The sequence below is a fragment of the Sminthopsis crassicaudata genome, chromosome 2 (assembly GCF_048593235.1).
Source record: "Sminthopsis crassicaudata isolate SCR6 chromosome 2, ASM4859323v1, whole genome shotgun sequence".
In the NCBI taxonomy this organism is placed as follows: Eukaryota; Metazoa; Chordata; class Mammalia; order Dasyuromorphia; family Dasyuridae; genus Sminthopsis; species Sminthopsis crassicaudata.
The window spans coordinates 279,009,869-279,081,957 of NC_133618.1; positions in this window are offsets into that span (position 1 = coordinate 279,009,869).

Below are 72,089 nucleotides of genomic sequence, written 5' to 3' on the forward strand. Positions count from 1 at the left end.
GCATAACTTCTCCAAAACATCCTAGGAAAAAAAAAAAACAAAAACAAAACCAAACATATTTCAAATGAAAAAAGCAAGATAAAAATCAGACAATTTTTTACACTCTAGAGCAGCTTAGGAAAATAGAGAGATCTGTAGATATTGACTTGTTCAGCAATGACTAGGTAAAGATGACAATGGGAGGGAACATTCTACCTCCCAGAGATGGTCAAGGGACTGAGACTCTAAACAATTGGCTAATAAGCAATAGTCCAGGTGATCCAGGAGATAGCACTGGGAGTGAGAAGAAATGTTATCAGACAACTCTATCAGATATTACCCACTTCCAGGTCACAGATCCAGGGTGGAAGGAGTGATCTTGAATAGGTATATGGTTTAGCTAAGTAGGGAGCATAGAACAAATTCCAGAATCTTAGTTGGGTGGCTCTGAGTCCGGGAGTTAGATATGATAGACTTCTGAAGAACTCCCTAAAACTTACATAATTTACAAGTTATAGAATATTGAAGTCTAAATTGGGAAAGACCACATTAAGAAATTTTTATTTGTTGACAGGTAATATATAAAATATAACATTTTATAGTATAGACTTAGTGTGCTATGGTCATGTGGAGTTAGAATAGTGAAGTGTTTTTCCTAGTTTTGGAAATAAACAGCTATGTGAGTCTGGTAGATCATTTCTAATGCTTAGCCAGCATAGAAGCCTATAGTGCAATTACCAGGGCAGGAGACCAAGACCAAAGGGAAATCAACAATTCAGTCACTTGAAAACTGCAGAATCTCCCAGCAGGTCCAACAGCAAGCCAAAAGACCCAACTTGCAGAGCTCAGACCAATTGGGCAGGGAAAAAATCCCCTCAAAGAGGCAGATCACTTTGGAGGCACTGAAAACTTCTAGGTCTCTAGACTGAACTGTGAAAGTAGCAGAGGAAAATAAAAGTGCTGAAGAAACTCATTTCAGGCATCACCCCACCCCTATTCCAAGCCAGAAGTGAGCAAAGTCCAACACTAACATAAAGTCCAAAGTCAAAAAGTAAGCTGGGAAAATGAACAAATAAACAAAAAGAACAATAAGGAACTACTATGGTGCTCAAGACTCAAATCCAAAAAAAAAAATAATGACTTGAAAAGATCTTCAAGGAAAGTCTCAAAGAAAAATGCAGATTGGACGGAAATCTAATAAGAATTTTTATAAAAGTTAAAGAAGGAGCTAAAAAATCACATTGGAAAGCAATTTGAGAATAGTAAAAAACAGTAAAAGAGGAAAGATCAATGAAAGAAATATAAAAAAGAATGAAAAATTGGGGAGCGAAGTACAAAAACTCGTTAAGAAATTAACTTCTTAAAAAATTAGAATTGGCCAACCAGAATCTGAGATATCAAGAAATAATAAAACAATGTAAACAGAAAATAGGAGAAAAGATGAAATATCTGACAGGAAAAACAACTGACCTAGAAAATAAATAATGGAGAGATAATTTTAAAATCATTAATTTAGCCAATGTCCAAAAAAAAAAAAAAAAAAAAAAAAAAAAGATCCTAGATATTATATTTTAAGAAATTATAAAGGAAAATTTCCCAGATATCGTAGACCCAGAAACCAAAGTAAAAATTGAAAGAACACATTGGTTTTCTCCTGAAAGAAGCACCAAAGTGAAAATTTCTAGGAATACTAAAAGAGAAAATACTATATGCAATCAAAAAGAAAGAATTCAAGTTTCATGGAGTTACAATCAGGATCAAATGAGATTTAGCAGCCACCATTATAAAGGAAAAAAAAAGAATTTAATATCCCAGAATATTGTGACCCTGGATATCTTAGAATCAGCCGGAGTCAGGTATTCTTGTTCTTTTAGGGTCACTCTCAGGGGATTAGATATAGGAATCTCTCCCCCTCCTTCCTCTCTCTAGGGCCCAAGAAGGACCCTCCTCCTCTTACTACACCCACTGATCTCACTTCCCCTTCTTTGTCCACACCCACAGATCCAGCCAGCACAGAATAGTTAAGTAGGGTCATCCTCCAAACATGTTAATAGAGAATTGTCCAATTGGTAATTAGCCTCAAGTGCAAGGTTACCTTGCATCTCCTTAGTTGTAGCCCTTTACACCAGAAGTCAAGGGATCTAGAATTACAAAGAAGAATAATCTACCTTGTAAAATCTAGTATAATCTTCCAAGGGGGACTTTTAAGCATTCCTTGTGAAAAGACCAGAATTGAATAGAAAATTTAACACTCAAACACAGCTCTCAAAAGAAGTGAATAAAGATAAATATGAAAGAATAAAAAGATAAAATTGTTTACACTGATGATACACATAGCCCCACCTGAACTTAATCATTCTTAAGATTCTTAGAAAAAATATTTAGACAGATAGCTTAGGTATGAATCTATTAGATTTAGATGACCTCAAAAGAAGAATGAAAAGATGTGGAAGAAGAATGAATTGAGAAGTGGGGAAATAAAGAATAGTGAAAATTATCTCATAAATGGTACTTGAAAGGAAGTTTATATAATGAGGACTGCTATGGGGGAGGATTTGGCAACATTTGAAGCTTATTCTTATTTGAACTAGCAATTAGAGGGGGAAAAGACTAAAAAGGGGATGGGGAGGGAGAAAAGAGAAAAAAGATAGATTAAAGGAAGAAATGGTTAAAATAAAGTAGAACAGACTTAAAGAAGGAATACTTTAAAAGAGTATAAGGATAAGTATAAAAGAAAAGGATGAAATGTGAATGGGATGAACTCAATCATAAAGATAGGAAAACGTATTAGAAACCACACAATCCAACAATATGTTGTTTACAAGAAACAAAATTGAAATAAAAACTTATGTAAAATAAAAGACTATTTCAAAATCGATTATACTTCAGCTAAAGTAAAAAAAGGAAAAAGTGGCAATCATGATCTCAAACAAAGCAAAAGCAAAAATAGGTCTAATTAAAAGAAATAAATAGGAAAACTACCTTTGACTAAAAGGTAATGTAGACAGTGAATTATTTTCCAATACAGAACCTATATGTACAAAACGGTATGGCATTTAAATTCTTAAAGGAAAAGTTACATAAGTTATAGGAGGAAATTTTACTCATTTTCAAACCTAAATAAATATAATCATAAAATGAACAAGAAAGAAGTTAAGGAGATGAATGGGAATAGAAAGGACTCTATCTATTTCTCATTGTGTATGACACCTTTACAAAAATTGGCCATACATTTATTAGGACATAAAAATTTCACAATCAAATACAGAAAATCATAAATATTAAAACACATATTTTTATAACTAGAATGCAATAAAATTATATTCAATATAGGACTTTGAAGCATAGATTAAAATTTATTGGAAAATAAATAACAATCTTAAAGAATGAGTGGTTCAAAGAACAAATCATAGAAATAATCAATAATAACATTAAAGGTAATAACAATAATGAGACAATGTACTCAAATTGGTGGAATATAGCCAAAGTGGTACTTAGGCAAAAATTTCATATACCTAATTGCCTACATCAATAAAAGAGATAAAAGGTAAATTAACAAGCAGGGCATTCAACTAAAAAAATCAGAAAGGCAACAAATTAAAATTTTGAAATCAAATACCAAAATAGAATTTCAAAAATCAAAGAGGAAATCAACAAAATTGAAAGTTAAAAAAATTAGTTAATAAAAATAGGAGCTTAAAAAAAAGACTCAAACCATTAATTAATTAGATTTTTCAAAAATAAAGAAAATCAAATTACTCAGTATGAAAAAATGAAAAGGGCAAATCCATTGACAATGAAGAGGAAACAAAAAGAATTATTCAGATATATTTCCCCAATTATATATTAATAAAATTGACATTAATAATACAATAGATGAATAATTACAAAAATATAAACTGTCCAGATGAACAGAATAGGTAATAGACTACTTAACCCTGTCTTAGAGAAAGAAATTGAATAAGTCATAAATGAACTAAGAAAAAAAACAAAAGTAACTCAGGACTAAATGGATTTACAAACAGATTCTACTTAACATTTACAAAAAAATCAATTTCAATATTACATGAATTGTAAGAAAAAAACTAAAGAAAGAACCCTACAAATTTATTTTCATGACAAATATTTCTGATGCCTAAGCCAGTCAAAATATGGAAAGAAAAATGTAGATCAATTTCCTCAATAAATACTGATGCAAAAATTTTAAATAAAAAATTAGCATGGAAATTACAGAAGATTATGAAGGTCATAAACTATGACCAGGCTGAATTTATACCAGAAATACTAGGCTGATTCAATATTAGGAGAACTATAAGCTTGATTGTCCATGTTAACAACAAAAAACAAAAATCAAATGATTATTTCAATACATATAAAAAAACTTTAGATAAAAAAACAATATCTGCTCCTGTTAAAAAATGCTAGAAAGCAAAAGAATAAATGGAGCTTTTCTTAATATGATAGAAATGTGTGTATATATGTATATGTATAGCTATTAATATATACATACACACAGACACACACATGTATTTATGTATGTACAAACTCCAAAGCCAAAATCAACCATTTCTATAATAGGAATAAGATAGAATGGGACACCTAAATGGTGCAGTGGATAGAGCAGCAGATTTGGTGTTAAAAATAACTGAGTTCAAATCTGGGCTTTACCTTCCTAGGTACCTAGTATAGTACTGAGAATCCTAAGGTAATAAGTAGTTGCTGATAAGATCAAGAAGCATATATTTTATGGGTAGGGTAGAAATGTTATATTAAGCTTAGGTTAGTATCATGAGTCATTAAGTTTGCCAAACACTTTTCATTTTACTCTTTAAAAACGACATTTAAAAAATTTAATACTTTCTCTTTCCCCAATTACATATAAAAACAATTTTTAGCATTTGTTTTTAAAATTTTTGAGTTCCAAATGCTTTCCTTCCTTCCCTCCTGACTCTTCTTGTTGAAAAGGCAAGCAATTTGATAAAGGTTATACATGTTTAGTCTTGCAAAGATATTTCTATATTAGTCATGTCATGCAAGAAAAAAGACCAAAAGAAAGAAAGAATGAATGAATAAATGATGTTTTAAAACTTATGCTTCAAACTGCATTGAGATTTCATCATCTCTTTCCCTGGAGTTAGATAATATTTCCCAAAAGTCCTTTGTAATTTTTATAGATCCTTACATTGTTGAGAATTGTTCAGTCATTCAGAGTTGGTTATCATATAATATTGTTGTTATAGTGTACAATGTTTTCCTGGTTCTGCTCATTTCACTTTGTATCAGTTCATGTAAGTTTTTCCAGTTTTTTTTTTTTCAGAGACCATTCTGTTCATCATCTCTTATAGAGCAACAGTATTCCATCACAATCATATACCATAACTTGTTCAGCCATTCCCCAACTGATGGGCACCCCCTCAATTTCCAATTCTTTGCCACCACTAAAAAAGCTGCTCTCTCCTCTCTCTCTCTCTCTCCTCTCTCTCTCTCTCTCTCTCTCTCTCTCTCTCTCTCTCTCTCTCTCTCTCTCTCTCTCTCTCTCTCTCTCTCTCTCTTTGTTTTTTATCATTTCAGGATACAGACCTAGATAGTAGTAAATAGTATTCCTGGGTCAAAGAGTATGCATGGTTTTGTAGACACTTGGGCATAGTATCAAATTGCTTTCCAGAATGATTCCACCAGTTCACAACTCCACCAGCAGAGTCTCAATTTTCCCACATTTCCTCCAAACTTTATCATTTTTATTTAATCAATCTAATGTGTGAAGGTTTCCCTCAGAGTTGTTTCAATTTGTATCTCTCTAATCAATAGTGCTTTAGAACATTTTTCCCTATGGCTATATATAGTTTTTATTTCTTTGTCTGAAAAATGCCTGTTCATATCTTTTGACCATTTATAAATTGACCATTATTTAAAGAATGACTCTAACTTTTATAAATTTGACTCAGTTCTCTATATGCTTGAGAAATGAGGCTTTTATCAAAGAAACTCAATGTAAAAATTTTTAGTTAGAATTACTGGCTATTTCCCTCCATCTATATTTCCGTTACTTTTTATCTCTTTTCATTCTGTCCATTTTTAAAAGTGTTTTGCTTCCCCAGCTCTGCCCACCCATCTTCTTCCCCTTTTACTTTCCTGTAGGATAAGGTAGATTCCTATACCCAACTGAGTGAGAATGCAATTCCCTCTTTGAGCTGATTCTGATGAGAATAAAGTTTGAATAATTCCCCCACCCAACTCATATGATTCTCCATTGTAAAAGCTCTTTTGAACCTTTTTTGTGAGATAATTTATCCCATTATGCCTATTCTTTTCTCTTTTCCCGAATGCATTCCTTTTTTTTTAACGTCTTAATTTATTTTTAGATATTATCCCATCATATCCCTCTCTCTTTCTTTTTCTCTCTTTCTTCCTTCCTTCCTTCCTTCGTTCCTTCCTTCCTTTGTTCCTTCCTTCCTTCGTTCCTTCCTTCCTTCGTTCCTTCCTTCCTTCCTTCCTTCCTTCCTTCCTTCCTTCCTTCCTTCCTTCCTTTCTTTCTTTCTTTCTTTCTTTCTTTCTTTCTTTCTTTCTTTCTTTCTTTCTTTCTTTCTTTCTTTCTTTCTTTCTTTCTTTCTTTCTTTCTTTCTACTGCCTTATAAATAAATAAAGGAATGTAAACTGTTTAACCATTTTGAATCCCTTATCATTTCTCTTTCTTGTTTTTTATGGTTCTCTTGAGTTTCATATTTGAAAGTCAAATTTTCTATTCAGCTCTGGTCTATTAATGAAGAAGGCTTGAAAGTCCTCTATATCATTGATATACAGTTTTCCCCTGAAGGATTATATTCAGTTTTACTAGGTAGGTAATTCTTGGTTATAATCCGAGTTTTTTTGTCCTCTGTAATACCATATCCCAAGTCCTCTGATCCTTTAATGTAGAAGCTGCTTAATCTTGTGCTATCCTGACTATGGATCCATAATATCCGAATATTTTTTCCTGGCCACTTGCAATATTTTCTTCCTGATTTGGAAGCTATGGAATTTGAATATAATATTCCTAAAACTTTTCATTTTGGGTTCTTTTTCAGGAGGTGATTTTGGTGTATTTTTCAATTTCTATTTTAACCCTCTGGTTCTGGTGTATCAGAGTAGTTTTCCTTAATAATTTCTTGAAACACGATGTCTAGCTTCTTGTTTTTTAATCATGAATTTCAGGTAGTCCAGTAATTCTTAAATTATCTTTTCTCATTCAATTTTCCAGGTCACTTGTTTTTTGAAAGAGAAAGAGAGATTTGATATTTTCTTCTATTGTTTCATTCTTTGGATTTCAATATCTTATGGAGTCACTAGCTTTCACTTGATCAGTTCTTATTTTAAAGAATTACTTCTTTCACTGAGCTTTTGTATCTTCTTTTCTTTTTTGCCAATTCTTCTTTTTAAGGAGTTTTTTTGAGTGGATTTTTGGCCTTTTTTGCCATGTGGTCTATTCTGTTTTTTTAGTTGTTATTTTCTTTAGCCTTTTCTTTTTGTTCTTCTTTTACCAAGTTGTTGACTCTTTTTTTATGATTTTCTTGGATCATTGTCATTTCTTTTCCCAATTTTCCCTCTACCTCTCTTATTTAACTCCTTTTCGAGCTCTTCAAAGAATTCTTTTTGGGCCTGAGATTAATTCCAATTTTTTTCTTTAAGGCTTTAGAGGTAGCAGCTTTGATTTTGTTGTCTTCGTTTGCAATTGTGTTTTGATCTTCCTTGTCACCATAATAACTTCCTATTGTCAGGATTTTTTCTTGTTGTTTACTCATTTTAAGTCTATTTTTTGACTTTTAGTTTGATATGTTAATATTAGGCTTTGTTCCCAGGATGGAAGGAGGCTTGTCTCAAACTTCAGGTTTTTTGTACCACTATTTTCAAAACGACTTCTGGGGATCTATAAAGTAGTATGAGCTAAGAAAAAAGTGTGTTTACTACTTTCCTGACTTATGTTCTGATTTGTGAGCCACCACAAGCACTTTTTTCCACTCTGAAATTCTGACCAGAGTCCTTCACTCCCCTGCAGCCACCATCTCTGGAGTGCTATTGCTTCTCCTCAAACTGGGACTGTGACCCAGAAATGTAATCTGGATCCTCATATGACTATTTACAAAAGAGTCCTTCACTCAATGCCAGAAGAAGAACTCTATATTTCCTTCTGACCAGTTGTCCTCCATCCTTACTGTCTATGGGCTGAGAGCTGTGGAGTTACTGATGATGATTCAGTCACTCCCTACCCGAAGGCCTATTACTGGTTTCTTAAGATGTAGTCTATGATGTAGGATTCCTCTGTCATGCTGGTACAATAAATCTTTTTTTTGTGACCTTCTAAGTTGTCTTGTATTGGAAAATAGTTTTATCCCATCTTTTGGGGGGTTCTGCCATACCAGAATTTATTTTGAGTTTTTATATACTGTTGTTGAGAGGGGAATTGGGGATAGTTTAGGCAAATGCTTGCCTTTTTACTGCCATCTTGGCTCTGCCCTCCAAAAGATACATTTTCAAACTGTCTAATATAGCTTTTCCCTCTTTGGCAGAAGTCCATAAATCATTCTGCAACTTTTTCCTTTTCAATTAAGAACTAGAGACCAATTTGTTGGTGTCCTTTGCGCATGCAATCTTTACAAAATCATAAATGTGGAATTGCAAGAATAAAAATAGACCATTCTTTGCAAAATTATTTTTAAGACAAAAATTTTTGTATTTATCATAAATGTTTCTGTAAGTCAAATGTTCCAGTGGACTTTGCAAAAATCATCATGATTGTCTCTGGTATATGAAGAAAAAGAAAAACCAACAAATATACTCACCTTAGCCTATAGCTGTAACCCTAGAGAAATGATGCAATGTACCAAGGTCATTTATTAGTTCTACAGCTGGAACCAGAGGCAGTCTCCCAGATTCATCATCTCCTCCTCAACCAATCTTCATTCAGAGTCTAAGAGTGTTTGCTGATCAATGATTATGACACTTATAAAAGGTTCTTCTAATTTGTAAGCCATGTGCAAAAGCAGCCGCCACAGCAACACATCCAGATCTTGTCAACATCCTAGCACACACACATATACCAGCTGAGTTACTGCTTTGCAGTAAAGAATCTCAAGGAAATAAAATAGCCAAGCTTAATCCAGTCTACTAAAGCTGCTGCAGAGACAGAGGTAACAGATTTCTTTAAGTACTTCTTATACTATGGTATAGGCTTAGAGTTTTTTCCAGTGATAAGCTAGAAATCCATATACCAAGTGGGAGGGTGAATTGAAGAAGTGGATTAGAGTGTGAGTTGATTGAGATAATCATGCAAGCAAGATGCCAGGCTTTCTGATAATTAGTTTTGAGGGAACTGGGAACTCTTTCTTTTGGAGCCTTGGGAGTTTCACCCTTTCATCCTTTGAAAAGATTGTAGAATTCCAGCAGGAAAAGGTCTCCTTCATATTACTGCTTGTCTATGTTCACATCCTAGACTGAACAGTATTATAAATATGTACTTATGCATATATGTATATATGTGTATATACATAAACATTGAATTTCTGTTACAATGCACAATCTAGTCAAATATTTCCAATGTTAGAATGTATCCATGTTACTTGGAGGCAGGAAAAACCATAGATTACAACTAAACTTTGAGGATGTCATTAAAGTTATCCCTGGGCACACAATCATTAACATTCAAAAGGGAGAAAGACTTTGGGTTTCAGCTAATGAAATTAGCAAATGAATAGGAATTGATGTATGATTTTCCTGAGAGTCATCACAGCTACTGGAGTCATATAATAAATAATGGCCCCAATTATTAAAACTGAGAAATTTAACAAGGCATAGGATCAAAGTGTATTCACACTAAGTTAACCTTGCACCCATTCAGTCACAATTACTAAAAAATGCTTTCAGTTGGCCATACCCTTTGCATTCTAGAGGATTTACAGCCTACCCATGTTGAAGCGAATTTGCTCACTCTTGGTCTTTATACTGACATTTTGATAAACTGGTACTCTAGCTTCAACAAGAAAGAGTATGATAATAATCATTGACAAACATTCACACACAAAAAAAATTATAAAAGAGTAGAGACAACAAGGTAATATATAGCTGGCCTGCACGAGTGAGGGGAGGGGAGAATCTTCTTCTGTACTCATTTAAATTTTTTATTATTTTTCCCCTGGGAAGTGTCCTGAGTCTTTGCATTTAAAAAAACAAAAACAAAACAAAACAAAACAAAACCGTGAAATGTTTACTTATAGTTTAGATCTAGATGGGTAAGAACCTAGTTCACAATATATATGAAAAACCAAACCAAATAGAGGCAAAGTTGGGTATAAGTAAGTGTAAATTGACTTGTTCAGCGATCCAATTTTATTTTCCATAACCTTTCCACTCCCTGTCTCTGCTTGGTTGCCCTTTTCTGCATATCCATCTAACCTTGGAGTTTTCACTACAGACTGTACTTGTCTGGTCAATCTTTGCAGAACACAGAATGCTAATTTTCAACCTCTGGGGTATGTGAATCCGGAAGTTATTTTTCAAATGAAACTCAGCTGTCTGAGCAACTCATCCCCCTGATACTTTTATTCAGCACAGCTGCCCAGGTGGCTCATGGATCTTGGCATTTCATTAATTACTACAAGTGATTATCATTACTGACACACACATTAGTCAAAGCATCCTCCCTGCAAGTAAAGAGTGGAACTGACTGATTTCTTTATCTCTTTATCTCTAGAAAATCCAAAACCTTAGAAAGAAATAATAATGACATCTCATTTATATTGCATTTTAAGAAAATAACAATATTTCATATTTATATTGCATTTTAAAGATTATGAAATACTTTATAGTCTATAATCTTATCACTGGATGTTCACAGTAACTCTGTGAGGTAATTGCTATTATTATTATCATCTGCATTTTACAGATGAAGAAACTTGAGAGTGAGAGAGGTTACATGACTTGCTCAGGCAAGGTTTTGAACCCCATATCTTCCTTATTTCAATATAAACTCTATATTCATCATTCTAAAATTTGGAGTTTTTTGGTCTATACCTGATAGCACTGGCTTCCTAACTGGTCTCCTTGTTTCTAGGCTATCCCCATTCAAATTCATCTATAACATGGATTCCCACTATCTTCTGAACAAACTGTCCTGTAGCCATCACTCCACTCATTACTTATAATCCTTTAGGAGTTTTCATTGTTTATAGAATAAAATGTCTCCCTCTCTTGAAATTTATAACTTCCATAATCTAGCTTTTATCTACCTATCCAGCTTTATTAAACTATTGTCCGTCACATATTCTACAAACCAGACTGAACTATTTTCAACCTCTATTCTTATCCTGCCCTCTCCCATCTCTATGCTTTTGTTCATGTAGTCAATCAATTATTCAGCAAGTATTAATTGTGTAAGTAGACACCAAAAACATCCTAAGTATGTATGTATGAAGAGAAAAAGGAGTAGGATGGTTTTACAGCCACAGCATAAGCTGTTTATGGCTAAAATACTGATAGAATGAAAAGAAGCTGCTGCTCCTTCCTAAGACATTTCATGGGTCATCTATGGAGGATTTATATAACTATATGAATAAGAATGCATAAGATGAGGAATCAAACAATTAATCAATGGGTATTTATTAAGAACCTACTATATTCCAGGCATTGTGCTAGTACAATGAATGTACCATTCCTATTCACAAGGAGTTGCATTCCTTGGAGACAAGCATATGGATGTGTGTGTGTGTATATTTATGTATTGGTACATACCTTTATAATTATATATGTACATACATATGCCTAATAATTGTGAAGAAAATAAATATAAATAAACAAAAAGTAATTAAATACAAGGTGGTTTGAGAGGAAGGGCAATAGCACAGAAGGGTAAAAATTTCCAATCTACATAGATTATAAGAATGTCCATGTTGATGATGAAATCATGAATCCATCAACAAATCAAATGCCAAAAATTGCTGAAAGGGTATTCAATGGAGTCTAATTTTTTTTTTTTTAAAGACTACTGCCTTGAAACTAGGCATTGATCCACACTTAACATTGTAGACCAAGATAAGGTCAAAATGGGTTCATGAGCTAGGCATAAAGAATGAGATTATAAATAAATTAGAACATAGGATAGTTTACCTCTCAGACCTATGGAGGAGGAAGGAAATTATGACCAAAGAAGAACTAGAGATCATTATTGATCACAAAATAGAAAATTTTGATTATATCAAATTGAAAAGTTTTTATACAAACAAAACTAATGCAGACAAGATTAGAAGGGGAGCAATAAACTGGGAAAACATTTTTATAGTCAAAGGTTCTGATAAAGGCCTCATTTCCAAAATATATAGAGAATTGACTCTAATTTATAAGAAATTAAGCTATTCTCCAATTAAAAAATGGTCAAAGGATATGAACAGACAATTCTCAGATGAAGAAATTGAAACTATTTCTAGCCATATGAAAAGATGCTCTAAGTCATGATTAATCAGAGAAATGCAAATTAAGACAAGCTCTGAGATACCACTACACAACTGTCAGATTGGCTAGAATTACAGGGAAAGATAATGCTGAATGTTGGAGGGGATGTGGGAAAACTGGGACACTGGTACATTGTTGGTGGAATTGTGAATACATCCAGCCATTCTGGAGAGCGATTTGGAACTATGCTTGAAAAGTTATCAAACTATGCATACCCTTTGACCCAGCAGTGTTACTACTGGGTTTGTATCCCAAAGGGATACTAAAGAAGGGAAAGGGGCCTGTATGTGCAAGAATGTTTGTGGCAGCCTCTTTGTAATGGCCAGAAACTAGAAACTGAGTGGATGCCCATCAATTGGAGAATGGCTGAGTAAATTGTGGTATATGAATGTTATGGAATATTATTGTTCGTAAAAAATGACCAACAGGATGATTTCAGAAAGGCCTGGAGAGACTTACATGAACTGATGCTGAGTGAAATGAGCAGGACCAGGAGATCATTATATACTTCAACAATAATACTGTATGATGATCAATTCTGATGGATGTGGCCCTCTTCAACAATGAGATGAACCAAATCAATTCCAATAGTGCGTAATGAATAGAACCAGCTACACCCAGCAAAAGAACTCTGAGAAATGACTATGAACCACTACATAGAATTCCCAGTCCCTCTATTTTTGTTCACCTGCATTTTTTATTTCCTTCACAGGTTAATTATAGATTATTTCAAAGTTTGATTCTTCTTGTGCAGCAAAACAACTGTGTGGACATGTATATATTGTATTTAACATATATTTTGACATATTTAACATGTATTGGAGGGGGGGGTTGAGGGAAGGAGGGGAAAAGTTGGAACAAATGGTTTTGCAATTGTCAATGCTGAAAAATTACCCATGCATATATTTTGTAAATAAAAAGCTATAATGAAAAAAAGATAATTTTAAAAAAGGCTACTGCCTTACTGGAAACACAGAATGTTAAAGCTGGAAAAGACTTCAGATTCAGGAGAGGTGAAGATTATGGGATAAATGGGCAAGTTCAAACAAATGAGGAGGAAGATGGCTTAATCTTTATGATCACTTTCATTTACCTAGGGGTAGAGATGACTCTTTCTCATTTCGGAGCTGATTATGCATTTGTGAATTATTCAAGTCCCTTATTAATCTTTCCCTCTCCCTCTGACCATCTTGACTATTTCACAGCCTGGTGATAACTTCACCAGAGGGTGCATAGGAAGACTGAACAATGGAGAGAAAAAGGGTAAAAATCCTATCAATTCATTTGATTAATTGATATAGTAAAGCTTCTGGTAAAGATTTGGTAAGAAAAGGAATTTCAACTATGAACCAATATGATATTTTTAGATCGTCCATGAATTTACATTATTTATATGCTTCCCACCCTCTGTTGCCTTAGATAATCATAAATTGGCTGAAACGCTAAAGGATAGTATACTAGGATATATACCACAAGTAAAAGAAGATGCTTATTTAATGATTAATTCATTTGTTGCTGTATCCAGGAGAGAATCTATCTGCCAGCAAGTACCATATTGGAGTTTCCTAAATACTTTGAAAAATAGAAATTATTTACAATTGGCATCCAACATTGGCAAACAAGTCACACTATTAAAGATGGATTTGCATATGTTATATTAAGAGGCATGCAAAGTGTATGTATGTGCATAACTAGGCATAACTAATCACTTTCACCTAGAGGAAACAATTCTATTGCTTTATTTTTTCTATCTAACTTCATTTTTTAGACCTTGATGCTGCCAGTCTATAAAACTTAAAGCACTGTATGTCACCAGAAACTCTGAAAGTCTTCCCTTCCCAGATTCATTTATTAATTTATTTAGATAATTTTGGCCTAGATGAAAAAGGAGATCCTTTGCTTCAATTGCTAACCAGCCTTAATTACCAAATGGATGCAGCCTCAGTCAAACTGAGACCTATTGAAGACCTTAGCTTAAAAATTCCAAGGTCTCCCATTTCATCCAGGACCAGCTCTAGTTGTCCACATCTGGCTACTGAATCCCGATGGTTCTTAAAGGGAAAGTGAGGCAGGTGACCTTATCCAGCCCTCCCTCACTTAAATCCACTTTACTTGCCTATCATGGCATCACCTCCCTGATGTTATGATCTTTGAGAACAAAGGACAAACAACAAAAAACTCTTTTAAAAAAATAATAATACATTTTTATTTTTCAAGATACATGCAAAAATAATTTTCAACATTCATCTTATTTTTTCAAATTTTCCTTCCTCTCTCCCCATATCCCCCCTCCCCAAGACAATAAGGAATCCAATTTTAACATGTACAATTTTTCTATACATATTTCCATATTTATCATACTGCACAAGAAAAAGGAAAAAAAAAACCAAGCAAACAACAATAATACAGGTGAAAATACAATGTTGTGATCCACATTCAGTTATTGTGATTTACATTCAGTCCCAATAGATCTCTCTTTGAATGTAGTTGGCTCTCTCACTCCATCACAAGTTATTAAAATTGGTCTGAATCACCTCATTGTTGAAAAGAGCCATGTCTATCACAATTGATCATCACATAATATTGTTGTTGCCATGTATAATGTTCTCTTGGTTCTGCTCACTTCACTCAGCATCAGTTAATGTAAATCTCTCCAGATCCTTTCTGAAATCAGCCTGCTGATCATTTCTTATAGAATAATAATATTCTATTACATTCTTAAACCATAATTTATTCAATTACTACCTAACTGATGAGCATCCACTCAGTTTCCAGTTCCTTGCCACTATAAAAAGGGCTGCCACATTTTTGCATCCGTGGGTCCCTTTCTCACCTTTCTAATCTCTTTGGGTCACAAGTCCAATAGAGACACTGTTGGATCAAAGGGTATGCATAGTTTTATAGCCCTTTGGTCATAGTTCCAAATTGCTCTCCAAAATAGATCAGTTCACAACTCCACCAACAATGTTTTAATATCCCAGTTTTCCCACATCCCTTCCAAATTCATCATCATTTTTCCTGTCATTTTAGCCAATCTGAGAAGTATGAAGTGGTACCTCAGAGTTGTCTTAATTTGCATTTATCTAATAAATAGTGATTTAGAGCATTTTTTTTCATATGATTAGAAATGGCTTTAATTTCTTCATCTGAAAATTTTCTGTTTATATCTTTTGACCATTTATCAATTAGAGAATAGCTTGTATTCTTATAAATGTGAGTCAATTCACTATATATTTTAGAAATCAGGCCTTTATTAGAAACCTTAGATGTAAAAAATTTTTCTCCGTTTTCATGTTTCCCTTCTAATTTTGGCAGCATTGATTTCATTTGCAATAACCCTTTTAAATTTAATATAATCAAAATTATCCGCTTTGCATTTTGTAATATTCTCTAGTTCTTCTTTGGTCATAAATTCTCTCCTTTACAAATCTGAGAGGTAGACTATCTCCTCTTCTCCTGATTTGCTTATAGTATCACCCTTTATGTCTAAATCATTAATCCACTTCAACCTTATCTTGAGATAGGATATTAGGTGTTGGCCAATGACTAGTTTCTGCCATAATATTTTCCAATTTCCCCAGCAATTTTTGTCAAATAGTGAGTTCTTATTCCAAAAGCTTATTTTTTATAGTTATTTTTTTTTTTTAAAAAGGCTATCATCAGTATGGCTGAGCCTTGCCCAGACAATGGTTAATTGCCCTCTATTCATCAATCTTGCTAAGAAAACACAATGAAAGGGCAACAAAAGGGTAAACACTTCTTCTTACTTTGTTTAAAACCTCAATACCTCCTTGTCTCTGTTACCTGTCTCTTATATGGTATAATTTGTCATTTAGGCTGCAGAGGAAGAATCAATTGGTCAAATGATTATTAGCTCTTCTCACCCCACTGTATTAGTATATCCTTTCTCCCAAGAGGGATTATATTCTTCCTAAGGAAAAGAATTGTTAAATTCTATATGAATGTTAAATATTACTACTACTATCCTCACCATCACTATCACTATACCAGCACTACTACTGTTGCTGCTGCTATTGCTGTTACTATTACCACTACTACTACTACCACCAGCAGCACCAGCACCATAAGCACTGTGTTAAGCATTGGGAATAGGAATAAGAATACAAAATGTCAGTCTCTGCCCTTACAGAGCTTACATTCTAATAGAAGGAGACAATTCCTATAGAAAATAGATTAGGTACCCTTTAAAAATTCTCTTCAATTCTAAGCTTCTCTAATTCAGCAAATATTTTTGAATTGAAAGAAATAAAGGATAATATCTTGCCTTCCTAGAGCTTAAATAACAGAGAACAACAAAGAAAACCTAGGATTTCAGGGAAGAAACAGGGCTGACCTGAGGATACCTTTTGAATCTATTCCCATTCCTATGCCCCACTAGGCATTATTTTGCACACATTTAAGTGAAAATATATTATTCACTCTTCTGAGTTCTATGTCAGTTCCTCATTTTAACTCTCACTGGGAATTGTTCCTGAGACTCTTCTCTGTCCTTTCCCTTATCTCTCCTCTCTTAGCTTGGCAGTTTCATCTCCTGTGAACTTCTGTTTAGACAAATGTCCCTGGATCCATTTCTGCCTATCACCATATTTGCTTTTTTTGGCATGAAAATTTTTTCTTCTGAGGCTGAAAGTGATGAAGGAACAGAGGGGATGATAGCTACTGAAACTTAAACCAAAGAACAAAATATTAAATTGATTAGTACTGATTACAAGTATAATAAAATAGACAACAGTCGACATTGTATCTTGGTTGAAATAAAAATAATGAAACCCAAATCCTCGAACTGGATTTATGCCCAGAGTTTCTCATATAGACTGAATCTTGAACCAAATGTAGAGTACGGTCAGTGTTACTCTTGGCAAAACTAAGAATTTTGAAGTATGAAATCAGTTCAGGGCAGGGACAATTCAAACTAATGGAATAGCATTTTGGGAAATGTATAAGGTGAATGAGGGGGATTTCTGGGCAGTTTGTTATATTTGAATAACAAATATGAATGTTTATCTAATTCTCAATCTGCTTGTCATGCTTAGATCTCTGAAAGAGATTTTAACCACAGAGGCATTTGAGGAGAAATTGAATACTTGTCTATATTATAAACAGTTCTTTTCCAGAATAGAATGGTAGTATATTGCATCCTCTCTCTCCATTGCCTACTTTCCTTCAACCTACAGATATGGTTAAGTCTTCCTATTCTTAATAAAAGGGCAAACTTGTCTCTTTATTCTCGTTAAAAAAAAAAATTATATAAAGCTTTTTATTTCAAGACACATGTATAGTTTTCAGCATTTAGCCTTGCATTTCCTTGTATTCCAGATTTTTTCTCCCTTCCTTCCCTTCACCCCTCCCCAGACAGTAAGTAATCCACTATATGTTAAACATGTACAATTCTTCTATACATATTTCCATAATTATTGTGCTGCACAAGAAAAATAAGATCAAAAAGGAAAAATGAGAAAGGAAACAAAATGCAAGCAAACAACAACAAAAAATGAAAATACAATGTTGTGATCCACACTCAGGCCCTGCAGTCCTCACTCTGGGTGTAGATGGCTGTCTGCATCACTAGTCCATTGGAATTGGCCTGAATCACCTCACTATTCAAAAGAGTCACAGTGGATAGAGCACCAGCCCTGAAACAGGAGGAACGAGTTCACATTTGGTCTCAGACACTTAACACTTCCAGCTGTGTGACCCTGGGCAAGTTACTTAACCCCAGCCTCAGGAAAAAAAAAGAAAAGAGTCACATCCATCAGAATTGATCATCGCATAATCTTGTTGTTGTTGTGGACAATGATCTCTTGGTTCTACTTGCTTCACTTAGCATCAGTTCAAGTAAATCTTTCCAGGCCTTTTTGAAATCTTCCTGCTGATCATTTCTTATAGAATAATAATATTCTATAATATTAATATACCATAACTTATTCAGCCATTCTCCAACTAATGGGCATCCATCCACTCAGTTTCCAGTTCCTTGACACCACAAAAAAGGGCTACTACAAACATTTTTGCACATATGGATCCTTTTCCCTTTTTTTATGATCTCTTTGGGACACAGGCACAGGAGACACACTGTTGGATCAAAGGGTATGCACCATTTGAAAGCCCTTTGGCATAGTTCCATATTGCTCTCCAGAATGGTTGGATCAGTTCACAACTCTACCAACAATGTATGTGAACCAATTTTCCCACCTCTTCTCCAACATTCATCATTATCTTTTCCTGTCATTTTAGCCAATCTGAGAGGTATGTACTAATACAATACCTAAGAGTTGTCTTAATTTGCATTTTTCTGATCAATAGTGATTTAGAGCATTTTTGCAAAATGACTAGAAATGATTTTAATTTCCTTATCTGAAAATTCTCTGTTCATATACTTTGATCATTTATCAATTGGAGAATTTACCTCTTCATTCTCTATAATTTTTCTCTTCTCTTAACTATTCCCTTTGCTGTTAAACACCTAGAAAGAATACTATATACCGGATGCCTCCAATTCCTCATCAGTCAGTAAGCATTAGGTAGCATTTTACTGTGAAGAATACAAAGAAAGGAAAAGATACTCTTCTCTCAAGGAGCTCACAATCTAATGGGGAAGACAAAATGAAAAACAACTATGAACACACAAGATACCGACAAGATAAACTGGAAGTAATCACTACAAGTTCATAGAAAATGAGATTTTAATCAACACTTGGAAGTCAGCGAAACTAGAAAGAAGAGTGAAGAGGAAGAGTATCCTAGACGTGAATGACAGTCAGTGAAAACTGAATCAGGACATGCAATATCTTGTGCAAGGAATAACGTGGAGTGAGTATCTTTGGATTGAAAAGTGTAGGGGTGCTTTTTCAAGGAGTTTGGCCACAAAGGCGAGAAAAGACATAGGATGATAGCTAGTGGAGATAGATGGATCAGGTGAGGAGCATTTGAAGACAGAGGGGACCTGAAAATGTTTTTAGGCAGTAGACAAGGAAATAGTGAAGATAAGTAAGAGGGTGCAGATGAAAGTGGCAGAAAGCATCTGAGTGATATGAGAAAAAGAAGGAAGAAGGAAAAAGGAAGAAGGAAGAAGAAGAAGTAGAAGAAGAAGAAGAAGAAGAAGAAGAAGAAGAAGAAGAAGAAGAAGAAGAAGAAGGAGGAGGAGGAGGAGGAGGAGGAGGAGGAGGAGGAGGAGGAGGAGGAGGAGGAGGAGGAGGAGGAGGAGGAGGAGGAGGAGGAGGAGGAGGAGGAGGAGGAGGAGGAGGAAGAGGAGGAGGAGGAGGAGGAGGAGGAAGAGGAGGAGGAGGAGGAGGAGGAGAAGAGGAGGAGGAGGAGGAGGAAGAAAAGAAAAGATCAAACTCATTATTCTCCTTATTGATAAACCCTATTATACCTCTTTCATTTCATCACCTTTATCCTTTTTGTGGCTTTTTACTATATCCCCTTCCTTTCTTTTTCTCCCTCAGTTTCTGCTAACCTCAGAAGTATGATATAGTCAGCTTATAATGGTTCTCTTGTTCTGACAGTTAAAAATTCATTGTGGGCACTAATTTATACCTTGGAAATTAAGAAATGTTCCAGAATTAGGGCTTGATTTATTGTTTTGTTGATTTTCTAGATTTAAGAAAATCTATTGGAGAGTTAAAGAGTATTAATGTTAAAGAGAATGAGAAAAAAGGAAGTGGAAAGGAATCAATTCTCTTCCCTTCTCCTTATTCCTCATGCAATATGCTATGTCTTATCTCATGCCTTTTCACTGAATCTTCACCTCTTCCTCATAGAATCCCTCTCTTTCTTCAAGATGAAGTTCAAACACAGCCTTCTATATGAAGCCTTTTCTGATCCTTCCAATACTAATGTCTTTACCTCTCAAAATAACATTTCATTTCTTTGTATTTATTATCTTAATATTTATTCTGAATATACTATATATGTGCTTACTATCTACACCTATAGAATATAAGATTCTTGAGGAAAGGGATTAATTATTTTAATTTGTACCACCAGAACTAGTACTCACCATATAGTAGGTTTTAATAAATGCGTATTGATTGATAGTTTGATGAATTCAAATATATATATTTGATAATATATAAGAACAGTTTTTTGGTTCATCTTTCTATCACTTAGTTGTTCCTAGAGAATTGGTTCTACTCAGAACAATTACCCAACTGGCTCTTGGCTCTTAGATTCTATGAAGTTTTATACTTAAGTAGACAAAGATTGTTGCAACCTCTTATTAATTCATCAGTCTTAAGGAGATCAACATGATGGTTGACAGAATTCTTTTTAAATCATTCATGAAGATTCATCAGTCATTCTAGCTATTTCTATCTGTACTTCAACATTCCTTCTTTAGGAAAGATGGTGCTGGTGCTGTCTACCTCAGGCTTTCTCTTCTCTTCTCTTCTCTTTCCTCTTCCCCTCCCTCCCTTTCTCTTTCCCTTCTGGTGATCTCATCCACTCCCATTTCTGTAATTATAAATTTTATATTGTTTTTGTTGTTTGCCTTTCTTTCTCAAAGAGTACCATGACATTAAAGAAATGATGCTATAACATGCAAGTGAATTGGACTTAAATGAGGGAGGGCTATGCAAAGTCTCTCTTTTTCCTTCAGTGAATCCAGTGAATCAGGATGACTGGATATAATTCAGGATGGCTCTGGATGCAGTAGGAGACCTTGTCTTTTTTTTTAACTAAGGTCTTTAACAGGATTGAGGCAATGTCTAATCAGTGATTAAGGTTAAGTAAGAAATGAGGCAGAGAATAGCTTCTTTTACTTAGTTAAAAATGCACATGCACACACTCACACAAATCTGGGAGGGGAAGACCCTCAGAGTTTCTGACCAAAACAGAAACATTTGCCATTTACATTCATTCAGAGCTAATGAGGGCCCAAACAATGACCACATGGGTCTTGTCCTGCTTCCTATTATCCAGTCAGTGAAATGGAAGTGAATTTTACCTTTAAAAAGAAATCTCAAGGGGCAGCTAGATGGCACAGTGGATAGAGCACCAGCCCTAGAGTCAGAAGGACCTGAGTTCAAATCTGTTCTCAGACACTTAACACTTCCTAATTGTGTGACCCTGGGCAAGTCACTTAACCCCAATTGCCTCAGCAAAAAAAAAAAAGAAAGAAAGAAAGAAAGAAAAAAAAAGAAAGAAATCTCACCTGTAAACCACAAGATATAGTGCAAGGTTTTAGCAATAAAAATTTACATTCCTTTGGACAGGACAGTTGTAGACCAAGAGAAGGGAAAAGAATGAAGAAAGCAAAGAAGGAAAGAAAAAAGAAAGAAAGAAACAGCTCTTCCTCACTTAAATCTAATTCACTTGTATGTCATTGCATCATTTCCCTGATGTTGTGGTCCTCTGAAAATTGGACAACATAGCCCTTCCTTCCTTCTCTTCCTTCCTTCTCTTCCTTCCTTCCTTTCCTTCCTTCCTTCCTTCCTTCCTTCTCTTCCTTCCTTCTCTTCCTTCCTTCCTTCCTTCCTTCCTTCCTTCCTTCCTTCCTTCCTTCCTTCCTTCCTTCCTTCCTTCCTTCCTTCCTTCCTTCCTTCCTTCCTTCCTTCCTTCCTTCCTTCCTTCCTTTTATTTCTTTTCTTTTTTTCTTTTATAGATGATTCCCAAATTCCAAACTCTCCTCAGAGTCTGATGAATATCAGCATTCCAAAAGGGAATTATTCATTTTTCCTCCAAGATCTGGTTTTCACTCTAAATTTTTATTTTTACTGACATCTTTATGATTTTGGGATCATCTTTCCTTCCTCCTGCTCAAATCCAATCAGTTACTAAATCCAATGGGCTGTACTAGAGCAATATCCCTTATATCTGCTCCCTCCTTTCTATTCACTAATTATTTCTTTCTTGGATTACTACAATCAGCAAGCCCAGATGAAGTGTTTACTAAACTCAGTGCTAAACTCTGACAATGCAAAAATAAATAAACAAGCAAACAAACAAAGCAAAACCATTCCCTGCCCTTAAGGAGTTTATATTCTAATGGAGTTGTAGTTATAGTCTCCTAAAAAGTCCGCCAGCCTAGTTTAATCTACCTAGCTGATGCATTATCAATTCAAGAAGTTAGGACCTTTGATTCACAAATTCTGGTCAAAAGCACCCTTTTGAATTCCAACGGGAGATCCCAGCTTGTCCCAGCCCCCACCGGATCTGAGCCAATTTGGGACTCCATCCACAGGCCCCTTTAGCTAAATCTCTTATTATAAAAGAGCCATGCTGGAGTCCTCTATGTGCAGAGGTTCCAAACATGGCAGCCTTACGCCTGGCATGCCAAAAGTCTCTGCCCACTGGAACACTGTTTTCCAGTGCCAACCTTTCTTTACCTAACACCTTTTACTAACTAGACTTTAACCTTACTTTCAAACCCCATAATAAACCTCTTTTATCAATCTAGGTTTTCCGGCCTGTAAATTTCTTTACAGGGGACTCTTGCGCTGTTACTAGATAGACCTCATTTAACTTTGTATCCTTGCACTGAATCCAAAGGGATTGCAGGGGAGCTCTATTTAACTCCCTGTACCCCGAACCTGCCACTAGACCTCAATTTCACTTGGGTACCCCAAATCTATACCTAATCAACTTTCCTTAGATTTTTCATATATCCTTATGTGCTTGGCATATAAGCATTTAATAAATGTTTTTGATTGCTTAGGTTAGGGAAATCTAAAAATAAAAACCTCTTACAGGAAATGGTACTTAAGCTGAAGGGATCTCATGACTTCAAAAGAGAGATGAGAAGGGAAAGCATTTTAGGAACAGTACAACTGGTGCAAAGGGATACTGGCAAGATATGGATTATTATATAGCTGAAACAAATTATCTTCTTAAAAATATTTTTATTTCATCAAATATTTCTCAATTACTTATAAAATAATTTTAATAATCATTTTTATAGTTTTATTTCCCCCAATTACATTTTTAAACCTTTTTTTTTAATTTTTTAAGTTTTGAGTTTCAAATTCTCTTTCCCTCTCTCCCTTCTTCCTATCCCAGACAGTAAGCAATATGATATAGGTAATACATATGCAATCACATAAAACAGTTTTTTTTAAAATGTTGAGTTCCAAATACACAGTCTCCTTCTTGCCCCTCACTATCCTTGAGAAGACAACTTGATATTGATTATATTATGTAAAGTCATGCCAAACATAATTCCATACAAGACATGCTGCAAAAGAAATCACAAACAAATAAAACAATAAAAATCAGGGATATTAAAAAAAATATGTTTCAGTCTGCACCCAGAGTTTAACAGTTCTTTCTCTGACAATGGAAAGCATTCTTCACTATGAGTCCTTTGGAATTGTCTTGGATCATTGCCTTAATTAGAGTAGCTAGTCATTCACATTTGAGCATCATTACTATATTATTGCTGTTAATTGTGCACAATGTTCTCCTGGTTGTATTTATTTTATTTTTCATGAGTTCATATAAGTCTTCCTAACTTTTTCTGAAATCATTCCACTCATTATTTCTTATAGCTCAATAGTATTCCATTACAATATAGACTGATAGTAAGAATTCCTGAGTTACAGTTCCATAATCACTCCCAGTGATTGGGAATTTTAGGGAAAAAATCCAGTTTTTTTCAGCTATTTTTTTTTTTTATCCTCAGTTTCCTATATACAAGGAGTATACATGAAAGAACAAAGAAAGTGATTCCTTTGAGATTATCAAGTTCATATACCATTTTCACCTTTTAAAAAAATTTTTTTTCTCATGGTTTTTCCTGTTTGTCCTAATTTTTCTTTCCCAACATGACTCATGGAATATGTAAAAAAAAAAAAAAAAAAAAATAATATATATGTATAACCTAAAATTTTTTTAGTTAAAAGATTAAAATTTTTTAAATGATCAATTTCAAAAAAATTTCCAAAATCAGTAAGTGCCCTAAATATCCATTGCAGTTTCTCCTCTCACAAATATTAACAATATGTATTTGTAAATATAATAGGAAATCCTTAAAGGACTTTTCACATTTTTGGGCAGATATGATAAATAATAATTTATTGTTTCCCCATTTTATTTCTTAAATGACCAATATTAGCATGTGACTAGAAACGCTGTCGAATAAAGGTTTTTTGTTTTTTCAACCCCTGCAGTTTTTATTCTTCTCTTTCTTCTCCTGCCCTCCTCCAAAAGAAAATCTGTGAAAGGTTGGCTAAGATTAAGCAGCTCCTGACCAAAATAAAAAATAACAAATTCAAGATCTTTAGTATTCTAGTCATTATTAATACAAAACAAAAAAACAACAAAAAAAGTCAATAATCCAGGCTAAAGCCCATTTCTACCATTGATTATTCTCAAGCAGGTTGAACAGATATTGCCTTTGTAAGAAATTGTATCTCTCTTTTAAGGACTGGGTCTTAGTGTCCCAGTCTAGAGATTTTTTTTTAAGGATAGCAAATAGTTCTCCTTTTTATTTTTTTCTTTTCTTTTTTTTAATTAAAGTTTTTTATTTTTTCAAAACATATGCATAGATAATTCAAAACATATGAATGCAAGGGCAACATTAGCCCTTCAAAACCTTGTGTTCCAGTTTTTCCCACCATTCTCCCACTCCCCTCCCCTAAATGGCAAGTAGTCCAATATATGTTAAATGTGGTAGAAATATATGTTAAATCCAATATATGCATTTTTGTATAATTTGTATATATTTGTACAATTATCTTTCTGTATAAGAAAAATCAACTCAAACCAGAAAAAAATGGTGAAGAAAATAAAATACAAACAAACAACAACAAAAAGAGTGAGAATATTATGATATGAACCACACTCAATTCATACTATCCTCTCTCTGAATGCAGATGGCTCTCTTCATCACCATTGGACCATTGGAAACTGGTCTGAATGAGAACCACATCCATCAGCATTGATCATCATATAATCTTGCTGTTGCCATAAACATTGATCTCCTGGTTCTGCTTATTTCACTTAGCATCAGTTCATGCAAGTCTCTCCAGGCTTCTCTGACATCATCCTGCTTATTGTTTTTCATAGTAGTTTTCTTTTTTAAAAGAAAAAGGTGAAATAAAAAATAGGAACCCCCTTTCTCTTCCTCTTTCTTCTTCTCCTCCTCCTTCATCGGAAAGCCAATAATACTAAATAGAATTTTAAAAATAAAACTGAAAAACCTTAAGACCATCAAAGACCTTCCTTTCTCCAAATGTCTATATCCATACATCAGCTATTTATTTTTGAGGTCATCTCCTTAAATTTCCTTTCTCATCTGGTTGAAATGGGTGAAACATTTTCTTTGGTCCTTCTTTTGTGTTTTATTTAAATGGAGCAGTTTTTGTTTTGTTTTTTACATTGATAAAAGCTAATAAGACATTCTTTTTTTTTTCTTCTGTCAATATTTTATTTTTCCAATTATATATAAATATAGCTTTTAATTCATTTTTACAAGACTTTGTATTCCAAATATTTTCTCCCTTTCTCCCTTATCTCCCCCCTGTCCAAAACAAGAACCAATTTGATATCGGTTATACATGTACAATGATTTTAAACATATTTCCATATGAATCATATTGGGAAAGAAAAATCAGAATAAAAGGGGGGAAATTATACAAAAATCAGAATTCTCTAGGATTTTCTAAGTGTAATATCATATCATCTGCAAAGAATGATAGTCTTGTTTCCTCATTGCCTTGGTTCCACTATTATTAAGAAAAAAAATGAACTTTTCCAATCACTTGAGGCTTAATATGAATTATAAGAAACTAAAATTCATATTAGCTAAGAAATGTTTGGTGTAATGTGCACCATTTTGACCAAGGTTGAATTTGAAGAAGAATCTTTTTCCATAACTTGAAAAAGATAATTTTTTTGTAGCAGATGAAAACTACATAGTTCATGTTTTCATTGTTTTATTTTGTTTTTACCTTTTTTTAATGGCCTTTCAATCATTCATAATAACAAACTTCCATTTTTCTTCATTTACTGTTTTTGATGGGAATGTTACAGAACAAAGAATAATTTCCTATTAAGCTTAAGCCATTTTATTTCCTTAGGATCCAGATTAAACACTAGAAGGGATCTTAGAAATCAACTAGAATATGTATCTCTTTTGGGGAATGGAGGGGAAAGGAGTCTAGGTTAAGTGAGTTGCCCAGGACCACACAACTAGTAAGTATCTGTGGCTGGATTTGAGCTCAGATACTGCTGACTCCAGGGTCAGTGCTCTACCCTCTGAACAATTTAGCTGCTCCTAAGTCCCTCATTTAAAAAAAAAAAAAAATTATTATTTTCTATTTTCCATATCACCTATATTTCCTAATACAACCCTTCATCCACCCCCTCCCATCCTTTATAACAAAGAATAAAAAAGATTTTAATAACATACAAACAAGAAATACATGAGGTAACCTGGAAATAATCTAAGGGAGAAGGCTCAAACATTAAAGATTGTAAAAGTCTCACAGAAGGTGGAACTTTGGCTGAGACTTAAAGGAAGATGGGGGAGTCAGGGACAGAAATGAGGAAGGTGAGAGCTCTCGGCATGGGGAGATAGCCAATAAAAATGTCTAAGTCTGAAGATGCAAGCAGGTCAGGGTCACTAAATCAAAGAGTATGTAGGGCATGGAGGAGCAGAGCATAAAGTATAGAATTCTGGAAATGTTAGAAGAAGGAACTGGGTTATGAAGGGCTTTTAAAGTCAGAGAATTCTCTATTTGATCCTGGAGCCAACAGAGAGTCTTTGGAGTTGATGAATAGGAACATGGTTAGACTTATACTTTAAGAAGACACATCTGACAGCTCTAGTAGAGAGAGACTTTGTCAGTCCAAATAAGTCTTCCTGTGTTTCTCTTTATTGATCATTCTTAATATTTCTTTTAGTAAAATAATATTCCATTATATTCATTCATCCCAACTTTTTTAGCCATAGCTCAATTAATAGTTTTCTATTTTGTTTCCATTTTTTTAATAATAGAAATGTGTTTCTATAAACATTTTGTTATATATGGAGGTTTTATTTATCATTGACCTCTTAGGGTATACATTTAGCAGAGAAATCTTTGAATCATATAGAGCAATTTAGTATGAACATTGCTGTCATTTTCTTCACACAATTCCAGTATAATGGTAAAGTCAATTATTGTAACTGGATGGTGTATATTACTTTCTAGTATGTTTGAAACAATTAGAAGTTTCACCAGCAATGCTTTAATGTGCCTGTCTTTCCACATGCCCTCAAGAATTGACAGTATCATCTTTTGTCAACTTTGTCAGTTTTCTGGATATGAGATAAAGCCCCAGGTTATTTTGATTTGAATTTTGCATATTAGTGGGTTTGGGGGCAACTAGGTGGTACAGTGAATTGAGCCGTGGTTTTGGAATCAGGAAGATTCATCCTCTTGAGTTCAAATTCAGCTTCATTCTTATTAGCTGTGTGACTCTGGACAAGCTACTTAATTAAGCCTCTTTGCCTTAGTTTCCTCTGTATAATGAGCTGTGGAAGGAAATGGCAAATTATTCCAGTACCTCTGCTAAGAAAACCCAAAAAGAATACTGAAATGATTCAACAATAAGAAAATATTAATTATTTGGAGCACTCTTTTACAATTAAAAATATTTTTTGAGAACAGTTGGTCAATATCTTTTGACTACTTGCCTAATGGGGAATGGTTTAAGGTTTTACATGTTTCTGTATCCCTTATTTTCTAAAAAGAAAAAAGCTGAGGCCCAAAAAGAAACACAGCTAATTAGTTGCAAAGCCATCACAAGAATTCATGCCTCTGGCTTCTAATCAAGTTTTCCTACCAGGAAAAGGAAGATGTTTGAGGAAAGAAAATGGAAAAAAATAAGATTAATTCAAATAAGTCAATTTTACTATTTCCTCTTCTTTTCCTTCCTTCCTTCCTTCCTTCCTTCCTTCCTTCCTTCCTTCCTTCCTTCCTTCCTTCCTTCCTTCCTTCCTTCCTTCCTTCCTTCCTTCCTTCCTTTCTTTCTTTCTTCCTTCCTCCCTCCCTTCCTTCCTTTCTTCCTTCCTTCCTTCTTTCCTTCTTTCTTTTCTTTCTTTTTATTGAAAAACCTCTTTATTTTATGTGGAAAAAGCCAGCTGGGTATAGGTTAGAATGATTCTAGCTTTTCTGGCAACATCCAAAGGATCATAGTCTGGGGCAAGTCTGATAGTTTTCTTCTTTTTATTAAGCCAGACCAGTGTGTTGACCTTGGCCACATAAACACCATACCATTTCTTGAGAGCTTACTTGATCTGATGTTGTTGGCCTTAATATTTACAATGAATACAAGAGTATTTTTGTCTTCAATACTCTTATTGTCTTCAGTCTTCTTCATGATGGACTCAGTGGTCAAGGGAAACTTGATAATGTCATATTGATTAAGCTTGTTTCTCAAGAGGCAATTTTCCTGAGTATATTGTTTGCTCTGTCTTTTTCTTTTCTTTCACTCTGTCTTCAAAGCCAAAGTGATCTGGGTTGCCAAAAGGTGGGGGATCAATGTACACTTTTCAACAATGTCTTCTTGGACTTCAAGGTCTTTCATTTGACTCCTGTCTTGGAGAAACAACCAATTCCTTCTCTGGTGCCATTTGGCTAATAGTTTCACAATATTTTGTACTACTAATGAATACTAGATAGAATATAGATAATTTTCTTTTTTTCTGGAACTACTTATTCATTACTCAATCTAATGGCAAGGAGATAAATTAAATGGAAATAAGAATTTACTAATCCTGAAGTACTTTCCTGGAGGAAGGCAATAAACATTTATTGTGCAATGTGTCAGGCATTATACTAAATACTTTACAAATATATGTCATTTGATACTTATAACAAACCAGAAATTTAAATATCATCATTATCTCCATTTACAGATGAGGAAACTGAGGCAGACTGATGTGCCAAAAACCTTACCCTGTGAGAGTTCTTCATAAAATAATCTTTAATGCAAGTTATTGATGAAAAAGAATGGAATCTTGAAGCCATTAAATCCAATCTTTTCATTCAAAAAGTGAGCATCAAAAAACTGACAAATTTAATTTCACCACGGAATTACTCTCATAGGATCATATTTAGAGCTCAAAGGCATAAGTGAATATACTAAGACCCCAGGCCAAATGGCATCAGTAGTAGCATTAGAATCCAGTCCTCTGACTCCATAGCCAGTGTTCTTTCCTTTGGCTATTTAAATCTTTGGGAAATAAGTTTGGCTTTCTCTAGAAACCAACTTCTTGTCTATTTGTGTTTAGATCTTGGCCTCAAAGTAAACCATTTTAATGTAGCACAAAACCCACTGTAGTGGGTTAGAAGTCACTGAGACAATTGCCCTGGCTTTTGCATGCTCAGCTCTCAGTGCTAGTAGATAACATAGCTGAAACTGAAACCCATTTTGACTCTGAGGCTATTGTTTTTTCTCTTACATGATTTTTTTTTTTTTTATGTCTTAGAGATTTTACAACGCTAGTAAGAGCAACAATTAATCTTTATATAGTGCTTTAAAATTTACCTATGCTTTCATTATAACTGTGGGGACAAGTAGTTAATGTATTTTGCTGTTGTTGTTTAGTCATTCATTTATTTCCAACTCTTTGTGACCCCACGGACCACAATACATCAATACTATCCATGGGGTTTTCTTGGCAAGAATACTGGAACGGTTTGTTCTTTTCTTCTCTGATAGAATTAAGGAAAACATGGTTAATAGACTTGCCAGGGTCACACAGCTAGTAAATGTCTGAGGTTGGATTTGAACCCATCTTCCTGATTCCTGTTCATATATCATATATTACTATCACCATGTTATAGATTAAGGTTAAGTGACTTATCCATGGTCCCATAACCAGAAAGCTTTAGAGATAAGAAAAGTTTACCTTTATGTATTTTCAAAGTGCCATGGAAATCCCATATTAATTATGAAGTCACAGAGTGAGTAAGGTTGAAATGAGATTGATTCAAGATTTCCTTGGGTAACTGAAGAGTTCATATTCAGTAGGTCATAAAGACTGGATAGGTACTTCATTTTATCCAGACAATGTAATAAAGAAAAAAAAGATGATGGAGTCTTATTAATTTGGCCAATTTTCTATTTCTCTTTCTCAGATCCTGGGAAAATTCAATGGCATGAATTGAATGCTTCTTATGTTTATAGATGTACTGGGGAAGAAGCTTTCAACATGATTCTTGACCTTATGGATTTTACAGTCTGGTGAGACAAGACACACATAACTGTAAAGTACAATATAAAAATTGGAAAGGTACAAAATCAAATGCTCTATCAGGTTGGCAAAAAGGTCCTTATAGACAAGGTAAAAATAAATAATTTAAGCAATATGTTTCATTTTTGTCTTTGCAACCCTAGTCCAACATAGTAATATACATAATAAGCCTTTAACTGAATTGAGGGAAAACTTTCTGGAGAAGGTAGCATTTGAATTAGGTTTTAAAAGACTGATAGGAATTCATTGGCCAAGGTAAGTAAGAGAGGACATTGGGAACAAAAGCATAAAGACAGAAGAAGGTTAGGAAGTCTGCTGGTACAGTGGATAGAGCACTAGATCGTTACATTTTGTTAATTTCTGCAAGAAAAACTCTCATCCCTCTTTCCTCATCTATAAAATCAGGGTGTTGGCCTCTAATGCACTTTGAAATTCTGAATTTCTATGTCCCTGTGGCTTGAACCATTCAGAAGTGTGTAAATTTGGAGTCTAAACTGTGAAAAAGTCCCCCAAAACTACTGTAGTTCAGGTAAGCTCATCTGATGTATACAAAGATACACCCAGACCCCTGGGAATCCTATATGATTTGGGAAGAATGCAAAAGCCAGGGCAATTGTCTCAGTGACTTCTAATCCACTACAGTGGGTTTTGTGCTACATTAAAATGGTTTACTTTGAGGTCAAGATCTAGACACAAATAGACAAGAAGTTGGTTTCTAGAGAAAGCCAAACTTATTCCCCAAAGATTTAAATAGCCAAAGGAAAGAACACTGGCTATGGAGTCAGAGGACTGGATTCTAATCCTACTTCTGATGCCATTTGGCCTTGGGGTCTTAGTATATTCACCTATGCCTTTGAGCTCTAAATATGATCCTATGAGACTAATTCCATGGTGAAATTAAACTTGTCAGTTTTTTGATGCTCACTTTTTGAATGAAAGGATTGGATTTAATGGCTTCAAGATTCCATTCTTTTTCATCAATAACCTGCATTAAAAATTATTTTATGAAGAACTCTCACAGGGTAAGCGCTTACAAGGTAGTCAGAAAAAGTGATACAAGGACACTCTCAAGTTCTCTCTTAAAAACTTTAGAACTGATTGTGTGGGTGACATTGGCACAGAATCACCCAGCATGGCGTGCCCTCATCAGAGAAGATGCTGTGCTCTGTGAGCAAAGCAGAATTCAGTTAGCTCAGAGGAAATGCAAAATGTGCAAAGTTAGAGAATCCATCCCAAATGTTCAGAGGGACTATTTGTGTCCGGTCTGTGGCAGAACATTCCGAGTTTGTGTTGGTCTGATCAGCCACAGTTAGGCACACTAACTTGACTAACATAATGATGTCATTTTGGTCCTTTTAGAGAACAAAGGACAACGACCAACCAAGCAACTATTGATGCAAAAAGGGGGAAGGAGATAGTAGAAAGGAGTCTATCTTTGGCAGGTCTATCTTCAGGATTAGATAGCTGGACGTGTTTGTACCACTTTAGCCAAAGAACATTTCTAGCCCCTGACTACTGCACCTGAGTTCTCTGCTGCCACAAGCTTATATCCACCTAGCTGAATGCTCCAGTACTAAGGGTTAATGGGGAGTAGCAGAGAAGAAGGCTATTTCTTTCATAAGCTTCTTTGTAGTCTCTTTGCCTTCACCAGGTGTGTTACTCCTTTGTTTTCTATTGCAAACAGCTGTGTCATCTCTGGGAACCTATTAAACAGGTGCCATGTTTCACACTCAAGGTGGCTGTAATTCAGAAGGAGAGTGGTAGTTGGGGGGAGGGCTAGACAATTAGATTAGATTGCTATATATAGATTGTACTAGGCTGTGAACCCCTACAGTTAGAAAGGTGCTACTAAGCACAAATAACAGAGATGCTGTTGGTTTTCCTTCAGATTTTCAAGGATTTTTGAAGAGGGATGGGTACAAAGTGTTTACAAACAAACCTTGTGTTTATGACACCTTCTGGTTTTTCAGCTGTGCGTAAAAGAGACAGGGAGCTGCTGGGTACTATGGAATATAAAACAGTTAGCAGAAGCAGCCCTTTACTAGGCGATCCTCTAAGGCACTAGGGTTCAAGCAGAGAGCTTCATGTGTTGTCCCTTTAAAATCAAGAAGTTAAGTAGTCACTGAGGAGACTCTGGGGGAATGCAGTCAAAGAAAAGTCTCTGTAATGAAAGGCAGTTTACTTCCATTCCGTAGATCGATCAAGAAATGTATATTGAATACTTCCTATGTTTATAGACGTGCTGGGGAAGATAATTTTTGACATGATTCCTGACCTCATGGATTTTACAGTCTAGTGAGATAAGGTACACACATAACTGTAATACATGATCTACAAATTAGAAAAGTGCAGAATCAAATACTTTACCAGGTCAGCAGGAAGGTCTTTACAGACCAGGTAAAAATAAGGGATTTAAGTCATTTGTTTCTGTTTTGTCTTTGCAACTCTAGCACCTAGCACAGTACTTTATACATAATAAGTCCTTAACTGAATTGAGGGAAAGCTTTCTGGAGAAGATGGCATTTGGGCAGAGTTTTAAAAGAGTTAAAGATTTAAAGGAAATCAATGGGCAAAATAATTAAGAGTAGGGCATTCCAGACACTGTGAACATAGAAAAGGGCATGGAAATAGGAGATTGTTAGGAAGTTAGATGGTATAGAGCACCAGGCCTGAAGTTAGGAATACCTAAATTCAAATCTGGCCACAGATACTAACTATCTGGGCAAGTCACTTAATCCTGCTTGCTTCAGTTTCTTTATCTGTAAAATGAGTTGGAAAAAGAATAGCAAGCCACTCCAGTGTCCCTGCCAAGAAGACTCCAAATGAGGTCAGGAAGTATTGGAAATAATTAAACATCAGGAGAGTGTAGATATGTCATATCAGGGCATCTTTCATCTAATAGGGCCTTTTTCTTGTTCTGACTTCCTGAATGTATAAGAGTTGAGACTTGAAGAGAGAAATTCTAAGAGGCTGGACTGATGGGGGGGTGTCCTTTGCAGGGATAGGGGATACCCTATGAGAGCTGGGATTTAAGCCCAGGATTTCTGAACTAAGAGATGGGAGTGTCCATCTGAGGGATAGGGGACATCCAATGGAGAGATGGGATTTAAGCTTAGAATTTTTGTCATCCTTTTGCTTATCATCCATGTGGATCTTAGCATCATCTTCTGGATGTATTTTATGGAAGTTGATTTTCTGAATTAAAAAGAAAACATTACCTCAGGCTTTAAACAAAATGTTTCACAGTCTGAAGCTACTCTTATGTTCTTCTTGTATAAAAATCATAGATTTGGTACTAGAAAGGATTTTCAAGATCATCTAATCCAATCCAAAGAGAACAAGTGACTTGTCCAACTTTACATAGGTATGGCAAGTGGACAAACTGAGATTTTACTACTCTATTTTCTTCTGTGTGCATTAATTAGGATGGTCAAGCTTCCTTCATCTATGGAGAGTCAGCCTGTTTCAAGCCTTGTTCTATAGAGTATAAAAGAGAAATGGTCCTCTTATTTTGTATAAACTATTGCTGTGAAAGGCTCAAATTTTAGGAGTCTAATGACTTGCAAAGAAAAAAATTTTTCCTCTTGAATGCTTTGTGTTTCCCTGATTAACAGAAATGACCTCTGGAAGTAGAAAGCAGTGTTTCTCTGACTAAGGGGCATGTTGCTCTTTGGTTTTGAACGTCTGGCCTTTTCTATCTGGTCCATCTTCCTGCTAGAGTGGCTATGACTTCCTACTGTAAACCACTCTCCTTCCTGAGATTCTGCTACCAAATGGGGCAGTTAATAGATCAGCCTGAGTGGGCTCCTTTATTAGGAATATAGAACAGGAGACAAGACAGGGGCCCAGGAATCCAATGCTTTTAGTTAGAACATCATTGATTAAATGGAATTCATCCTCTTCCTCTGGCTCCCTCCTCCCCTCTCCCTTCCCTTTTTCTTTCCTTTCCCCTCCCCAAGCTCTCTCTCCTCCCTTTCTCCTCAGTGTCTGTCTATCTGTCTGTCTTTCTCTTTAAATAAAGCATTCATTACCATTACCTGCTCTGCCCTAGCTTAACCTCAAGTCATGTTGCATTCCATAGAAGTCAGAGCATCATAAAACAACCAACAAAAGAAAATATTAAAAAATTCCATCCTGTGCCAGTAAATAGCTGAATAAAGCAAGCTTTGCATCTAAATGCATTTAATTTAATAAAGCACAAAATAAGGTACCATAGATTCATTCCTGCATTGGAATAACCTGCAGAGTAACAATTGATATACACTTCATTTCCAGCTCGCAATAATAGCAGTTCATTAATCTTCCATTTGTAAGGTATAATATGGGGAAAGAAAATGCCATTTTAAGCCTAGCTCTATATAATGGGGCCATTTGCTATCTTCATAGGTATCCCATGCAAGTATTGCTTTGCTAATGTAGAGGCAATGAATTTTCTTGAAGAGAAATTCATAACATTTTTAAAGTTTTTTTTTTTTTTTTTTTTTTTTTTTAGGACTTCAGAGTTCCTCTAGAATAATCCCTCATTTTACAAGTCAGGAAACAGAGTCACACAGTAATTTAGTAGCTTCCTCAAAAGTAATTAATGGCAGAGGAGGAATCTGAACCCATGTTTTCAGGCTCCAAAGTCAATTCTTTCCCCACTGTATCATACTGTTCTTTGCCTTAACAATGCAGGAAACTTGAAAGACAATAAAGACAATGAAGGATAGGGGAACACTTCCCTAATGAGGTCAGAAGATTTGGATTTCAGTATTGATCAAACTATTTATTTGTTGTATAACTTCGAGCAAGTCACAACTTTCTGAGCTTCAGTTTCCTCATTTATAAAAAGACAAAACAAGGCAAGAAAGAGATATTAATCATGTACTATGTGCCAAGTACCATGTCAAATCCTAGGAATATGAATACAAGCAAAAAGAAGACAGTCCTTGACCTCAAGGAACTTATGTTCTAATGGGGGAGCCAATACACCCAAGGAAGTTGAAAAGCAAGGGGCAAGGGTAGTGGAAAGTGGGAAACATGGCACAGAAAATTCTGTGGAGCTGTCAGCAGCCACATTCTGGAGAGGAGTGAAGTCGTGGCTGGTCTGGGCCTCCTCTTTGATTGGAAGTTTGGAAAAGAACTGGACAATCAAAGGGAGAAGATACAGGGACAAAATGCTTCCAGTGGGAGAAGAGTCCAGGTATGGAGAGAGCTTCCAAGAGATTTCTATGACACAGTAGAAAAAATTCTGGGAAACGGAATCAACAGGGAAGCTTAGAGAAGAATCGGGATACATACCAATAATATTTCTTCTATTATCTACGTTATAGGGCTATAGTGATGACTGAGTAAAAACATATACATAAAGTTTAATTTCCACGGACTGTGAGTTTTCTAAGAACTTTTATTGATCCTATGCTTCTCATAACTACAAAGGATCATCTTTTCAATGCAAACATCTCATTGGAGTTGCTCCATGGCAATAAGACTTATAATATCACCCTATCTCTGAAGATCTAAAGAGGAACTTCACAGAAAACTATAGAAAGATACATGTAGTTAACTAGCAAGAAATTCCACAGAGAAACAAGAGTAAAAGTTGTCATGAAGAGAAGCCAACCTGGTCACATAGAGTGGACAATATAATGATCAGAGTATCCTTTCAGGGATCCTCAAATTACTGCCCGCGGGCCAGATGCGGCCCCCTGAGGACGTTTATGCAGCCCGCCTGTGGCAAAATCAGACCCGAAGTGATGGTGGATCTAAACTCCCCTTAGCAGAGCATACTTCCAGCACTGGGCTGAGGGACGGAGACAGTGTGAGGCCCTCCAACAGTCTGAGGGACAGTGAACTGGCCCCCTATTTTAAAAAGTTCGAGGACCACTGCTTGAGATGATAGGAGCAAGGAAGACCTTTAACATATTGGGTAGAACCCACTACTACCATGTTGAGCTTTTGAGAAGATGGGGATGAGAACATCTTGGATTAGCACAGAGACACAAGGGTAGATTGCTATCTACATAATTGATGATCAATGGGATCATGGATCCATTTGAATATTTAAGAGTAAAGTTAAGTGCAATTTAAATGTGAATTACTGTTATTACACTGAAGCAACAGACTTCATTTTAATAAAGTTTGGATACAGGAATTTCGAAAGTCTCTTCTAGCTTGTTAAAACAGGATTCTCCCTGGATTTACAAATGGGTCCAGTAACATTTGAAATCTGGCATTGTATAAACACAAGGAATTTCTAGTATGTAAAGCAAGAGGCATATAACTTTTTTTTTTTTTTTTCACTTTATTACAAGAGTTCTGTCTTATATCTACCAGAGCTCAGGCACAAAACCCCCAGCTGACAGGCATCCTGGCATTTCAGTAATTAGCTTAAAATGAGGCTGATTTGTCCTACTGCTGACTTCCCTGAGGGCAGAATCTGGGAGCTAGTTATCAGGCAATTCAACTAGCAGGAAAAGGGACACCTGTTGCTTCTGATCGTATTCTGATCGCACCCCCATTAAAGAAGGATGAATAATTCAGTAAATACCTCCCACTTAGACATGACAATCAAGTCACCAACTTCATGAGTGACTAGTTGAGTAATAAGACTGCCAGGTTACTGGCATTTCCTTTATTTCACCGAAATTTTTTATGGAACCTGATTTTCATCCACCCATGGCACTAAGCAATGTAGATCTATGATAAGTGACTTCTTAGCCAGGCCATCCATGTTCAAGGTCTTTTCTTTTGTGACAAGCAAGTTATTTCTCTTCTGAGAGATTGGACAACCTCCTAACTAGAGTGTAAATTCTAATCTCCTTCCCATTAATCTAGCAGTTCTGTTGAAATAACTTAGTGAGTCCTATTTAACTCTAATTGGAAACTTTCCAGGTCTGTTCTTTCCCAGCATCTGTAGATTGAGGATAGAAACTTCTTTCTATGTCCCCTAGAGGTCCTGTTAACAAATGACCTTGAAGTCTGATGACAGAAGGCATCCCATGCACAAAGATAGTTTGGTGTTCCCTCTCCTCTTTCCCGTCTCTGTCTGTCTGTCAGTGTGTGTAAAAGACAGAGAATAACAGAAAGGAGTGAGGGAAAGACATAGAGAGAGAGAGACAGGACAAAAGGAGGAGAAGAGAGGAGAGGGAAGGAGGAGAAAGAAAGAGAATCTCAAATACTTCATCTAGTCACAGCTGTGGGAATTTAAGAGTTCCCTAATATTTGGAAAAACTGGCTTCAAAAGAGCCATTTTCTTAAGACCCTGCTAGTATATGGGACCCAGGGAGTACATTTCATGTTAGCACACTAGAGAGTTCCTATTTCTGGGTTTTTGAGTTTCCAATGGGAAGGCATCTGTAGCTTTGACTACTCACACCATAGGGCAATGGATATCACACTGGACTTGAAGAAGGGAAAATCTGGTTTCCAATCTCACCTTAGCCACTTAGTGGCTATGTTATCCTGAATAGACCATCTAACTTCTCTGTACTTTTGGTTCCTCATCTAGAAAATGAGAGGATTGGGCTTGATGGTCTATCCTTCTAAGGGTATGCTCTTAGTTGCAGAAGTTATAGGAAAGAGATCTTCTCATCCTCTGGAAAATGTAGCTTATAAATAACTCTGCAAGGCAATCCAAGTCTCCCACTGCCTCTTTTCCTCATTCCTCACTCCTTGTTCCAAGAAGAGAAAGGAGGAAAGCATGAGATTCCTCCAAATAACTAGCAATTCTTTATGCCTAAAAAGGGGGCTCAACGTGTGCCTGGGGCAGGCAGCAATGAAAAGTGGTCTCAAATCAATAAAGTTTGGATTCAATGTGGGAACTTGGATTCATTCTAAGATACAAAGCTTGATGAAAAGAAAACAGAAACTTTGGAACTTGACTCATATAGGCAGGGTAAGAAGGAGTTGGAGCCAATTGGGTTGGCTTGAAGATCTTACCTAGAAAATGAATGTCTGGAGAAAAGAGTTAGTAACTTCCTATTTAAAGCTATGAATTCTTGCTACCTAGATGCTAGGCCCAGTTATTATTATATTGTTTAGATGAATATGCTGTCATTGCCTTCTACATTTTGGTACTCTAGGGACAAGAACCTGTTCCCTGACCTTAGTTACAGCTCTAAGGCCTTGTTGCTAGGGAAAATAACAAAGGATGCTGCTTCTCATCACCATACTTGGTTGTTATATAGTCACCTCCTCAGAAGTCAGACTCATTTAGTTTTCTTTTTATGTGGGTTTTGCTCTCAAAAGTTTGGGTTTTGCTCTTTGGTTTTTAAAAGTATTTATTGGACATTTATTATGTAAAAGGTACAGTGGGAATGAATCTTGAAAAAAGATTATGGTGACAAGCTTGTCACTAAGAAAGACTTGAAAAGCTTATCATAGTCTTTCTGCCCTCAAGAAGTTTATATTCTAATAACTGGATGTAACATTTATACAGATAAGTACATTAAAATGTAGACTGGGACAGGGAAAAGAAGAAAGCATACAAAGTGCCTTAAGAAAAATTGAGGAGGGAGAGGGTCCTATTTCTCAGCAGTATGAAGAAGTGGACAGAATATTAGATCTGGTAATGGGAGCCCTGAGTTCAAATCCTACATCTCCATCTTACCTATGGGACTTTGAGAAAGCCTATTTTCTTTACTTCCATTTCCTTATTTGTAAAATGAAGGAATAGGACTAAGAACTCTAATGTTTTGTCCAGTTCTAATTCCTATGATTCTAAGGTAGATTTTGATTCTTTTAGAAAACGTGAAAGAATATCATTTGCTAGAAGAGGAGAAACTCAAATGTAAAAGCTCTGGAATTTACTTCTCTGCCATGCAATCAACCTCTTGCTGGGTGTATTACAATATTTGTTTCCATGGTTGATTTGTAAAGCCCCTAAGGTGCAGCTTACAAGTTTTATGTTCTAAATGAGAAAATACATGTGTAGCCAATATGCTCTGGTCCTTTCCCCCAGACCCAAGCAGGTTCCTTCTCTCTTCCAGATTCTAGGGGGTAACCCTGGAAGCTTGTTACTAGCTCAAGCCCCTACTAGTTATGTCCCCCGCCATTGTTAAGGATCAGTTAGCAATGCTCCATTTAACCACTAAACATTTATTCTTCAAATGTATGTGCAACAACAAAGTCAATAATTTGTCAACAAGCATTTGTTATGTACCAGTTTCTGTGTGCTAAGCACCAGGAATACAAATACAGGTCAAAAGATCTCAAGGAGCTTATTCAGTGGGGAGGGCAACACCCACAAGGAAGCTGAAGTTGTAGAGAAAGAAAAAGGTATCTGATACAGAAGGATGGTAGAGAAAGTCTGAAGTGCAGCCTGGAAAAGAATAAGACATGAGAAAATGGAAAAAGAACAAATAAAAAAGGCTAGGAACCAAGGTTTATTTCTCAGAAGGCCTTAGAAGTGAAGACAGTCTCAAAGCTTTCCCCTTACTTCATGGTCTCCCCCTAAGAGTGAACGAGGCAAAAAAAAAAAAAAAAAAAAAAAGCCATAACTACTACATAAAAGCCTTTTTGAATAACTGGAAGGCCAAACAAAGAGCATCCACTTCACTATGTGATTGGCCAACTGGAACCAGTTATGGAATGTCTGTTTGTTCCATAAGCTCTCTAAAGAATTTCCATAAATGTCATTGTGACCCTTTCTAATATCTTCCATGTGGGAGAAGTTGCCTCAAGTGAGGAAGCTGATGGGGTCTATGTATATACCTATAACACATGTAAAATGCTTTGTGAATCTTAGAGTGCTACATAAATGTTAATTATTATCATGAATATTATCATTATTTCTATTGCAAAAACTGAATATTGATAGTAATGGCAGTTAGTACCTTCTTACCTTATTTCACTTCAGTTTAGGTCAGAAATAAGTAGTGAGGCTGTTGTGTCATCCTCTCCTAACTTTAGAACTTAAATTATTATTAATATTCTCTGTCTTTCCTCCCCCTCCAGATTCTCATTCCCTTCGATAGTTCTCTAGAGTACTGCAGAAGAAACAAAAGATGCCAATCTATTGTCTGGAGTTGTTATCATTTAATAAGTGTGGTAATTTACTTATGATTTAGATAAGTACCTACAATATGCAAAGTGTCATACATAATGAGCCAGACATTCCCAAAAGCTATATTCTGAGAGGAAGTCAGACACATTTGGAAGCTGTAAATCTTTCAGGTCATTAAAGTAGCATTTAATAAATTACTACCATTGAGAGGACAAAGAACTGGACTTCTGCTCTCAGTCAAGAAGGTCAGTTGGAGGAACCTTGGAGCAAGGAACTTGCTCTCTTTAACTCATCTGCCTCTACTGGGGTTTTTGGGAAGACCATAAATTGTCATTTTGGAAAGTACTTTCCTCTACAAATGTAAGCAATGAGTCTTATTATGACACTTACATACTACTACATCCTGGCAAGGTATGGAAATGTCCCAGTTTATTTCCTGAATGTTGCTTACTTATTGGAAGAAGTAGCCTGAATCTCATTACTAAGTTATGATTTAAAGATTAGTCTGTGACCCAGTCTTTCAGAGTTCCAAAGACAGTAGCAAACTGCCTCCTAAGCACAAGAATTTCTCTGCAGCCTCACTCTTGAAAATACTCTTTCTGACTTGAAATATCCTCTCTGGATAAAAAGTCGTGTGTCTGAATTCTTGATCTCTTTACTGAGGAATCTCCAAAAAAAGGGGATGAAGGCAAATAGGCCTGAATCAAGAACTGGACTCTGTTGAATCAGGAAATATGATGATCTCTGGGTAGTTATTAAGGAAAAAATCCAATCTTAGAATCCCTGGCTAAGTAAAAAGGTGGGAGGGAAACGTGTTTGAATAGGAATTCTGGTGTTAACAGCCACTGATTCTATGTGATAGGATAGAGTATGTTAAAATAATAACCCTTGGTAGTATCCTGATAGCCTATGAGATAGGAAGATAAGCAGCCAAGTATATGGAACAATTTGTGGTACAGCAGCTATGATGCAGTGGATAGAAGGATAGACCTGGCAGCCAGAAAGACTGGCAGGGTTTCCACTTCAGAGTCTTACCAGAATAATCATTCTAGGCAAGTAGAATTAATTCTCTGTGCCTCAGTCTTTCCCCATCTAAAAATGAAGATAATTAAAGCACTCAAGAGGCTGTTTGTGGAGATGAAATGTTGCATTTAGGGTTGGAACTCTAAATATAATGTATGTAAAGTGTTTCACAAATTTCAGATCACTACACAAATGTGCAACAGTGGAAAAATGTAAGATCAAATGCTACATTATATTTGACCTAGTTACTTTACTTCTCTGCATCTGTTTTTTTTTTTTTTAAATCTGTAAAATAAGAAAGTTAGATTAGGTGACCCCTAACTCTAAATATATAGTCATGATTTTAATGTCAGTTATTAATATAGCTAAGTACTGATTAGGGCAAATAAGGAACCCCCAGGAGTGGTCACATGTATTCAAACTCACACTATTCAAAGTTATAATTATGTAAAATATATTAATTGGCTCCAGCCTAATGGAAATATGCAATGTGAATCTAAATGATGTAACCATTTTATCAGATTCATACTGCACTAATCAGAATCTAGCAGCATTATTTATTGAATTTTTTGTATTGTTCTAGCCCATTAGTGCTAGTAGTGTGGGGCATTTAATAGCATAAAACATAAGTTCTGCCCTCAAGTAGCTTAGATTCAAATAGATGAGATACAGATAAAACTATTCTTAGTGAGAGGTGGAAATAGAGTACTTTCCACACTTTGGCTCCATGGGAAAGGACATGCATACCTGATCAGGACTAAACCTTAGTAAGAAGTCAAAGCACACAATCCCATTGCCATCACTGCAATCCAATCTGACGTATCACTGGAAAGAATATTAATTCTGTAGTCAGAAGAACTGAGTTCAAATTCTACCTTGGTGATTTACCTGTATTATCTTGAGCAAATTACTTTTTTCTCATTCATAAAATAATAGGGTTATAATCAATGTATTCTCTGAGCTGTTTGGGGGCATGGTGGATAGAACACTGGATTGGGAATCAGGAATACCTTTGCTTAAATTCAACCTTTCATATATATTAGATGTATGGCTTAGCAAGTCACTTAATTAACTTCAGTTTTTGGTAACCTTATATCTCTAAAATGAGGATAATAGAACTTTTCTTAAAGAATTGTTATGAGATCAAAGGAAATAATATATGCAAAGCACTTTGCAAACTTGAAGTGTTATATAGATGCTATTATCTGAAATTTCTTCCAGCATTAGCTTTGTGATTCTATGATTCCTGCTACAAACTAAAGAATAAATTTATAGCAAAATTCTGTCACTCTAACCACCACTATGGGAGGAGTTTAGAGAAGGGTAGGATGAATCGGAGCAATCAAGCCTTCATGGAAGATATATTGCCATGGAAATAAGTTTTGGTCTCATTCCATTTACAATGATCTCTTTCCTTTCTTGTTCCTTCAAGCAAAGAGAACAATGATTTTAAGCAGCATAGAAATGGGACACCTGATTTTACCCTGAAAGGGTGTCTGTGTCCATCTGGCATTTGGTAGAACATCACCCATTGGTTCCAAGGCTTCCTGCTGAGCACTCCAGGGCAATATTGAAAGAGCTCTGAAGACCAGCACCTGCAAACACAGATGCCCTACAAAACAATATTGAGTATTTAAAACAAACAAACATACATCTCACAGTTAGTTTTTGGACAGCATAAGAAAGAAACACAAGTACAAATATATTCAATACCCGCTTCTCACTACTGCAATGACAAGAGAGTGACCCTGATCAGGCTTCTAGTATCTAGGAAACAAACATTCACATTCTGAAACAGGATTATTGCTGAGGAGACAGCAAATGAAGAGACTATTTATTCTACCTGGGAGTATTTTGGGAACTTGGTCAAATTTGTTCTGATTTTTAAAGTAATGAATGAATTACTTAGAAATAGTCACAGCTGAATTCTTGCCTGCTCCTTCTTGACCTACAGACTATTAGCAAGGAAATTCAAGTGTTTATTTATTTATTTTTTTTCCCCCCTGCCCTTTTCTCTAATACTTAAGGTCCATTTACCTGAAGGAATACAGATAGAAGGTATCTTGGAATTAGTTGCTGAATGGAATCACTCTCACACAAAGATACCTATGATTTGAGGGACTCTAGAAAGTCCTTCTATTTTCCCTTCTATTCCTCTCCCCCCAAATTTCTATTAGCCCAAGCTTGGTGTTCCAAATTCCACCATTAAAAAATGATTCCTTTGATGAAAGGCATGTTGTCTCTGATTAAATAGCAAATGGTCCTCGAATGATTACCATTGTATCAGTCATTTCTATCTTACTGTCAGTTTATTTCCAAATAATTGCTAGTTAAGAAATGGTTCTATATTAAAGAAAGAATAGAAGGGCAAGATATATAGGGTTCAGGAGTGGGTAGAGAGATAGAAAGAGATGGGGACACTGGAAAACAATGTCATCTACTTTATGACTTTGAAATGAGCCACCCTGTCACTAAGCACTAAGCTTTCTCCTCAATAGATTTTTGGACTTCTAATAAGGGTACTCAGTGGTAATTCAGAAAATTTTTCTCTCTAATCTCCCATAGCCACTTTGAGTCCACAGTTCTATTCTCAATCTATTTCCTACATGTGCTCATAAAACATAATAGTATATGGACAGGTGAACAGTTTGAAATTTTGATTTACCTTCCCTTGGGGGGAGAATATGTTTTTCATTTTATTTTCTTATTGCATCTCCTTGGAGATTCTGCAAAAAGCCACATTTTAAAAGAAGTACAGATGGCTGAACTCCAAAGCCTTTCTCAGGTTCCTGAGGGAAGAGGAATACAAAAGGCCTGACACTATGCAATGTGTCAGAGAATTTGGGATTTTTATGGACAAATACCAAATTTTTCACCTGAATGCTACTTCATTCTACATTAACTTGGCCTGACCCTCAAATAGAAACCCTGATCATTGCTCTCCCAATTTAGAGAGTGCCTCCCCGCTGCCCCTCATCCTATCCATTGTGTTTGGAGAGATGATTGCTTCTTTTAAGATTATTGAAGTGATTCAGACGAAAATATTTGGTTTGCAATTGCTAGGTACTGGGTACCTTAAAAAAATACAAAACTAAACTAATGATGCCCTCTCTTCAATGCAGCAAAATTGTGAAGCATAAATGCTACATAATTGAGCTTCCTGAATAACGTGTGCTCTGATACTCATCTCATCACTCAATGCAATTTAAAAAATCTATAAATACTTATTCAGCACCTACTGTGTGGGAGACATTGTGGTAGAAGCTGAAGAGAATATAAAAATGAGTGAGATACAATCTCTGCTCTCACAGAAGGATCTTACAATCTAGGGAGAAAAGAGAAAACATGTGATCATCATACAAAGCCGAAAAAGTATTCTAGGAGCTGAAAAAGTAGACTAGGAGAGTTCATGAGAAGTGCAAACAAAGGGCCATGAGGGGCACAGAGAAATGTTCCTATCCATCCATTAGAGACATGATTAGACCAGCAAATTACAGAAATCCAACGTGATTATTCCTGCTGCTTGGGCAACCTTGCTCTGGTAAGGAGAGAATCTAGCCTCAGGCACAGTGGACTTCAGTATTAGGGAGGGAAAATTCAGGCAATACATTAGTAAAAATAAAACCAGAAAGACACATGCTTAAGCTACATTCATAGGTGCTAGAAATGTTGTCATATGTTCTTGGTCTTTCTTACCTCCCAAACAATGACAAGCATTTATTAAGTGCCATTATTCTGGTAGCTCTGGAGATAGGAAGCTCAGAGGAGACCCTGCCCTCCATGAGCCTACATTTCAGTAGAGAAATAAGATAAACACAGTACACATGTCGGGATTATGAACAGGGTAAAAGCGAAGTGTTAGCAGAAGTCTGAGGAGGAAGGTCATTGCCAGCCAATAAAACCTTAAATTTCCTTGAAGAGAAAGCACAGGAGTTATGCTTTAAAGAATAGATAGGAATTGAATGAGAGGGAAAAAATACATTCCAGGAACAGGGAGCCCTATAAGTGAGGGCCTGTCAGTAGGTTCAGTATTTTTGTTCCCTATCTATATAGGGTCCTGTTGTACTATTTATCCTGAGCAGTCTTTTCCTAGCATTGATAGGAATCTTTCCTTTTCATTCTCATTGTCTTCCAAATCAAGAGAGTGACAGTTTGTGCCAATTCAAAATTCAAAAATGATGATGATGATGTGAATGATAACTTCCTATTTTTAAAACTTAGCAACTTTTTTCTTATGCATGTGTAGATGTTGGGGGTCTCAATCAGTAAGAAGAAAAGGGATGCAGGAAGTTAATAATCCGGGCTAAAAGTTCAGGGGACGAACCTGGACAAAGAGATGTAAGGAAATGCAGGTGGTCAGAGATTTCTGCCTCCATCATTTGAAACGATACTGGTCCAACACCAGATAATAAAGTAAGAGAAGGTAACATTGAAAAACCATGGATGCCAAAGAATAAAGATGGATGATGTATTGGATTACCTGCCATCTAAGGGAGGGGGGAGGGGAAGGGAAAAGTTGGAACAGAAGGTTTTGCAAGGTCAATGTTGAAAAATTACCCATGCATATGTCTTGTAAATAAAAAGCTATAATAAAAAAGAGAAAAAAAAGAATAAAGATGGATGAGGTCATTTATTTCCTGCCAGAAAGGTGAGGAACTTAAAATGAAGACATGGCTAATGTGGGAAATTATTTTGCCAGACTATTTGTCAATGTATTAAAGAATGATTTTTTTTTTCTTATTTGCTCAATATGGGGGTGAGGAGAGGTGGTAGGATGGAAGAAGTAATGGGAGGGACACAAAATTTTAGTGCAAAAATAATAACTATTATTTATGTAGTATTATATGGCTTGCAAAAAACTCTACATGTGTACATGTATTTATGTGTATGTGTGTGTGTGTGTGTATATATATGTATATGTATATATACATATATATAAATAAATTTGTTCTTTACAACAACCCCATGAGATAGATACTATTATATCTATTTTATAACTGTCATTTTAAAAAGATTAAGTTAACTTTCCTAGGCTTACAGAGCTAGTACTTACTGAGGTAGAATCTGAACTGGGGTCTTTTAACTTGAAATCCTGCACTCTATCCACTGTACTATTTGAGTTCACATTCTAACCTAAACTTTCAGTTTTTACATATTGAGCAAAATACATTAGCTGATTCTAAATCCACATATACCCTAAACAAACTGACATCCAGAAAAATTTGCTAAAGCATTCCTTTCAAAATGTATTTCCAGGTCATATCTTGTCACAATTACCCAGGGAATGTGACCTCTCAGGGTTATTTTGATGATCAAATGAGATAATATTTGTAAAGTGCTTAGAGATAGTGCATGACAGATAAAAGGTGCTCAATAAATGCTTGTTTCCTTTCTTCCTTCTGATACTAGTAAATTCCTCAAAAACAAACACTATAGGGAACATGACAATGTGTTGTTTTGTTTTGTTTATTTTCCTTTTCTATCTTTCTTTTTCTGGTTTGTTTTTCTCATTTTGTATTTAGTTTTAAATAAATGAACATTTAAAAAAACAAACACTATATAATTCTTTTATATGATGGTGGACATACAAAGGAGAAATTTAATAAATGGTTTGTAATTAGTTGTATCAATGAGTGAATCTTAATAATAATGTGAATTAAGAATGAATTAATATTAATTCATATTATTACAATTTACTAATATTAACTATTATTCACTAACATTAATTATTTATTATTTATTAATATTATTGGGCAATTAAGTTGCATGGTGGAGAGATGATCAGGTCTATAGTTAGAAAGATCTAAGTTCAAATCTGATCTCAGATGTATATTAGCTGTGTAACCTAAGTCAAGTCACTTGACCTCGTTTACCTCAGTTTCCCTATCTGTAAAATAGCAATCATACTGGATCCTACATCCCAGAGTTATTATGAGGATTAAATAAGATAATAATTGTAAAGGGCTTAGCATAGTGCCTGGCACATGTAAATGCTACATAAATATCATTATTAATAATAATAACTATTTATATAATGGTTTAAGGTTCACAAAGTGCTTTATTAACTAACATTATCTGATTTTATCCTCGCAACAACCCTAAGAGGTAGGTACTGTTATTATCCTCACTATACAGATGAGGAAACTGAGGCAAACAAGTTAAGTGACTTCCCCATAGTTACACAAGTAAGTGTCAGAGGCAAGATATAAATTTGGCTTTATTTCACTCAAAATTCCAGTGCAATGTCTGCATTTCTTCATGGAAAATCAGCTGATGTTTAGCAATTTGCTTTGGTGCAAAGGTTTAAATTACAATGATTTGTGTTTTAGAAGAGTTCAGAGCCTGAAGTGGGGAAGGCATGAGGGAGGAGGAATGGTAATCCACAAGGTTTTGTTCAAACTGCCAAAATTTAGAAGATATTGACTTCTTCATCAGAACCTTGAATTTCAGGTCCCTAGAGCCACCCTGTGCTCTGATAGGCCTCTCTGGGTCTTATCTCACTCAATTCCAGGCCTCTGGGGCACTTCCTGGCCATTTCACTTTATGTCTATATGTATATAACCCTATCTCACATTCTACTCCCTTTCTAGCTCTTCTTTATGTATTTTTTTTCCTTCTAATTGAATGTAAGCTTCTTAATGGCAGGGACTTTCCTATCTATCTATCTATCTATCTATCTATCTATTTGTCTGTCTGCTGTCCATCCACCCATGCATCCATCCATCTGTGTCTATTTATCTGTCTGTCTATCTGTCTGTGTGTCTGCCTGTCTGTCTATTCATTTATTTTCAGAAGGTAATAATAATTGTGTTTAACACCTAGGTAGCAATTCATAATTAATTTGAATTGGAGTCTACCAAATGATTCACTTCATCTCATCCCTACCCTCTATGGGTTTGTACTTCCCATCCTATCTCTACTCACTCCCATTACAACTATCTCCCTACTATTGGCTCTTCCAGAATTTCTATTCTCCCAGGCTGGTGTCCCACAATCTTCAATTCTCCCACTCCAAACACCCCCCCCCAATCCCACCCAACTCACCTCAAAGAACAGTATTTCACATTCCTTCCCCCAACAGGTCTTGTGTCCCTGAAATCTCCCCACCTCCAAAATGAATTTCTTTTAAAAAATTGACTTGAAGGGAAAGAGCCAAGGTGACAGAAAGTAGAGGGTCTTTTTTGAGTTCCTTCTGGCTTCTCTCAGAATCAACACAAGATCAAACCTCTAAATGTGTTTTGGAGTAACAGAACCCACACATATTTGGAACCCACACAAATTTCCAGTAGAATATATTTGGAAAAACTTTATTTTGTCTCAATTGGGTAGGGGGGGCATGATGCAGAGGTACAGTGCAGGGAGGCCCAGGATATAGAGGTTCCACAGCACAGGGATTCTAGTGGGAGGCTCTTAGTCAAAATACAACAACATGGCTACTTTGTCCTAGTTCAGAAGCCAGTGGATCAGCAGACTAGCTATGAGACCTCCTTCAACACAACTTCGGAAACCAATAGTGAGTCCCTGAGCCCCAGCATAACAAGCTAACTTGGCCATGTCATTCAGCACGGGAAGGAAACCAGAAGCCCTGGCCCCAGGGCAGAGTAAAACCCCTGTCTGTCACCCTCTAGAAAAAGTTTGAAACAATTTTCCCTTTGATTTAAAAGCAGACATCAACCTTTAAAAATGAGCAAAAAAGCAAAAAAAGACCATAGATAGCTATTTTGGAGAATGAGAAGAACAGATTTCAAACCCTGAGGATACTAAAGGCAAAATACCTCCAGAAGAAGCCTTAAAGGGTGATATGAGTTAATCTCTGAGGCGCTCTTGGAAGAACCAAAAAAGATCTTAGAAGAGAGTTAAAGAAAAATGGGGAAAGGATATGAGAGCTTTGAAAAAGAAAACATAGAAATTGTCTTAAGAAAATATCTCCTTAAAAAATAGATTTAATGAAATGGAAAAAGAAAACAACTCCTTGAAAAACAGAATTGGTGAAATGAAAAGAAGAGAACCACTTTCTAAAACACAGAATTGGTGAGATGAGAAAAAAATACAATGAACAAAACAACTCATTTAAAAGTTCAATTGGCTAAATTCAAAAAGAGGTAAAAAAGGTAACTGAAGAAAATAATTCACTAAAAATTAGAATTAAGCAAATGGAAATGAATGATTCAATGATTCATCAAGAATCAGTCAAACAGAATTTTAAAAAATGAAAAAATAGAAGAATATTCCCTCAGTGGGAAAACAACTGACCCAGAAAATAGATCCAGGAAAGACAATGTAAGAATTATTGGACTATTTGAAAACCAAATGAAAATAAGAGCCTAAACAACATCTTTCAAGAAATCATCAAGGAAAACTGCCCTAATATCTTAGAACTAGAGGGTAAAATAAGGATTGAAAGAATCTACTGATCACCTCCTGAAAGACATCCCAAAATGAAAACTCCAAGGAATATTATAGCTAAATTCTAGAATTATCAGATCAATGAGAAAGTACAGCAAGCAATAAGAAAGAAATAATTCAAATATTGAGGAGCCACAATCAGGATTACCTAAGACCTAGCAGCTTCCACTTTACAAGATAGAAGAGCTTGAAATATGATATTCTGGACAGCAAAGGAGCTTGGACTGCAGCCAAGAGTCAACAACCCAGCAAAAGTAAGCATTATTTTTCAGGGAAAAAGATGGATCTTCAATGAAATGGGGATTATTAATTATTTTTGATGAAAAGACCAGAGTGGAACAGAAAATTTGATTTTTAAATACAGAATTCAATAGAAGCATAAAAACATAAAAAGGGAAGAAAAAAAAACCAAGCCTATGTTTTTAAAGGTTAAAATATTTACATCTCAAAGAGAAGGACTATGAGAACTGAATGTGGATCACAACATAACATTCTCATTCTTTTTGTTGTTGTTCGTTTGCATTTTGTTTTTTTACTCATTTTCTTTCCTTTTTGATCTGATTTTTCTTGTGTAGCTAGAAAATTGTATAAATATGTTTACACATATTGGATTTAACATATATTGGTTTGCTTGCAATCTAGAGGAGAGGGTGGAGGGAAGGAGGGGAAAATTTGAAATATATCTGTGCATATGTTTTGAAAATAAAAAGCTTTAAAAATAAAAAATAAAATATTTACATCTCTATATGGAAAGATAATATGTTTAACTCTTAAGAACTGTATCTTTGTTAGGATATATTTAGAAGGTGTAGGTATAATTTGACTTTATTGTGAAATAAAAAAAGAAACTGGGATGAAAAAGGGATTGTATGGGAAGAAAAGGACCGAGGAGGTAAAATGGGGTAAATTCATTGAAAAGGCAAAAAAGACCTATTTCAGTTAAGGGAAAGAAAGGAGAAGGATGAGCATTGTTTGAACTTTGAAAAAAATTGATTTGAGAAAGGTATCTTTGGTCCTGAAGTCCTGGCTACCTTTTGGCTCCTATGACAAAACTGCTAGATATAACTGATAAGCATTGTCGGATACATATCTATTTGTATTAAGTTGTTCCCCCTTTCTAAATACTCATGAACACAAAATAAAATGGAACATCATCCCAACGTATTTTGGACAGGATTAGATGAAGAACACATCTGTGCCTTATCAGCAGCACACACATATACATATTGATAACTGGCCTTTCTCCCTGACCACATTTTGTATTAACATGTTTTGTGAGTATGGTACTTTTTAATATTCAAGTCCACTGTGTCTTAGATTATATACTTTCTTTACCAGAGAGAGGCTGCTGAGTGCAGCAGGAGTAATCAGGCTGAGTCTTAGTCATTCATTGGCCTAATAATGTCTCTAATGGATAGATGGAAGCATCTTTATTTCTGAAATATCTCCAAATAAGCATCCTGCCCTTTATTTCACTGGGCTATGCCAATTTTTCAAGAGGTGACATTGAGAAACTCATTCAGTTATTAATGCTAGAGGTTCCTTCTTTCTTTACATTTTAAAAGTTACTGTACCATGGACTCATAGGGCTGCAAAGGAATTCGGGAGGTCAGGCTGTCTGCTTCCCTCAGACCGGACCACACCCAAGTTATCCCAGACACATGAAAGACAAGTTGTTTTGGTTTTTTTAAAAAGGATTTCCACATAATAACCTCCCTCGGTAACCCAAGCTGGCATTTAATAAATTTACTAGTAGGGGTGGGGATGGATAAGGAGGAAACATCTGAGAGTAAATCTGTCAAATACAAAACACTTTAGGAATGTGGGGGGAGTTAACACACCTTTTCTTCCACTGATCAGGCAATAAGCCTGAGGGATTTTTCTCTCCTGATGAGATAATTATGAAGAAGTTCATAAGGATGATTATGCAGGAAGCTTTCCAAAGGGAAGTCCCATAGCCCCTTTCTTACACACTCATACCCCTTCCCACCCCTACTCTTCCCCCCCTCACACACACAGTATTGGATCATGGAGGAGAGGAGGTTCACAGATTTAGGGCTGGAAATGGCTTGAGAGGTAATCTAATGCCTTATTTTACAGATGAGGAAACTGAGATCCAATGAAACAAAATAATTTGTCCAAGAGTATCATAGTAAGGGGGCAGAGCACCAGGCCACAGGTGTGATCTGTGTTCAAATTCAGTTTTACATACCTGCTAGTTCTGTGACCCTGTGCAAGTCACTTTATCCTATCTGCCTCAGTTTCCTCCTCTGTAAAACGAGCTGGAGAAGGAAATGGCAAATCATTCCAATATCTCTGCCAAGAAAAACCCATATGGGATCACAAAATGTGAGACACAATTGAAAAAACTGAACAACAAATTGTAATAAGCATCAGAGCTGGGAAAGTGAAATGGGAACAGAAACAGAAAGCAAACCTTAGATTATATGAGAGACTGACCAAATTCACTGATGAATCTCAATATTAGAAAGTCTTTCTTTTCCTAACTGCACCTTACTCATCTCAGGAAGGGTTAAACTTGAATTGGAACGGGCCTTAGAGATTAGCTAATGAGTGTTCCATGTGGGGCATCTGAGACCCAAAGGTGATGGTCAGTGCCAGAGCCGAAGCTAGAACCCTGATCTCTTAATTCAGGCTCCTGTGCTCTTATTAATTTTTCAGGCCACCCTTCCTTGTTTTGTGTACAGAGAAGGTGCAGAATAAGTCATTTTCACCCATTAAATAGGTCAAATGCTTGAAAGTTATCATAAATCTGTCCTTCAGCCTTCTATTCTCCATGTTAAAATAATTGTCATCATCATCATCATCATCAAGCAGAAACCCTAGCTTACCTCCACTAGATTGTGTGTGCATACATTTCACACATATTTGTCTATAGAATAACTTAATACAGAATGTGAAATATACATTAAAGTTTAAAACTATACTAAGACTTTTAGAACACCCTGTGTGTGTGTATATGTATATATTCATGTGTATATTATACACAACAATTATACATTTTACATATATACTAGTAATAGCTCACCTCAGGGTAGTGCTTTAAGATTTACATATATAATATTTATATTTTAATATACACTGATTCATTTGATCCTCATAACAATCGTGAGAGACAAGTACTATTATAACCCTCATTTTACATGTGAGGAAACAGAAGCCTCCATTTAAATGTTAAATTTGAGAATTTAAGTGATCAGCCTAAGGTCACAAAGATAGTATAAAGAAATGGGATTTGAACTCAGATAGTCCTGACTTCTAGTTCAGCATTCTTCTACACCAAGTAGCCCGGCCTCTAAAGCCATCTAAAACTGGTGAGTCCCCAGTTGATGAACGACTGCTTGGTAGTCGGTGCTTGGAAATTACCACTATCACTTTTCCCTGTGACTCTCTCCTGGTTTCTCTGAGCAGAAGCTCCTGCTCCATTTGAATAGCATAGTTCCTGTACCCATCATGAAGGGGAAATTAATGCTTCTGGCCAGAGCCAGACACATACCTCCACCCACTTGTCCCTTTCTCCTGCCTCAACCTGGCACAAACAAAAGCAACTATCTGTCAGATTTTTATGCAAAACAAATTTATGCCTTTTATTTCTTTGAAATCATCCCTTAATCCCCCCTCCCCCCTCTCCAATTCTGTATATAGTTCAAAGAAAGCAAGAGAGATGGCTTGCAGCCTCCCTGCCATTCTTTCTATGTCTCTGCCTGGTGGGGGAAGGGAATCAATGCTTTGAGTCCAAATGTATCTGGGAATAGAGTGACTCCATTACAAACTCATTGTGTCATACTTGAACAATATAAGAATTCTTTCTTTCCTTGAGAGAATTCACAGCTGCAATATTTCAGCTCTGCTTTGCAGACTTTTTTTATCACAGTTTTAATGAAGTGTAGTTGGTTTGAAGTAAAGTCTGTCAGTTCTCATGAAAAGAATTAAATTTTTTGTCTTGTGCATCCTATTCAGCTCCAAAATGAGACTTAGAGCTCATTATTCAGTGAACAGTATTTTTTCTGCCTAAAAAATTAATTGTACTGCTCCATTTTCACTTGATACAATGATGAGCTCATTATTGAGAAGGGTTTGCCCACAGGAAAAGATTGATTATGATTAGCTAGAAACAAGTCTGTTGGAACAGAGCTGAAAGGACTAGACTGTCTAGTCTGTGAAGGCGGCCCTTGGTTGGAGGGAGCAGTCCAATTAGCAGAAACAAGCTCAATGACATTCTAAAGGGGAATGATTTATCCAGTTGGGAGTTCTGCAACATGTGTAAGAGGGTTCTGGATGTACTTGCTAGAACAACAATTTATGGTAGCAAACACAGAGTTTTAAGGGTTTTAACTTTCAGGACCTCCACTGCTTGTCTAGTTCATCCTCAAATCTCCAGATAGATTCATGTTCTAGATAGATTAAAATAGTATAAAATTAAAAAAAAAACTTTTAAAAGATTTCTTTTGTTTTTATACCACCTTTAGTGAGTCATCTCTTATGAAAAAGAAAAAAATTAGGTCAGCAAAATTAACCAACAGATCAACTAAGTATGACACAATTTCACATGCATATAGTCCTGCAGCTCTTCAAAGAAGCTTGAGGGCCATGTTTGTTTTTTGCATTCATACAGCATTCAGTTTCATGTTTTTTTATTTTTTTCATTTACATTCATTTTGCATAGTTTTCTAGGTCCTTCTAAGGTCTATTGAATCATTCAAATCTTTGAATGATTTAATTCAAATCAAATCAATTCATACAAGTCTTTCTATGCTTTTCTAAATTAACTTTTGTAATTTCTTATGGTAATCTAATATGTTCTTATACCACAATTTGTTTAGCTACCCACTAAACACTATCTGAATATTTTCATATGAATATGTGGTGTATATGCCTTTGACTAGGTAAAAGAGAGTCAGAAAGAAGAGAAATAAAAAACACAATGTTAATAAACTCAGAAACATAAATCACCCAGTTTCAAGGAGCTGCCACCACAAAATTACTATATTCATTCAAAAAACTCAGTTTTGCCCTTTCCTATTCGTCCAAAGGGAATTTTTAACAAGGTTTCCATATGTCATTTTCCATGAAGCCCTTTAGTTTTTTGAATAAAAGAACTATAGAGATTGCTGTTCTTTGTCCTTTATTTTCTAAGAGGAACAATGACATCATTAGTGATGTTTTGACTTTTAGGTGAATTGAATTCAAGGGAGGCAGAGTTGGATAAAGTTGTCAGCCTCACTCTCTCATCCAATCATGGAAGTCCAGTGGCAGAACAAAAGTCTGGACTATTGATGTTATAGTAGAAGAATGGTTCAGAGGGCAAATGAGATAAAAGAAGGAAGGGGATGACAAAGAGATTAAGATAGCAGAGTAGGGAAAGGGAAGGAGGAGGAGAAAGAGGGAGGAACTGGAGTGGGGTCAGAAGAGAGAATACAAGTGAGAGCAACAGCCTAGTTAAAGTGGTTAATAGCCATATGGCTGCTTTAAATAGCACTGGTTAATCTAAAAACAAGCTGTCTGACCTGGTATTCCCAATAAATGGGAAGCAGAAATAGAGCAGTGGGAAAAATCTGTGCCTCTGGTGGTTTACCAGAATAAGCAGAAAAATCTCTCTCATTTTTAAAATTCACAAGCTTGCTGCAGCTGTCCAGAATTTGGCTTATGAAGGCACCATAGTTCAGAAGTGTAACTGTTGGAATAACAGCTCTGCCCTTTGCTACCTGTGTGATAGTGGGCAAATCACTTGACCTCTTTCAGTCTCAGTTTTGAGATCCAGAAATAAAGTGCTGGAGTGAGTAAATGACCTTTAACGCTTTTTTGCCTTTGTACATAACCCTAACCCCGTAACTGTGTAAAAACAAAATGGTAAAGATTAGGTACGTTCCTGAAAGGAAGAGTCCCTAAAGTTTAACAATAGGAGCTCATACTAATAAATCTAGCAGTATTGGTCTTATATACATACATACATATACATATATATTTACATGCTTTATTTCTGTCAGTCTCTGTCTCTCTCTTCTCTCTCCCATTAAGTTTTTATGTATTTATGTCAGAGAGATCTGAAGAAAGATTCTTCTTCCTTATAGGATATTTGAATTACATTAACAATTCCAAATAGATGTGTAAAAATGATATGATATAAAAAAGGACCTAGGTAGTCCAAATGTATCAAGGATATCTAGGTAGATCTAGAAAAATCCAGTTCCTGATTCCATGTCACAGGGAGAATGGATTCCAATATTGAGGAGAGCAAGAAAACATTTACTGTTCCTAGGCAATCATTTCCTTGCTTTATCTTCAAGAGGGATTTGGGGTTTGAAATTATATCTATTACACATCAGATATTTGCATCTATGGAGTACAAATCATTTTTAAAGTCCAGGAAAATGCCACTTTCCTTAGTTACTTGGAGGTTTAAAAAATGAGTAATTTTGCCCTGGGGAAAGGGTGAGGAAAAAAGAACAGTTAGCTTAATATCATTGGCTTAGCATCTCCTACTCATCCTATATTCATTATACAAAGGGCAATCAAGGATAGCAAGAAAACATATTTATCAAAGTAAATTAAGAAGCCTAATACTTCCTTCACATGACAGCCAGCCCTTCAAAGACAGCTGTCTTGCTCAATCCTAATCCTAGCCTTAATTCTCTTTCCCAGGCTAACGACTTCCAGGTCCTCCAACTAGTCCTCATAGGGCATGGACTCAAAGTCTTCTCCATCCTGTGCCCTCCTTTGACTATTCTCCAGTTTATTAGTGTTCTTATATTGTGATGCACAGAATTTAAATTAATATTTCAGATAATATCTGATAAGAATAGAATATAGAGGGACTATCACTTTCCTATTTCTGGAAGCTTATTCAATCATTCAATCATGTCCAGTTTGTCATGAACCAATTGTTCAAGGAGATTTCTTGGCAAAGATACTGGAGTGATTTGCCCTTTTCCACTTTTATGCTGGCAGGGGTTAAGTGGCTTGCTCAAGCTATTAAGTGACTAATGTCAAATTTGAACTGTGGTCTTTTTGATTTTAGATCCAGTGCTCTATCCACTATACAATCTATTTTCCTCTAGCTGAGTTATACCCCTCTTAATGTAGCCCAAGATCACACTAGCTTTTTAGGCACACTGATGATTCATTTTGAGTCCATAGTTCATTAAAACACAGAGATCTTTTTCAGAACAACTCTTTCTCTCCATGCCTTTTTTGATTTTTTTGCACCCAAATACAAGAGTTTACATTTTTCCCACTGAACTGCACCTTATGAGATGGACTCAAAGCCCCAGGCTGTTGAGATAATTATTCCTAATTATCTCTTATATATCCAATACGGCATCTCAAAACCCTTAAAATCAATTATTTCTTTCTTGTATCAAACTAAACTATTTTTCACCATAGCATGAACACTCAAAAATTGTTTTGATCGTAGGGACTAAGTAATGCTCCTTTTCTTTATCTTCCACTATAAGTTCCTTTATGAACTTGACTAATGAATAGTTTCATAACCATTTTCTCTTCTCAAAGAAGGTTTAATGAAAATCATTTGAGCTGTTTCTATTGGTTCTTCCCGAAACGTTCTGGTATACGATGTCTTCTTCCAGCTATAGATTGCGCATATGTAGTTTTATACATATAGTCATATAATTCCAATGCTTACCCCCCATCACCATTCCCATTCAATAAACTTTAGTAGTTACTTATCTTTTCCAGAATCAAATATAAAATTCTCCACATGACATTAAAAGTCCTTCATAACTTGCCACCCTCAGCCCCCTGTCAATCTTCTTCCACCTTATATACAACCATATTCTCTTCAATGCAGTAACACTGATCTCCTTGTTGATCCTTGAAGCACACATTCCATCTTGTGACTGTGAGCATTTTCACTAGCTTTCCCCATGATTGGAATGTTTTCTCTCCTTATATTCTTCCTAACTTCCCTGCTTTCAAGTGCCAGCTAAAACATATCTTCTACAGGAAGTCTTTCCCTATCTCTTTTTTAAAAAATAAAATTTTTTTGTCTTCAAAATATATGCAAAGATAGTTTTCAACATTCACCCTTGTAAAACCCTGTGTTCCAAATTTTTTCTCCCTCCCTTTCTCCTCCCACTTCTTCCAGACAGCAAACAATCCAATATATGTTAAACGTGTGCAATTTTTTAATATATATTTCCATAATTATCATGCTGCACAAGAAAAATTAGATTAAAAAGAGAAAACATGAGAAAAAAAAAACAAAAAGCTAGCAAAAAAGGTGAAAATATCATTTTGTTATCTACATCCATTTTCCTACAGTCTTATTTCTATATGCAAATGGCTCTCTCCATCACAAGTCCATCCCAATCTGTCTTAACTCTAGCACCTTCTCTCTGGAAATTAATTCCAATTTATCTTGTATATAGCATGACTGTATATGAGTTTTTTGCAAGTTATTTCTTCCCCATTAGGCTACATACCCCTCAAAAGCAGGGACTGCCTTTTACCTTTCTTTCTTTGTATTTCTAGTGCTGGCACATAGTAGATTCTTAATAAGTGCTAGTTATGGCCTTGACTGACATTATGTCTGCAATTTTTGCAATTTCTTTGGAGGACTGATCCAGAATAGCAACTATCAGTTTAGAATGAAGAAAATAGAAAGGACAAAAAAATGATCACCCAAGATCACAGAATAAATTAGTACTACCACCAATAGATTCAGGTTTCTGAACTACCATAGGATTCTTTCTACAAGACCAAATGATTCTCTCTCTTTTTTTTAATCATAGCTTTTTATTGACAGAACATATGCATGGGTAATTTTTTACACCATTGTCCCTTGCACTCACTTCTGTTCCGACTTTTTCCCTCCTTCCCTCCACCCCCTCCCCTAGATGGCAGGCAGTCCCATACATGTTAAATATGTTAAAGTATATCTTAGATACAATATATGTGTGCAGATCCGTACAGTTCTCTTGTTAAACAAGAAAAATTGGATTCAGAAGATAAAAATAACCTGGGAAGAAAAATAAAAATGCAAACAGTTTACACTTATTTCCCAGTGTTCCTTCTCTGGGTGTAGCTGACTCTGTCCATCATTGATCAACTGGAACTGAATTAGATCTTCTCTTTGTTGAAGATATACACTTCCATCAGAATTGATCATCATACAGTATTATTGTTGAAATATACAATGATCTCCTGGTTCTGCTCATTTCACTCAGCATCAGTTCATGTAAGTCTCTCCAGGTCTTTCTGAAATCATCCTGCTGATCGTTTCTTACAGAACAATAATATTCCATAACATTCATATACTATAATTTACCCAACCATTCTCCAATTGATGGACATCCATTCATTTTCCAGTTTCTGGCCACTACAAAAAGGGCTGCCACAAACATTTTTAAAGGTTCTCAAAATGCGGCCCGCCCCAAGATGGCAAATAGTCTGAGGGGTGGAGACAGTGTGAGTTTCTGTTTTTACTATAGTCTGGCTCTCCAACAGTCTGAGGGACAATGAACTGGCCCCCTATTTAAAAAGTTTGAGGACCACTGTTTTAAGCCCAAGCAATTCTTTAAATAAATAAATAAATAAATAAAATCCAGAGACCTTTTTTTCAAATGTGCTTTGGAAAAAAAAAAAAAAACCAACAAAAAACAGAAATACCAAAAGATAGAATTGATTACTACAACTATTTAGGTGATATTTGTTTCTTGCCCTATTAGCCTCTGGTTCTCCCTGTACATATTCATTCTATTGCTAAGTCCTTAGAGCATAAAATATCATTTTTCAGAAGAAAAAGACTTAAAAGAAGTAGTTCCAATACTGAATTGTTTCATAATAATTTTCTTTAATTTTTCTATGAAACATTAGCTGCTTTTAAAGTTAGAGTGAAGACAAGTCATCATCTTGCTCTCTTATTAAACTGGAGCATGACTCAGAAAACAAACAGGAAAGATATGGCACTAATCCTTATTTTAATTTTAATTTTAATACCCTATGAGGCCCAAGTAGTGCTATCTAGGATGATGGTAAGAATATTTTTCTTATGTAAAAGTTTTACCTTAGCATAGAGAACATCTTGCATATCCAGAGTACCTTAAAAAATGGAAATTATTTTCATCATCATATGTGGGTCTTACGCTCTCTGACTGTTGGGATTCCATGATCACTTATTTTTAGATCCAGACCTGTGATTTCACTGATATCATGCAAAAACTCCTTCTACTAAAACACTTTTACAACCATACAACAACTTATAGCCTTATGATCATTTAAGAGACTTGTCCAAGATCACACAACCAGGATGCATCAAAGATTGGAATTGAACTTTGGTCTTCATTACCAAGGAAAGTAAAAGAATGCAAAAGAAAATTTACTAATTCATGGTGTTACCCAGACTTTGCCATTCAGGAGAACATAAGGATCCAAATTGCAACTGAATTAGAGGGTAAATACATTTTAAGTGAACTTTGTCAAATTTCAAAGCTGAAACAAATGATTTTATCGTGCTTTCCAATTTAAATGCTATGATCCTATGACCTGAGTTATTGCTTTTCCATCAGTCTACATTTCTAGTGCCCCTGAATGTATCCTTAGAAAGGAAGGTAAGGAGAGGAGAGAAGGAAGAGAAGGAGGAAGGAGAAAAGAGTGGAGGAAAAACAAAGAAAGAAGGGAGGAAAGGAGAGGAAGGAAGGAAGAAAGAAGGGAAGAGAAAGGAAGGAAAGGGAAGAGGAAAAAAGGGAAATTAAAGGAAGAGAAAGAAAGGGAAAGGAAAGGAAGAGAAAGGGAAAAGAAAGAGGAAAGGAAAGAGGGAAGAGAAAAGAAAAACTAAGCAAGGAAGGAGCAAAAGAAACTCATATTGAGGGGGGGGGGGGCATTGAATAAAAGAAAAGGCAGGGGAAGAAAACATCTGATGTCTGTCCACATGCATTCTGATATTTAACTTGTGAGGTTTGAGAAAAGTTCCACAGAACCTGTACTAAGAAAGTTCATTGACAGATTGTCTTTTCTCTAGTTCCAAGTACTTTCTAGTAATATATTCCTTTGGCAACTTCTTAAAGTAAAGGGTGTAGTCTCTCTTTTCTCTGTCCTAAATATGATTCCAGAATTTGCTTCAAATTTATACATTATCCCATTTTCTATTGATTTTGGCCATTTGGTCGTCCATGATAACTTTTATCAACCATGATTATTTTTATCTCTAAAGTATAATAGCCTTTTCCCTCTGACTTTTGTCCCTAGTTGCTTTAAAAATATTTATTAATAACTTGGGTTTTTTTTGTTTGACACTTCACAAGCCTTTCCTAGTATATTCCCATTGCAACAAAGAAAAACACTTAAGCAAAACCAACCAACACAGCAGCCAAAGATTACAGCAGTGTTTGCAATGTTCTGCATACTCTCACTGAATACTTCAAACTGAGGTAATCCCATTTTGAACCATGAGAACTGCTTGATTCAGAAAATCCCTTTAAAAGATCAGGTCCCCTAGGACTCTCCCAGGAGCCAGATTTCTGCATTAAGGGCCAGCGGCTTCCCCACAGCTCTGGCAGGTAACACTACTTGTTCATAACTACATAGCCCTTACATGGACATATAACCCTCAGAGGCTCTCTAGTTTTAGCAAGGCAGAGCAAAGGACATTTTCAGAGGGAATGAGAAATAAATGGACAGTGAAGAAATGCTGATGATTCCTTTCTTCTACAACCAAGATTTTCAGGCAATTTTCCAATCATCTTCCTGGCTACCACATTGTTTAACCAGCATTATTCATTTCTTTCATTCCTTGGCAAATTCTCCTCATCCCATTATATCAGTGAATTGAAAAAATTATCTGGATAATTCAGGCAAAAATTTCATACCTCAAACAATCTGAATTAACTATCTCTAATAAATATGTGCCACCTAAAATCAATAGGGAATTCATCCAAGTGCATAAGGAACATTCTCCAATAAAAAATAACAAAAGATATTGGTTTTAAAAATATTAATTGTCAAGAAACCTCTGAAAAATTGATCAAAATCACAAGTGAGAGAAAAGCAAATTAAAATTAAAATGAGGTTTAGTCCATATATCTATCAAGTTAGCAAAGATGATAAAAGATAGGAAAACCCATTGAGCAGAGTAGGGTTATAAGGAGATAGTCACACTATTCCTCTGACTGTAGAGTTATAAACTACTTTAAAACCATTTGATGAAATAAGGAAAATTTTTTAATTGTTTATACTCTTTGATCCAAAGGTTCCATTAAAAATACTATGTCCCAAAGGAGGTCACTGACAATAACAGGAAAAAAAGATGTATTTGTTAAAAAAAAAAAAAAAAAAAGGGAACATTATTTGTTATAAAAAAGCTACAAACAAAATACATGCTTTACAATTATGGAATTGCTCAACAATTATGGCATAACAATACAGTAGAACATTAATATGGAATAAGGAACTATAATATGCAGACATAATCAGGCTATCTCAACTGGATTATTTTTTAAAAACCATCATTGAATTTATATGGACAAACATAAATAAGCATTTCTTATACATATATGTTAAATTTGAGTTGTTTTAGTTGGGTACAATTCTTCATGACCCCATCTGGAATTTTCTTGGGAAAGATACTGGAGTTGAGGGATTGGTGATGGGGTAACAGCCAAAGTAGCAGAGACTTGTCTTGAGTTCTCCCAAATTCCCCTCCAAACAACTTTAAATAACATCTTAAAATAAATTCTGGAGTAGCAGAACCTACAAAAGGATATGGTGAAACAATTTTCCAATCCAAGACAATTTAAAAGGTTGGCAGAAAAAGGTCTGTCATAAGGCAAAAGTGGAGAATGGAGCCATAGCACTAGCATCCCTAGTAAGAGAACAGCAAGCCATGGGGACAAGTGAGTTACCAATAGCAACTTCTGGAGCTCTCAGCCCAGGAACAATTAAGGGGTTGGATGACTGGTCAGAAAGAGTTTATAGGACACCTGGCATAGAACTCTGTTTAATTAATCAAATGTAGACCCAGATCACAGAAATAGGAAGAGGAGGAACACTAGTACACAAGAGCTTGTAGCCGTAGTGCAGTAGAAGATATTAGTTAACAGTTCCAAGATGGAAAACAATACTTCTAGCATTCATAGACTAAGGTATAGTCCAGAAGAGTAGTAAACACACCTTGTCTTAGATCATACCACCTTAAAAGAATTGAAAATTTACAGAACCCAGAGAATTGGCTCTGAAAATAGCTACACAAAAAACCTGAAACTTTGGAAAATATCCCCTCCACCCTAAGAGAAAAACCTAATTTTAACATATCAAATTAAAAGTAAAAAGAAATAGGCTAAAAAATAAATAAACAAGAAAAAAGAACCTGACCATAGAAAATTACTATAGTGAGAGAGATCAAAATATAAACTCAGAAAAAAAACAATTGTGAAAAAGCCAAAACTGCTATATCCAAACCCTCAAAGACATTGGTGACAGACCCAAAAAGAATTGCTGAAATAGCTTAAAAAGGATTTTAAAAATCAAAGAGGTAGAAGAACAATTTGGAAAAGAAATGACATTGATACAAGAAAACTATGAAAAAAGAGTTGGCAGTTTGATAAAGGAGGCACAAAAAATAATGGAAGAAAATAACATCTTATAAAACAGAGTAGGCCAAATGACAAAAGAGGGATTGCTCAAATGGAAAAAAAGATACAAAAATTCACTGAAGAAAAGAATTCCCCCCAAAATAGAATTGGTTAAATGGTAAAAGTGGTATAAAATCCCATTAAAAAAATAAATCCTCAAAAATTAGGATTGATCAAGTGGAAGCTAAGGATTTCATAAGATATCAAGAAACAAACAAAATCAAAAGAATAAAACAGTACAAGAAAATATGAAATCTCTCCTTGGAAAAACAAATGACCTAGAAAACAGACCAAGGAAAGATAACTGAAGAATTACTGAACTATCTGAAAGTCACAATAAAAAAAAGAGCCTTGACATCATGTTTCAAGAAATTATCAAGGAAAATTGTCCTAATATTCAAGAATTAGAAGGTAAAATAGAAATGGGAAGAATCCATTGAGATCACTTCTTAAAAGAGATAACAAAATGAAAATTCCCAAGAATATTATAGCTGAATTCCAGACCTCCCAAGTCAAGGAGAGAATATTGCAAGCATCCAGAAAAAAACAATTCAAATGTTTTGGAGACACAAAAAGGATAACATGAGATTTTACAGTTTCTACATTAAAGGATCAGAGAGCTTAGAATATGGTATTCCAGAGGGCAAAGGATGTAGGATTACAACCAGTAATCACCTACCCAACAAAACTGAGTATAATCCTTTAGGAGAGAGAAAAGATATTCAAAGGAATAGGGGACTTTCAAGACTTCCTCATAAGATAATCAGAGCTGAATGGAAAATTTGACTTTCGAATACAAGATACAAGAGAAGCATAAAAAGGTTAACAGGAAAGAGAAATCAGAAGGAATTCATTAAGGTTAAACAGTTTACATTCCTACATGGGTAGATGATACTTGTAACTTCTAAGAACTTTCACATTATTCTCATTATTAGGGAAGTTAGTAGAAGTTCTCTGTAAACAGAGGACACAGGTATGAGTTGAATATGATAGGATGACATCTAAAGAAATAAAATTAAAGGGTGAAAAAGAGGATTCCACTAGGATAAGGAAGAAGGGAGAGTAGAATGGGTTAAATTATTTTACATAAAAAAGACGTGAGTTTTTAAGTGGAGAGAAGATAGCACAGTGGCAAACAATGTTTAAACCCTAATCTCATCAGAATTGGCTTAAATTTACTCTTTTGTAGAAATCTATCTTACCCTGAAGGAAAGTAGAGGGGAAGGGGATAAGAGGTGGGGGAAACTGATTAAAAGGAGGGCTAGATTGGGGGAGGCAGTAATAAGAAGCAAAAAATTTTGAGGATGGCCAGGATGAAAAGAGAGAATAAAGTATGAGGAAAATAGGATGAATGGAAACACAAACAGTGAGTTTTAACTGTGAAAAACATTACTAATATGGAAATATATTTTGCATGACTGCAAATGTATAAACATATATCAAATTGCTTGCCTTCTTAATAAGAATGAAGGATAGGGGAAGGAGGATAGGAAAGAATGTGAAACTCAAAATTTAAAAAACGAATGCTAAAAATTGTTTTTTCATGTAATTGGGGGAAAATATATATATATATATATACATATATATATATATATATATATATATATTTAAAATGATATTGATGATGCAGCTAGATTGGACAGTGAATAGATCACTAAATCTGGAGTCTAGAAGACCTGAGTTCAAATTAGGATTCAAACATTTGATAGTTACAACTGTGTGACTCTGGGCAACTCATTTAACCATGACTGCCTCACTAAAAAATAAAAAATAAAATAAAAGATACTGGGGTGGTTTGCCATTTTCTTCTACAGCTTATTTTACAGATGAAGAAACTGAGGCAAACAGGGTTAAGCTGCGTGCCCAGAATCTCACAGCTAGTGAGTATCTGAAACCATATTTTTAACTCATGTCTTCTTGACTCCAAGTCAAGCACTCTATCTACTATACACCTAGTTGCTTTAACTATGCTGAAAACTAAAGATCTGAAGACAAAAATTAAACCATTCTTGCTTTTATGGAACTTATATTCTTCTGGGAGAATATAACATGTAAGTAAATACAAAGTATGTACAATGTAATTAAAAGATGGCCAGGATATAATGTTCTTTATAGAGTTAGTACCTATCTATTAATGAAATGTAGGGCTTTAAAAGAGATTTTTGGATTTATTTAGGATTTTGGATTTGTGTAGAATTTTGGGTTGATTTAAGATTATAGGATCACAGTTTAGATGTAAAATCCAAGATCCCATCTAGCCTAACACCCTCATTTATAGTTGAAAAATGAAGAAGGTTAAATGACTTTGCCCAAGGTCACATAATAACAGAAACAGGACCCTGAGACTCCAGACCCTAAGACTCAGACTCCTTTCACTGTGAAACTGCTCATCTAAATAGCTGTCATCAGATAGAGTTCAGTTTAGGGTGGATACACTGATACTTTGCTCTAAAATGAGTCACTTCATTGTCACAGGACAGCATCCCTTTTGTCTACTGATCTTTGTGGTTCTTGCTCAGTAGCGTCTATACAGCCTTGTTTCACTTAAGAAGAAAAAGGAAAGGAAAAGAAAGGAATAAGAGAAGAGAGAACACTAATCTGATATTTGCCTATCTTTCTATTGGACAAGTTGAGCACTATTTAGCTTGTGAGGTATGATAAGAGTTCAGCACAAAATGGTCCATTCATGGATGGATGGTCTTTTGTAGTCACAGTTACTAACTTCTCTTGGCATTAAGAACTTAATCTCCTATTTAGTGTCTCCTACCCTTATTTCGGAGTATCGCCAAAGCAGCTGTAGAGTTATCATTATTCTGCCATTTTTCAGTCATGTCTGATTCTTTGTGACCCCATTTGGGGTTTTCCTGGCAAAGATACTGGAGGGGTTGGCCATTTCCTTCTGCAGCTTATTTTACAGATGAGGAAACTGAGGCAAACAGAGTTAAGTGACTTGCCCAGAATCACACAGCTAATAAGTGTCTGAGATCAGAATTGAATTTAGGCAGGTGAGTTTTCCTGGTTCCAATCCAGTGCTCTCTGCATTTCACTATCTGGCTGTCCCCATGTGCAATAAAAGCCACAGGATTGCTGTTGTTTCTAGGAAGATTCCATGGCAACTCAGGACACATAACTCCTACCTGCCAAATGCTAGACTTCTTTGTACATTTCCAGGATCTCATTTGAGGCTCAAATGTAGGATCATAGATGTAGGAAAAGGCCTCAAAGTCCAATTGATCCCAATCCTTCATTTTATAGATGAAAAAAAATTGAGAATTAGATTGTTAAATGATTTGCCCAAGAGTAGACATCTCATGTGGGATTTGAACCCACCACAGTCTTACATTCAAGACCCATATGTTCTTTTCATTGTTCAATGACACCTTTACAAGTTCATGGAATCCTAATTTTTATCCCATATGACAAGGTGACTAAGTATTTTTACCCACATTTCTAGCAACATGGGGCAGGAAATATCCCCCCCTCCCTTTCCCCTGCTAAAACAATTAGATGTAGCACACTGGATAGAGCACTGGTCTTGGAGTCAGAAGGACTTGAGTTCAAATCCAGCCTCAGACACTTACTAGCTGTGTGATTCTGGACAAGTCTGTTAATTCATTTTGCCTCAGTTTCTCATCTGTAAATGATCTAAAAAAGGAAAGGGAAACCATTTCAATATATCTTTGTCAAGAAAACTCCAAATGGGGTCATGAAAAATTGGACATGACTAACCACTATACCCAGTTTTGGGGGAAGAGCCTGACATAGGCATTGGAGGGAGAAAATGGGCAAAATCAGAGTATTTCAGTCAAAAAGAGTTGATTTTCAAAACACTATTCATTAAATCTGAGAAATGTCCTGTTAGAGTCCTGAATCTTTCCTTTCAGTTTGAGCTACATTTAAATAGCATCAAAAAAATGAAAGTCCTTCAAGAATTTGATTCCATGAAAAAGGCCTTTACTGAGTGACTGATCTCTGTGAGTTCTGCCCTTAAAATTCCCTTCATCTCAGCAGTATCCAGGAGGCTGAGAAGAATATTCTTGCTTGGTCCTCTTCCTGGAATTCATTTCCAAAGAGATTGAGAGGCCTTTGATCAATTCAATCTACTAGGCTTTAGTCTCCCCTTCCACATGATGATGTGAATGTCAGAGGAGCCCATAAATATTGGTTGGGGGTATCTATTAACTAGTTCCACTGGGATAACCCCTTACTTGCTTCCATAATCTGGAGTTTCTTTTCTGCATATGGAACTCAGAGCCAGTTTGGCGTTATGGATAAAGCATTGAATTGGGAATTAGTTTAACTTAATTAAATTCAACAACCATTTATTAATCCTGCCCTTTACATCTCATTAGAAGGAAAGGACAAATACACAGTAAATACAAAATATATACAAAATAATTTCTAGGATTTGAGTGGAGAAAAAGGATACCACTGATTGACATATCTTCATAGTAGCCATAAATCAAAAAGTCTTTATCAAGAGCCTATGTATGTTGATTCAATTGTCAACTGGCAGATGGCATGGTGGTTTGCAGGCTGGGCTTGGAGTCAAATCCAGTTTACTAGCTGTGTGACCTTAGGCAAATGACTTAATCTGTCTGCCTCAGTTTCCTCAACTGTAAAATGGGGATAATAACAACCCCTACTTTACAGAATTGTTAAAATCAGATGAGATAATATTTGTAAAGTGCTTATCCGTATGTTTGGCATATAGAAGGTACTATATAAATGCTAGCATTTATTACTAGTATTATTATTAGCCCCTGAGCAAGAGGGACCAATATTTCAATCCTGTTATGATCCCAAGCAAATCATCTAATTTCTCTCAGTTTTAATTTTCTCTTTAGTAAAATGAAGAGAAATCTTGCCTGTAGTATAAATCTCACAGAGTTGTTGTGAAATTCAAATGACATATGATGTACATAAAGTGCTTTACAACTTTGAAATTCTATGACAATTATTATTAATAATTAGAGGTAGCTATACGTATTTTTAACAGGTATTTTATTTTAGTATTAGTATTTTACGGGTTGTGAAGCATTTCATAAACATTATCCCATCTAACCTCAAAACACTCCTGGGAGGTAGGTATTATTGTTATCTACATCTTACAGAGGAAGAAACTTAGATAAAATTTAATTGACTTGCCCAGGGTCACACTAATTATTTCAATTCCAATTAGTTTCCCATTTATAATACATATTATGTTCCTTATCTGGTCTGCTAGCATGGTACAAACTAAGTTGAGATCATCTTAGCAATTCAGATCTGAGTTGTCTGGGAGCTAGAGCCACTGCAGGAAGGAACATTTTAGCATCTAACCCACTCCATATTGAACCCAGTAATCTAAGTGAATCTACTGATGGATGCCATTCAAGTTACATGAGTCACTATTAACATGCTGATAGTATAGGGCCAAAAAGAAGCATTTACCAAGAGACTTCCCCTTAGGATGACATCAATCCATTTGTCAACCCAATTTTTTAAAGGGAGCCAGGCAGTGTAGTAGGCTCAGACTGAGACTTTTACTAGCTATGTGATCATGGGCAAATGATTTTTGTTCTGTCTGTCTTGGTTTTCTCATTTGTCAAATGGGGCTAATAATAGTACCTGATTTCTAGTATTGTTGTGAGAATGGATTAAATGAGTTAATATTTTTAATGCAATTTATATATTTTAAAGTGCTAGAGACAGCTAGATGGTACAGTGTATTGAACACCTGATCTGGAGTCAGGAAGACCTGAGTTTAAATGTGCTCTCAGATACTTTACATTTACCAACTGTGTGAACTTAGGCAAGTCATATATATATATATATATATATATATATATATATATATATATATATATATATATATATACTTAAGTTAAAATAGCAGCAACTTTGGAGTCCAAAATCCTGGATTCTATTACACCTCTAATGTTGCTATCTTCATTATCCTAGACATAAAATCTCCATGAGCTTCTCCCTTTTCTCATCTGTAAAATGAAGGGATTAGACTAAATGGTTTCTTATTATTTTTTTTTTTGCTTGTCTAAATTTATGACCCTTCAATCCTAAATACACATAGGAACATATCTGAAGACAAGCATCTGAAAACTGAACAAAATAAAACAATATTGCAAATGTTGGGTGAGTTGCAGGAATGCCCAAGACCGATTTGTCTTCCCAGAATACAGCATAACACTTTCTATACTTTTCTCTCCTTCTGTAAGTGTGATCAACAGCACACTTTTCTGTAATAGTTGGTCAGGAGTGGGGTATATTCTCGTATAATGAAATACAGTTTTCCTCCATGTGGTAATAAAGAATTGACCCACAACAGACTGACCCTGTGGCCTCAGCCTCATTAGTACCATGTTCCAACCAACTCTACTCAGTGGCCCAGACAAATAATATTTTGAACAATTTCATCACTTTCTGCCCTTTGCAAGCAAACTTCATGAATCGATGACTTTGACGACTGGGCAGACTATCTTCTCTGTACCTTTCATAGCTTGCCAGAGCAAAAGAACAGAAACTGGAAATTTACTGTGACAGGTGGTAGGCAGATTTCCAATGTAGATTCTCCAATTCCTTTGAATAAAAAAGTAATACAGACAATCCCAACCAGTCCCTTGGCTAGCATGAAAAATAGGGGGATTATATTCATTCCTATCTTTTATTTTTAAAATCAAGGGGTCACAGGTTTTCTTTTAGGTTTTTCATGTGACACACAAAAACAAATACAATCTGTTAGATTTATTGGAAATCTGAGGCGCAGCCTACTCCAAATTACAGTTATTAACATTATTCTTGTCTTTGGAGAAATGACAAATTACATTTAAGTCCATTACTTAGAGAAGTCATTAGACATTTAGGAAACTAATTTAGGGCAGCTGAGAATTTCTTTGGAGGGGAGAAGTACATGGTTGTCTTTTGGCTAAGGCATAATTATTTTGGGTCCTAGTCAAACATCATTTCAAGTGGTAAAATTGCCAAATGTCATTCTTTGTCTCCATAGGTGATGTAGATTTAAAAAAAAAGATGCACATTCAGTTGATTTGTACTTAGTTTCAGAATGATGCCCTTCCTTTATCTGACATTCACTAAAAATAAATGTTTGAATGAAGGAATTGGGTCACCTGGTGACATTTCTGGTAGTAGAAGAAGATTTGTGAAAGAAAAAAGCTTTTGTATTCACATGCAGAATTTGCAGAAGCTCCACATGCAAAGTTTATGAGAATATGCTTCTCAGAAAGAGACAGTTCTTATTCAATTCAACAAACCTTTATTAGGCTTCTACTTGTGCAAGGGATGTACTTTAGAAAAATAAGGTATAAACTAGTCCTGCCCTCAAGGAAATTACATTCTCCTTGGTGGGATAATTGGGAAGAGGGATGTTATGTGTGCAATGGGGATATATATGTATATATATATCTATATATCTATATATATAGATATAGATATAGATAGATAGATAGATATAGATATAGATATATAGATAGATAGATATACCCCACATATACATGAATACAATTCATATACACACATGTATACATATAAATATATATGTCTATGTGTTCATGTATACATATATGTGCACACACATGGACACAAATATTAATTTAATAAAAAGTAAAAGAGTTAAAAGTGCAAAGGAAAAATTCAGACAGCCAACAGGCATTTAAATGTCTACTGTCATTGCTCCTGGGGAATATTTGAGGAATGACAAAACTCTCAGCTGAGGATGGAGGCAGCATGGGGAAAACTTCCAGAAAAGGTAGTACTTGAACTGAATGTTGAGAGAAGATAAGGATTAAGAAAGAGTAAGATTAGGAAGGGAGAATAAATCCACATAAATCCTCGGCATTTTTATATATCACTAACAAAATGCAACAGCAAGAGATACAAAGAGAAATTCCATTCCAAACAAATGTTGATAGTATAAAATATTTGGGAATCCATCTACCAAAGAAAAGTCAGGAATTATATGAGAAAAATTACAAAACACTTGCCACAAAAATAAAATCAGATTTAAATAATTGGAAAGACATTCAGTGCTCTTGGATAGGCCGAGCGAATATAATAAAGATGACAATACTCCCCAAACTAATCTATTTATTTAGTGCTATACCAATCAGACTCCCAAGAAACTATTTTAATGACCTAGAAAAAATAACAACAAAATTCATATGGAAGAATAAAAGGTCAAGAATTGCAAGGGAACTAATGAAAAAAAACTCAGAGGAAGGTGGTCTAAGTGTACCTGATCTAAAGCTATATTATATAGCAGCAGTCACCAAAACCATTTGGTATTGGCTAAGAAATAGACCGGTAGATCAGTGGAACAGATTAGATACAAAGGACAAAAAAGGGTACATCTATAGCAATCTAATCTTTGACAAACCCAAAGATTCCAACATTAGGG